Below are 69,520 nucleotides of genomic sequence, written 5' to 3' on the forward strand. Positions count from 1 at the left end.
CCTTTTATTTCTTTTGTCACAAACCAACCTGTCCCTTTTAACATTATGTACATAACATTATCTCTTAGTAGTATATTTTACAAAGTAAATCAAACAGAAAATAATAAACTGAATTTGACTTCCAACTCCACTCTTAAAATAAGTTGATTTGATATGTCTAATACAAATCTGATATCTGTTAGAAATAGCACAAATATGTCAGGTGGCTGATATATCCTACAGGATAAAGATAAAGGAAAAGGTAAGCAGGTTGTAAACATAATAGTGGGAGTTTGTTTTCCCTGAGCACTGAAGCATTTTATCACAGTCACTTCCTTGTAAGGGCAACAATGCAGCTCCTTTTAGGGGAAATATGACAAAGGAAAATTCAGGTAAACGTAGCTGCTTGAGTTAGTTTCAATCCTTCCCACTGTGGGGGATTCTAACAATGAATAGTGCATTTTTTTAAACCACTGTAGGGAAATGCATCAATGCTTAGAATGGACCACCACCTATTGAACAACTGACAGAAGAAGAAAAAAAAAAAAAAAAAAAAAAAAAAAACCGAACTGTTTCACACCCCTTGAAAAAACACACACAAGCACTTTTAATCTGCTCAAATTTTCAGTGCATCTGGGAGAAGAGTGTAAACCATATCTTAAATATATTGCTTATAAGGTAATGTGACTTCATTCAAAAGGGAACTGAACCCCCAGAACATGACTCGGGGAGAAAATTAACCTTCAGAAGCTTATTAAAAAGCATAGTGGATTGGTTCATATATTCTCTCTAATAAAAATCTGTAGAAAAATCTCAAAAGAATATGCTATCCAGAAACATTGATTTCTAATAACACCAGTCAACGATTTTGCTTTCTGCAAAAAAAATACCTGTTAATGTATTTTTGCATGTACAATCCAAATTTGTTTTCAGAATTTCTCTATCACCCATAGCTTTTTTTTTAATTCCAGTATACTCATATATCAGTAAAGTATGGTAAATCAGTACCAAGGAAAGTGGAGCCCCTCTGTTTTGGCAGAGTATTGCTGGACACTGAAGAGGGATGTTCCTGAGGCCACATATAGAGAAAAATCATACATTGTACACTGTAGAAGTAGGCTTGTACATATATTAAGTGTAATAACAGCCCTATTTATGAATACGTAATATGTACTTCACATAGAATTTAAAAACAATACACAAGAGAACATTTCTAAATCTGATCTGAATTCAGAGTAAAAAAAAGTGCACTAAAAAAGATCCACCTATTTTAGTTGGTGAGACCAAAAAAAATAGTTCACATTTTTTTGGCCAATATAATAAGTGGAAGCTAATGATAATGCAACTACAACTACACTAACCAGATGCTGGCTTCCACTGCCTGTTAGCCATGGAATTAAGAATTATACTCAAAGTCATCAGTCCAACTGGGGAATGTATCAAAACATTTGAACAGTCACATTATGCAACAGAGAAGATAAATGTAGCTAGGCTACAGACAGATACTTAGTTAACCTAAAAGCATCACACATAATGACCATTATATTGGAGCCTGGTGGCTCAACATGATGCTACCATGCACAGTGCAGTCTCTAAGAAACTGGATATTTACATCTATAATTATTTTTAGTTATTACTAAAATCAATTGGGTTGAAAATTTAAGAGTAAAAGTTGGGGTTCGGGTTAGTGCAGAATGTCAAAAAAGTGCAGAATGTCAAATTTCACAAACAAAAAATATCTTAAATAAAGGCATGATGTTTAACACCTAGTTGAGTCTACAAGTCACAGACATCAACAGACACTCTAGCTTCCCTGGTGGTTAAGCATCGTCAGGTCTGCAGTCATTTCCAGTTCCTTGTGTGGAGGCCATTCAGTCTTGTATTAAAAAGTGGAAATGCACTTTGAATAAATTTCAGGTTAGATCAATGATTGCCAGTTTCAAACATCCATGAATTCACAGAAATGCCTAGCATTTTGTGGAGAATGTCATGCCCTTTGTGGTGAGTTTTAATCTCAGTGATAATTGGACTCTACAGTAAGACAGTGATCCCAATCACACTTCCAGGTCAATCAAACTTAGTTAAGGAATCTGTCCTGGAATGTATATCTCAGTCTCCAGATTTATATCTTTAGCGGGATATAAATAAAGCAGTTCATCACAGAAACCTCAATGAGCCAGAAGCTTTTGCACATAAGAATGGGAAAGGATTCTACAAGAGTGGTGTCAGAAAGATTATTCCAAGATGTATTGTTGTATATTTTCATTCAATTCTGGACACACCACCAAATATATTTTAAGGGAGGGGGGGGGGGGGGGGGGGGGGGTTGAATATTTACATTTGCAACTGTAGTAGCACACTTCAGACCATTGTCAGCATTCACAGGCTTTTTCTAGCAGTTGGCATCTTATACCTTTCTCTAAATGGGTATCTTCCACACCTCTAACCCTATATCCCAGATAGTGTTCTTGATCCGAGTCTTTCTTTATGAGTGAAAATATTTTTCAGTCACGCACTGGTTTTCTGTGGTTTGCCAGGTTATCCGATATTGCATTGATTTTGTTTTTTTTTTGTTGTTTTGTTTTTGTTTTTTAAACAATGTACCACACACAATTTTGATGCTCTTAACATGGAAATGTTTCAATATCTTAATGTGAAAACTGCTAATTCTCTGGTAAATTGCTAATTCTCTGGTTGACTTGCTCTAATTTCTCAATTTCATGAAATTAACTCCCATTTTAATGCTACTGACAAGCCTTTGGTTCTCATGTTGAGGAACAACTGCCAGAGACTCCACATGTAATATCCAGAATCAACTCTCTCACACTTGCTTGTGTGTGATCTGTAAAAACACACATCTGGCCAAGAAACAACCAGTCATTTGTTCATTTGTTGTCCTGAGGGAAAAATAAATAAAAGGACTGAGATTCCTTATATGTTTCAATCAAAATATATACATAAATACCCTCTAATTAAAGCATTCTGCACCATAACATCATTCATTTTTCTCATTTCAAATAAAATGTGATGAAGTAAAAAAACAAAGACCATAAAAAACTTTTAAAATGATCAAATTTCTTACAAACTGCACTGCAACAATCATCAATGTGCTTATAGAACAGCTAAGAACAGGTTTGACATCTATCTTTTTTTTTTTAATCTTCAGGCTGTCCTTTAGTGGTGAGCTGTCCTTCACCCAGAAACCCAAAGGTACAGGCAATGTCATATGAGCTACAGAGTGGGACAACAGCATACAAAACAGAATGCAAATGTCCATATAAAATGAAATAAAAACAGAGCTCAGAGCTGAACCATGGAGGCTGCGTCCCGCACAGCATGCAGTCAAAATATGTCCAAAATGGACAAACTCTTTGGTTTAATTCTCACGGTCATTAACTGCTTTTGAGCGCAGGTTCTAAAGTCCTTCCTTTATGCTTTCATCCTCTCTTCCTTTTACTTCTTCATCTCCAACCCTTGTGGAGTTATTCACTGTACCAAAACAGGGGACTTTGACCACCGATCACTAGCCTAATTAAAACAGGTGCCAACACAGGCCCTCATGATTTCTTTTCTGTTTTCTTGCTGCACCTCTTGCTATACATCTCAAGTAGTTTGTTTGTCTGGGTGGCTTTTGAGCTTATGGAATTTGACGCTGTCAAGCTTCTCGAAGCGCTTGCCACAGTGCTCGCAGGTGTAGTTGTACTGTGCCTCGGTTGTATGCTTCTTCATATGCCAGTTGAGTGATGCCCGTTGCCGACATTGGTAGCCACAGATCTCACACCTACGGGGATGGACCCAGCATTTCCCACAGGAGTTCAGAGAGACACATCAGATTTGTGGCTTTAATGTCATCTTGACCAGAGCAAAATATAGTCTTTATCTCAAACTTATTTGTCTGGAGACAGGGCCTTACAAGTTATCATGCAAATCAATCTGTCCACAATGGTAAAATATACTGAATTTGACTTCAGATCTCTTTGTCTGGCCATTATGAGAAAGATCAGTGCTGACTCAGGTCAGAATCAATCAAGAACAATTAAAAATATATTCTTTCTGACTTGCAGTAGAGTGCAAAACAAATACACAGCCTTTAGATTAAAGGCAAATTAAACTTACTGTAATGGCGTCTCTCCTGTGTGAGTGCGTCTGTGCACCTCTAAATGGTTCTTGCGTTTGAAGGACTTGCCACACGTCTCACATATGAAGTCTCGTACTCCTGACCAGAAAACAATTCTAGTGAGCTGCATTTTTGCTTTCAGCAATTTAACACTTTCAGGTTAGAGTGCTCCTTCAGAAGGATTATCATGTGCTTACTGCCCATGCATGACTCAAAAAAAACCCCAAACATTTTTGATTCACATGGATACATACAGAATGCTGGTGTACCTGAGTGAATGATCATATGGCGATGCAAATGGTTGGAAAGGTAGAACTTCTTCCCGCACCCTGGATGTGGACAGACCTTTGTTCTGCCTTTCCTATGCACCAGGTTCACATGGTTCTGTAGGAAACAGACCAACATTATACCTCCATTTACACTTAGCAAAGAAAAGACGGTTTTCTATTATTGGTGGGGCGTGTATGTGTTCCTCATTCTGTGGCGACGTTAGCAGATGACACAGCCCTATTCAAAATACCAAAGATAATCAGATACCAGTTTCAAACAATAGGCAGACATATCCCATTCATGTGCAAATTATCTCACTTGGGTTTAATAAGTTTCAAGTTTCAAGTTTGGTTTATTTGTCACATACATAGTCATACACAGTATAACTCGCAGTGAAATGGTTGCGAGTGCTCTGTCCAAACTGAGGAAAAAGAAAATGGGTGCATAGAGAAATATATATATTCTATATATGTACAAAATATATTAACAATGTATGTACAATATATGTATATTATGTTTATATACACAATGTACAATGTATATGGTTGTGTGTATATGTGTATATACATACACTCAAGTCCATAGTTACTGAGGTCACACTTACTCTGCCAGAGCATTTCAGTGAAGTTAAATCAGCGTAAAGATTGCCTGGTAAATTTGAGCAGCATAGGAAATTCACACATTCATAGGACATAACAGGACAGCAAAAAGGTTTTTAGAACACACACCACAGTGACAGATAAAGATGTTTGGGGAGGGAATTAGACCTCTTGTAAGTACAGAATGAAATCACATTCAAATTCAGCAATATTTAGACTTTTTAAAGTCTTTAATCCAAAAGATTTTCAATGGAAACTTGGCAAATCCCAAAACTGAGGGGTCAAAGTAATGCTTAGAATAAGAAACAGTAGAAAATATTAAACGTTATGCAGCAATTAAAAAGGATGGCTAATAGCCCCAAAACTGATAAATGACTTTTCTATTCCAGTCCACAATCACATTAGTTCCTATTCTTTTTGGAATCCACATGAACACCAGGAAGCCAAAAATACAGTAGTTACAAACAAAACACACTCACTCTCACCTTGTATGCACACTACAGCTACTTACTGCAAACCATCTGTTGTCACTCACAATTCATCCGCTTATCTCCACCCTATAAATTACTGGTCAGAATCTAGCCACAGGAAAATAGCTGACTGTATATTATGTGGGTGATGGGCCATTCTCAATACAGCATCAACACTGATGTCATAGTGGCATGGTTGTGGACTCTGAACTGGTAGTTTATCAGACCCTGCTATGTTTTTACAGTCGACAGTGTACTGAAATTTCTAATATGTCCAAAATCAGGCGTCCTACATAAACTCAAATATATCAAATATCATTTTGCAATTATCAATCTTTAAGCCCTGCATTCAGTAGGATTTTGCAATCTACATGTTTTTGATGTGTTTATCTGTATATTACAATGTTTTAGTGGCCATCAGCCCATAACAGACTTTGGGCCCCCAAGAAAAAATGTTTGGGAACTCCTGGATAAACTACACATCTGGTACGGTCTCTGCACATCTACAAGGCAGTTCTAATGGGATGACCAGTAAGTGTATTAATGTTTGAAGTGATGATATTCGCTTTTTTGTAAGCCATGCTTTTGTCGATTTCATGCAGATAACGCAACTTCCAGTTTCATGCTGCATCATCTTACAGATGTATTAGTCAGGGAGTGCAAGTGCCTCTCACCTGGAAGCTGCTGATAGCCACATACACCTGGCTGCAACCCTCGTAAGGACAGTGGAACATCTTCAGCATGCCATCAGCCTCAATGACTGGACCTCTACGGCTTCTCTTAGACCTGGAGTGCGTGACCACATAACGTACACACTTTTTTTGGAGGGGATCTTATTCAGCTTGAAATTATTGCCTTCAGTGAAGCTTGCTACTTCAGATCACCAACCTTAAGAGTAAGGAAATTCCAAAATAAACCATTGTGGGATTGAAGGCAGTGAATCAGAAGTCACACTGTCATTACACATCCGCCTTGCTCCAGATGTTCATTTATACATCACGCACCTGTTAAGCACACGCTGCAGAGCTCTCTGGTTGTGTGATTCCTCACTGGACTCCAACAACTGCTTTTCACTCAGGTCTGGAAACAGCATAGCACAACCATTTATAATACTACTACTACTACTACTACTACTACTACTACTAGTAGTAGTAGTACTACTACAACAATAACAACAATTTAATAACATCCAATGAATTGCAGTGCTTACTTTTACATTTAAAATATAATGAGTGCACTTTGTGAGTGATACATTTCAAACAGGTTCTAAAAGGTATTTAGATGTTTGTGGCAGTTTATGCAGACCTCAATTTGGAAGTGCATATTGCGTTAAACTACTGAACTATAGTATTAGTCTTGAACTTCACAAAACCTCTCAAAAGTTTGATTTGCTGCCTTTATAATGAATAATGTAATGTTTATTTCTCTCACACCTGTCATGGCATCTGTCTCTGGGATGCTGCTCCGGAGAACTGTCCCTGGTTGACACATCTGATTATAAGCCACACCCTCAATGACTGTGCATGTGACTTCTTCCACATCTCCACCCCCCATGTTGAGCTGAATGCCTTCAGATGTTAGAGCTTCATAACTGGGACCTGTGATTATGATCAGCTGGAATGGGCAGTAGAAGTAAGAGTAAGAGAGGGAGCAATATTTCTAATCTGATCATCCATAGATGGTAGCAACTAAGGTGATATTTGCTCTAGCAGCTAACAGTAACTCCTGTGCCCTGATGCTTCTGGGACACAAAGCTCTGCAACCAACTATTTATATTCTGGTGGCATCTAGCCTTATTCAAGATATTATCTTTGGGAAAGGTAAGTAGCCCCAGTCCCATCTCAGTAATTAATGTGTGGGCAAACTCTGTTTGTATAGTTTGATAGTGACATAGTTTAATCCAGCTGCACTGTGCGACCTACCTGAGATCCTTCCAGTGTGGCACGCTGATCTGGAAGCTCACAGCGGCCCACCATGCTCTGCAGTGCCTGGCTCTCATAAAGCTCTTCCTGTACTGGGGCTACTGCTATCGGTGTATGAGCCACGTCTCCCGAGTGCACTTCTGCTCCGCTTTCCTCACAGCCACTCACGAGACTGGCCCCATCCGCCCCTTCAAGCCTGTCCGCCAAAGCCGCTGTGACCACCACACACTCGTAACCCTCTGGAACAGTCCCACACCCTCCTTCAGCTCCAGCCTTGAGGTCACCTACTTCCTCCACAGGGAAGCCATCTGCTACTGCCTCCTGGCTCAGGGTTCCACTTTCAGCCTTGAGCATGGTAAGCTCTGCCTCTCTGTCAACCTCTACCTCCCACATGGTCTGGTTCCTCAGTGGGCGTGTGGACGTGACAGGGAGGTGGTGAGCTTCTGGGGCCCCGGGCAGCTGAGCGAGTGGTGTTGAGGACATCTGATGCGACACTTCTTCCACATGTGCTGTGGCACTCTCCAACTCATCTGCCACATCTCAACAATGAGAGACATTTGATGTGCCACACATAGATAAATGATGGAAGCAATAAATTCTTGTTTAAACAAATCTTAAGTCATATTATTTGCTTGGATGAAATCCAATTTAAAATAGGAATTTGAAACAGGTCACATGAATAATTGCTTAGTACAACATTCCACTTAACCTTAGCATAAAGAACACAATTTAAGTTAAGTTTTGGTGTACTTTATGGAAGGCTTGGTTCTGAGATAAGCTTTGGTTCAAGAAAGAAATGCACCTGGCAGCTCCTTTTGGTTGAGTATTCTTTCACCAGCCCTAGTGCTGATGTCTATAGCTGTTGCCACTGTTTTAGCAGCCCTCTTCTTCTCAACTTCTTCCCCAGCATCATCATCTACCTCAGATTCACTGATGCCCCCTGCAGGCCAAGAGATGTGCTGTACAAAGGAATGTTCGGCCTCGCATTGCCAGAGTACGGACGTGGACAGACCCAATCTTGGTTCTACTGCCCGCAGTTCAGGCTCATGGGGACATGTCTGGCAATGCTCCTGGTACCAGCTCACTAAGCTCTGCAAAGAAGTAATGGACACCTTCTTCCCTACAGGGAAAAATGGAAAACATGGTATAACATCTTTTCAAAATTTCACAAACATGTTACTCCTGTATACGTAATGTTGGGCTTTGTCTCAAAAAGTCTTTTAGTCTTAAAGTTTGTCTTATAAAAGAGCAAACTCAGCAAAGGTTAGGTTAAGAGAGTGAGGCTGTTGCAGTTAAGTAACCACTTACATCATTAATTTTCATACCATTAGAAGTGGCATAGCATAGTACTGAGTGTGTGATGTAGAACTGAGTTAGCTAGCTCACTGAGAGTATTTCAACATGAATGAATCTAGGAAACTACTTAATGCGTGTCAACTCACCCTTTTTCTGATTCCTGCACATTTCTGGAATGTTCTTCTTCCTGTCAATCAAAACAGAGGACATTACTATGTTATAATGGTTAATGACACAGCCAGCAGTAAATTGTGAAAATTAAATTCGGTCTGACATGCCTGAATGTCCGTAACACGTTTGAATGGATGATGATTACTAGCTTTTCTAAATTATTGAGTTGTAACTATACTGAACAAGCAATACATCTAAATATATAAACAAAACACATATTGTACGTTAAGCACTGGATAAGAGGGTTAAGAGTACACGTACGCGCCGTATTTTTGCTGGTATCTTTCGCCGTAGGTTGAATTCAACAAGATTAAATACTCAGCAAGTCCAGCGTCACTCAAGCTAGTTCGCCGGCGCAGGTCACTCCAAACCTTGTGCGATTCTCCGAGATACACTCGTCGAACATCGTACTTTTTCCGCGATTCAAGTCGTCTTTGAGCTCGGTCTGAGTCAGATAGTCTAGGCCGACCTCTACATCGACGTAATATTGCTTTTATTTGTTCCCCAGACCCTTTCGAATCCAGATTACCTGTCTTTGCTGAATACAAGGTCGCCATTTTGATATCAGCTGTGAGTTGTTGTGGTTCTTCTTAAAGGGATTTTATTTGAAGGGAAGTTGCAAATGCGCCTTTAAAGGAAACTGAATTTTTGCCAGAGTATGCAATGTTCCGTTTTAGACATATACATTGTCATTCTTCAGATTTTACCTGAGCTCTCAGAATATTAATTACTTACGGGAATATTAAAATAACAATAAACCTTAACAGAACTACAAATAATCGTTACGTGTACTGGAATAGACACATTGACATTGACAAATAAAAATGAAGAAATTACATTTTGAACAACGAATCATTTTTTTGTGGGCGTTGCGAGCTCACAGATACGACTGTTATGCTATGTGATGAGCTAGTTAGATAACGCTAGCGAACTTAGTTTTTCTTCAACAGAGAAACTTATAAAATGTCTATGGTGCATAGCTAATTTATCTATGTATTTTGTGAATATACTGTAGAGTTCTGTCTGAGCCTTGTGAATTTAATAGGTATGGTCGACATCCTTAGTGTGGTTTTTAAGCGGTTTGCTTCACAGCTGCACGTATCAACTAATGTAGCGTTAAAGGTGTCTCCTACTGAGAGCAGCATTTTGGTCGTTGGAGATGAAAACATCAACAGATCGCTGTTGTTCCTGACAGCTGTAACAGCAGCTTCAGAATTAGGAAGCAGAGTGATGTTTTTCACTCAAAATCAAATCCAGAGCCTTCCATGCAATCTTCAGGGCTCAAGTGGTCTGAATCTGAAGCCTGAAAGTTTAAAGGTAATTTGAGTTCGGCAGAAAATATTTGAAATTGTCCAGTTCTGGCTAAGTCCTAAGTAGTAGTAGTCCTAAGAAATATACCTAACGCTAGCTAGCTAATCGCAACATAATAGAGCAGGCCGTCTGTGTTACTCGTTTTCGCTTTCTCCCTGTCTTCATGTTTTAGGGGAAATAAACATCTCAATACAGTTAACACTAACTAGCTAGCGTTAGCTAAGCCAGATGGCATAACATTATTTCAGCGGAAAGCTGAGTTGGCATAGGTTACTTGAATGTAAATGCACTGGGTACACTTTTATGTAAACCTAGCCTTTCATCATTATTTAGGGAAAATGTATAATCCGAAAGTACACTTCTAACAGTTTGTTACTACTGATATATGCTCTCTCCGTAAAGAAAATCCGGTTTGTGTACCCCAAGACTTTGGAGCAACTGCTGGAGGATGTAGCCTCCCTTCACGAGCTGGTCAGACAGGCTGCCGCCATCCCTTCCTTGGTCATTGTGAACGGTTTGGACCGGTATTTGTGCAGCCCCGAGTTGCAGGGCAGACCTCAGCAGGAGGCTCAGAGCATGGCAGCTCATGTGATGGCCCTCCTGCATGACACAGCTGCTTTCCTCACCCAGAACCTGGAGGCCCGAGTGGAGAGCCAGGCCCCGTGTCGGGTCATCGTCTCTGTTCAGCCCGGTATTGAAGGCAGAGGTGGGGGTGATGTGTTGGGCCCAGATCCCTTCCTTTCGGTCCTGGGACGCTATCTGCAGGTGAGGTGCACCTCAGAGAAAGAGTGGAGGGGTGAGGGGCAGAATGAGTGGCTGCTGTGTCTGTCAGGTCAAGGACTGCAGGTTGATGGGGATGCTATTGAAAAGGAAGGGCTGGCATTGAAATGGCATGTAGCAATGCAGCCAAGTGGAGTGCTGGAGTTCTGGCCAGATGTTGCAACCAAAGAGAAGACACTACAGGAACAAGCCTCTCTGGAAGCAAAAGATGACTAACCACAAAGGGTTTTTTTTCCTTCTTCTGTATTTTAAAATGCTTAAAGTGTCAAGAATATTTTCATTTGCTTTGTGTGAGTAGTTTGTTTGTACTGTCTAAACTCCTCAGGTTAAGAAATAAAACCTCTGTTCTTGTTTATGAAGGAGTCTCTAAATAAATGATTGTTTTCAATAAACAGTGTAATAAAATCCAACTCCATGCCCCTTGCATCTACATGGAATAATAAAGCATATTGAGTTAAACCTTTTTTTAATATTAACAACTCCAGATTGTTAAAATTACTTTCATATAAAATTAATTTTATACAATTGTATTCTTATGAAAGTATTAATTGTTTCATAAAAGATGGATTTATAGCTGACAATAAATTGGACTTTACCTTTCCTTTTTTACTTGCCATGCAAACATGCAAAATGGTTTAGATTCAGGATTCCTTTTGACCATATCTCTGATGAAGACAGTAATGTTGAAACATTAGTTTATTGCACTGCACTTACAAATCACTCAGTTTTCCAGTCAGTGTTCCAGAATCCTACAGGTCGGTTTTATTAAAGTATTGACTATTCCTGCATTAAGTGATGTTTCATATTAGTCAGCACTTTTCAGAATGAGGTGCAAAACAGAATGATCTGATATTTGTACGAACTAGTAGCATTTTAATAGCTGCATTTACAGCTATCTGTGAAATAATTTTGGCAATCTCATAATCAGCTGTATTATTTTGAAATGTAAAATTTGATATGTAATAAGGGATTTCTAATATTTTTTTCTGAACACATCTTCACCATGTATCCTGTAATCTACTGATTAGTGAACTAGGAAAAGGAACAACAAACATGGGTTGTCTTTCGTGTTAAAGACTGGGAATCAGTCAGTTTCTTGCTAGGATTGGTAAATAATTGTTAAAAAAATAGTTCAATTGAACATGAAGCATTTAAGCATAATTTAAAACACCAAACAAGATGATAGAGATAAAATTAGTTTTTCATTGCAATAGAAAGACTCCACATTTTAAGAATGATAATGCAGGAAATGCTTATATTTTGAAGAACAAACATAAATAACAGTGCCATATTTGACATTATAAATGCTGATTTATCAGACATTAGTTGTCTGAACATTAAAACCAATATATGCCACATAAAACCCCAAACTTTTGATTTCAGTATTAACAATTTTTCAATTACAGATTAGCCTATTTATTAAAAGCAATAATGACAGCAAAACATGCCAGATGACTGGACACTGGATATTCAGAGATTTCTATTTATTTAGTAAATTTATGTTTCTTAGAAAGGTGTTGAGATGTGATGAGAAGAGGATGCAGGACTTGAAGCTGGTGTGTGTCAAATTGACTCGTAGGCCCCCTCTTGTATAAAGTAAATAGGATTTGGCCATTTCATAGGGTTCCCCACTGTAGGAATTATCCAAGAGCAGTAGGATATACTTGTCCCCTAATAAGAGGATGTATTGAGATGTTAGGAACAACATGTGTGCCCTTACTGATGTATTGTATAACAGATTGCATTGTAAATCAAAATCAAACTAACCAGCACTTAAAACTGCGTTCAAGATAGTTACCAAATTGCTTACCATTCCAAACTTTCATTTCATATGTACATTTTTCACAACAAATGTAAACACTTTTTAAGTACATTCTAAACTCAATAAGGTGGCTTACTTCTATGGGAAGTAGTGCATGAGGCTGTTCACTTTAGTTCTGTAGGTTACTGTGTATGGAACACGGGGTCAATTTGAGACACACTCAGCATTTGAAGGAGATTTGTGAAGTTTGGTTACATTGGTACAATAACAATAACAATAAAGATGCAAAACAAACTGATCTTGGACCTAACTTATAGAAGACAGGAGACAAAACATGCACAATTAAATACTCTTGTTGATTGTGTCTGCAAAGAATTTTGAAAGTTTGGTAGTTACATTTCAAAATAATTGTTACATCTCCATATATTTACAGAGGATAAGAAAAATATCTACAGTTTTTACAACAGTGGAACTTCTGTAATAAGAAGGATGACTAACAAAACACACACACACACCAAAACAACAAGAACAAAATAAGGCTGAAAATAAGGTTTATGGGGAAAGCAAATTTAATCAGCTTTCCACAATTTACATATTTAAACATGTATTTAAAAATCTATATTTTTAAAAGGTGGTTAGTTACATATGGTGTGCCGTACAGAATGTGAATTAGGTATTATTTAACTTCAACAGCTGCCAGAGGTATTTGTTTATCTATCTATCCATCTATGGCTTTGAACTCATTTTCCACTTCAGTTATCCCTTCAGTAAGCACTTATCCACTCAACAGTTCAGAATTTCAGAAACTTCACCAAATTCTGTTCTGTCCAAAAAGTCCATACAGGGCATTCCTAGACATGCCTTTCCAGCATGGTTTGGTGTGAGCACTTTTTAAAAAAAGTCTTTGTCCTTTCAATGTTCTACACAAGCTTTTGTTCAGAGCCAAGAGTGTATTGGTCGACCAGACAGTGGCTGCCTGAGACCAAGAATGTCATTCTTGTACTCGTTGGGATAGATGGTGCCTTTGCTCATGTTCACTGTCCTGCTGGAGCTCATTGGACTGTAGTCCATGGAGACACCAGAGTCAGCCACAGCCATGTAAGTGTACTCCAGCCCTTTAGGCACCCATGTGTGGTTTGGATACTCAAAGCTCGACTGCAAAGAGAGTCTTCCTGACCCAGAGCTTTGCTGGAGGGAGCCGAGATCAGAATGTGAGACAGCCAACAGTGAGGTTTCTCTGCTGGCAAACAGGGCCTGCAGAGGCAGCAATTCGTCCAGGGCGTCATTCCCTCGCCCTTCTCCCTCTGCCCGGGGATGTTGCGAATTCTGATTAAGTGTGACATATGTGTCTTGTGATTCAAGGAATGACTGAGTGAGGGCCTCTGGATGCTCCTGAAGAGTCCTCAGCTGCTCCATCAACCAGTGGGCATGAGAAGGTTCTTGCAATGTGTCTGTCAAATATGTGTCGATGCCCCTTGTGTCCAGCTGATTGACCACCTCTTCCATGGCCTCTGGCTGTTCTCTGAGGAAAGAAGCCACTCTCGTGGTGGGTGCTGGCCTCAGGGCATTTTTGTGACTTGGCAGAGGCGGTGCCACGCTGGCCTCAGACAGAACTTCTAGGGGAGATGGAAGCTCTTCATTGTACACGTGCACTACCCGGCTGTTGCCACTACTGTGGCCCAGCCACTTCTACAGAGGAAAATTAATGAAGGAAAATTTAATTAATTTCTTTATATATATATATATATATATATATATATATATATACACATATACATACACACACACACACACACATACATACAACATATACACACATATATACACATATATATAAATAAATAATATATATACACATACACACACCCACACACACCCACCCTCCCATTGGAAAATTACTGCATGGGTGATTACATTTCAGCTGGCAACAAGTTATTTAACCCTAATTGATGCAGTGAGTAGCTTCTCATTTGTTAAACAACCATGTCAAAAGACACATCCTATGGTCATGGAAAAGATGTTAATTTGTTTCAGAAGGGTCAAACTATTTGCATGCATCAAGCAGAGAAAACATCTAAGGAGATTAAGAACTGTCCAATGCATTATTAAAAAGTGGAAGGACAGTGGGGAAACATCATCTTCGAGGAAGGAATGTGGTTGGCAAAAAAATTTTGAATGATCATGATCGGCGATCACTTAAACGTGTGGTGAAATCAAATCGTAGAAAAACAACAGTAGAACTCAGGGATATGTTTGATAGTGAAAGTTAGAGCATTTCCACATGCACAATGCCAAGGCAACTCAACGGATTGGGACTAAACAGTTGCGTAGCCTTAAGAAAACCACTTGTCAGTGAGGCTACCTGGCAAAAACTTCAATTTGCTAGGGAACATAAAGATTGGACTCTGGAGCAATGGAAGAAGGTCATGCAGTCTGATGAGTCCAGATTTACCCTGTTCCAGAGTGATGGGCGCATCAGAGTAAGAAGAGAGGCGGCTGAAGTGATGCACCCATCATGCCTAGTGCCTACCATACAAGCCTGTGGGGGCAGTGCTATGATCTGGGGTTGTTGCAGTTGGTCAGGTCTAGGTTCAGCAACGTTATGTGCCCAAAGAATGAGGTCAGCTGCCCGAATATATTGAACAACCAGGTTATTCCATCATTGAATTTTTTCTTCCTTGATGGCACGGGTAGATTCCAAGATGACAATACCAGGATTCATCAGGCTCAAATTGTGAAAGAGTGGTTCAGGGAGCGTGAGACATCATTTTCACACATGGATTGGCCACCACAGAGTCCAGACCTGAATCCCATTGAGAATCTTTGGGATATGCTGAACAAGACTGTGCAGTGGTCCAAATCTTCCATTATCAATACAAGATCTTGGGGGGGTGGGGGGTGGAATTCATGCAACTCTGGACAGAAATAAATGTTGTGACATTGTAGAAGCTTGTGGAAACCATGCCACAGCGAATGCGTGCCGTAATCAAAGCTGTCCAACAAAATATTATGAGTGCGTGACCTTTTTTTTGGCCAGGCAGTGGATATTTTACTGACTTGTATCCTTTCACCAAGTTGTTGCTCCAAGTTTGTTTTTCATGTATAGTATAGCTGTTCATAGCACTTGAGAAACAGATTTGCATAGACAAATAACACTTTACTTACTTACCTAAACAGAAAACCATTTTACAAAGAACAAAATGTTAATATTACTGCACAAAACTGGCTGTACCTGGAAGTCTCCTTTGTAGACAGTGAAGAGACCTTGGAACTTGTGCTCAGGTGAAGGGATATCAGGCCATACTTTTTTTAACAGGAATCTGTAATGATTAATATGCACATTCTATCAGACATCCGGCTATGTAAACACACAAAGTCTTATACTGGAATATAATTCAAATGCACAGGGAGTGTAAATAGGTCTGTATGGTAGAAATGGTATAATTACTTCTACTATAAAAATATGAAGCTAATATGAATTTTATGTACCATATATGTTTGTGTGTGATGTTGGGTATTACATGTGTTACTGACTTGTGATAGGACAGAAGCACAGTGAGTGACAGCACCATAAGGATTAAGGTGATGATGAGAACTAATGCCACAATCAGGGGATCCATATCTGTTTAGAAGAAACAGAAGACTGTGGACACCATTTGTCTAAAAGCATACTAAGTGCAGTGGAAAATTATAAATATGCAACACTCAGAAATCTTCCAGTCAAAAGGGTCATCATATCAGAACTGCACAATTAGTCATCTGAATTATTATCGTACATTTCTGTATAGTAAATCAGGTAGCTATTGGTATGTCATTTATGTGATGAAAGGTATGTAGTCTTGGATTTGGTCATATGGTGAATAATTATCAAGATCAATTAGTTTTGAAAAACATACCAATTGGTACAGTAGTCCCAAACTCAGGGTCAGACCAAGCACTCCAGTAACCATTATATGTGATGCCGTCAGGTTTTACTCGGACCTGAACTTCATATTTGCTGCTTGGTTGAAGGCCACGCAGGGTCAGCCTTGTGTTCCCCATCACCACTTCCTGAAATGCAGAGCAAAAAACTGCACTGATATACAATTCCATGTACATTCAAAGTCAACACAAAAATGGCTTTAAGTTTTAAGTGTTTGTGTTTCTTAAACTAGAGAAGCAAAGATCATGAAAATCAGTGAGTCACAGTTGACATAACTTATCTAACAGCATGTTGTAAGGACTGTGTGTGTCTGTGTTTGTTTTTTGGGGTTACATGAACATGAAGATGAATCCATATTCTAACACCCCTGGAGCAACTAAAAGCTCTCGTCAATTACATTAACCTTTTTTTATAGAACTCACAAACTTAACAAAATTGTCTGTTTTCACCAGATTGCTCTTTGAAATGCTTCCGACAATAACCAAGAGAGGCCAACAATATGAAATCCATTAAAACGTGGCATGAGCAAACCCTGTGAACACCAGCATCTAGACAGAAACCAAGTGAGTAAAATGGACAAAACACACAAAAAAATGTAAGTGCTAGGAGGAAATAAACAGGATTACAAAAAAGCCACCAATGTTATTTCACTGATTCCTAAATTACAATCAACCTTCATGGTTCCTGCATGGGTGTATTAAAGCAAATCATATATCTGCTCAGCAACTGTAAGGTTCTAGTTCTGGACAGCTTTAGATAAACCTTTCTGTACATTATTTAGTTGCTTAAAAGGTTTCTGAACCTTGACAAGAACAAGGTCTTAAGTGCCTTGTTTTAAAGCCAGAACTGCAGTCGTCATTAGAGAAAGGTCCACTGAGCCTAAGTGGACCCCCAGCACCAAGTCAACCTCTCCGGTCTCTCTGGCCCCAGCACAGTTCATAGAGCGAAACACCAAGCCACTAAGCTATTACTGTATCTCTATGTTTTCAGATGGGCCATTATTATTTGGGATCAGGCTTTCCAGGTCTTACAAATCTGCTAAAACATGCTTTGCTCATCGGAGTCCACCTAATTGTAATTCAGCAATGTGTTTTTAGTGTGAGATGTTGAAAATGTGACTCTGCATGTGTACCGTCTTTCTGGCGCTCCCTTCCACCACATATCTGACCTCGTACATCATACTGTCATCCATGTACTTGAGGGCAGGAGGCAACCAGCTCACATTGAGCTGCCCTAGTTTCCCTGTGCTCACTACAGAGAGGTTAGCAGGAGGATCCAACAGGACTGAGGAAGAGAGAAAGCACATCAGTACCAAGGGATCCAAATTCTGTATTAGACAAGAGTGCCACCAAAGAGGACAAGTTTGTGTCAAGGTCACTTTGGGGTCTTGTGATAGCACTGGCTCTGCTGTGAAAACAAGCAGTGCTCAAAGCTCTGTGGACTCACAGACATGGTCAATGAGGAGACTGCGATTGTAGAGTTTCCGCCCCCCATGAAACACACACAGGTGGAGAGTCACAAAGAACTCGATCCGGGTCAGCCTGCAGACAAACAGTTTCCTACCACTAGCTCCCAGCATAGGCAGTTCAGATATGGCACACACACTGCTGTTTTCATTCCTAAACAAGGAGAAGAACTAATTACAAGGGTTCAACTTGACACTTTGGTACATGCTATGGACCCTTATATAAAGAATTACTTACTGGTATTGGTAGGTATAGGTAAATGTGTACTGATCAGAAGAACCATTTCTCTGCTCCTTTTCCTCCCAGAAGCAGGTTAAGTCCCTCATTCTCTCAGAAAAGCATTTAATGTTCTCTGGCTCATCACGCTGCAGTTGAGATACTGTTGAGTAATGAGGTTTTATTTACATCATTACTGTTTTTGCTCAAACAGGTGAACAATTACATTCTGAATTATTTTGCTATAAGCTTTACGAGCTACTGAACTCACATAAGCACAAGTTGCGGGAGAGGATGACGCACGTGTGCTATATTAACCCAATGTGTTCCATGTCTGTAGCGTATTAATGTATAATGGTAAATGTAATTTATTCCCGGAAGCACAAAATTAACAAAATATTCCGAGAACCCAAATTAATATCTAAAATGTATGTTACATATTAGTTACATAAAATCTAAAATACAATCAATTATGTTAAGGCAATTTTGCAGTTAGCCACGAGAGCATTCTGTTGCAAACAGGTGAAGTTTTGTTTTGCTTGTTTTGGTTTTTTATTTTAAAAAGGAATTCGCCCTACCTTTGCTTTCAAAGGTTTGCCCTGCGTTCGCAACCGAAGCCAAGCAAAGTATATAAACGATCAATATGTTTATCTTCTCGTTGGACATTGTTTGGTCTTCCCAAAACACAAAAACAATGCCGCTTTTTGTTAATCCGCATAACTATGCTTCCAGCAGCCAACGTTCCCCGTTAGAGTTGTTGTGCCTAGTACAGCTTGCTGTCCAGATACCGTGGATAGCGCGCCACTATTACGCGTGCATCACACCAGATAAGCACATTACGAGCGTGGAAATTGTTTACTCTTTTTTTTTCTTAATGCCGAGACTAGATGACAAGAAGTCGCTTAATTGCCGACGTTGTCTGTGGGAAGGGCTTAACGTCGAATATAAGTTTATTGATGTCAGCAGTTACAACTCGTTTTGTTATTGGATGACATGGCTTCGCATTACGAGTGTTTTGCGTTGTACGCTCAGTTTATTTTTCGAGCGTAGTCCACTGTGTAACCAGTTTATTAAAGAGATGTGTAAGGCACACATTTAGTAGCCTGCAATTTGAAAAAAAAGCACGGTTCAAGTGAACGAGTGACAACACGAGGAGACTCAAAAAACGATATAGGTAATTACCGAAAAGGTTTTACTGGTGGAGTTTCAGTAACCGGCCTTCTTATCAGTGGACAGCACCCGTTTTTTGCTCACAACGTGCGTTATCGGCATGTTCGGGGCTGTCTTTCGCGCATAGATAAAGTGTAATGTTTGCTAGCACATCCCAACGCAACCGCCCCAGTACTACCAAAATCTTTTATTGTTCTGTTTAGATATCACCGTTACTTCACACGGAAACGTGAAAATGCTGAGAAGCCGGCCCATGTCCGAGCTCAGTGGTTACGTAGTATAGAAGGCAATAGCAGGCGAACTTTTCGATCTTGTTTAAAAAAGGATCTGAACCGTGTGCCTCCACTTGATGTATTTTCTTAACTGTTGAACGGAATTTGAGATGAGGACCAGTTCACATGATGTACTACAGTTCTAATTTAGCAGACCTGTACACTACATCTGTCTAGAAGACTGGCACATACAGGCCTATGAACAGATATGCATTATTTCACGTCTTGTACACTCGAGTTCTGTAAGGCTCTCTCTCTTTTTTTTTTTCAGGACCTGCGGGTTACCGGTGGCTACCAGGAGAACATGTTGCAGGAAGCCCCTGTCGTGCACTTTTCTGGGTAGTTAGATAAAACTGTCGCATGGCAGATATGTGGTGTACAGTCATAAATCAGATGGTATCGGAGGAACTCTGCACCCGTGTTCCTCACCAGAGATGAGGGGGAAAGCCCAGCTAAGCATGTTGAGTGCATCTTCTCCTTACTCCCATTTTATTGCACTGTGAAAGTACTGCAACAACCAAACCCCCAAATCTCAACAAAGTCTTTATTTTGTAAACAGTGCATACATTTAATTCTATATTTCTTTAAAATATTCCAGGCCAGAAATACAACAGTCTTGTTTAAAACTTTGAGTATGAGTCAGAAAGGTGCTCTCATGCAGTAGTTTCCTCGTCAGCACACTCCTAGCAGTTATTGCAATGCTTCAAGAACACGTGTTGTGTCGTACTAGGAGACCACAATTAAGACAAAGAATCTTCAACACAGCCTTCAATACTACACGGACAACCCGTGCTTACAGATTACATGAGCAAACACAGTCACTGCATAAAATACATGCTGCTTCTTTATGTATGCAACTATATTTAAGCAGTACTAAGAATGTTACTACATGAAGAGAAAAGAAAGTGTGCAAACTGGTAAGGTACAAGACCAAATGACTAGTGTTAAAAAAGTGGATCACGTTTCTTACATCTTGTATGGGCACCAGAAGGGGCTTTATTTGACACAGTGTACATGGGATATTCAGACACATCCAGCCAAAGGCCAAATGAACCAAGCAGACAGTTGGCACTGTATATCACAGACAAAAAGGAAAGGGGTGGAGGCTGAACTGCGTGTGTTCTCTAGCTTCTGTCTAATCACTCTGACCAGGGTGAAATGGGGGTTTAATTTAGGCCATACAAGTGTCCTCACAATCAGGGAGCACTATACAACACAGATCTGTTTTGCTACAGGCTATAGCTGTATCTGTACCTCTTTCTGAACTGATAAGCTTGCTCTAGCCAAAAGAGTTCAATACAAATGTAAAGATGTCTACAGGCTGGGTCAATTTACACTGCAGGATGCATATTTCAGAGAGCATTCAGGTGTCTGAATGCAAAACCCACAAACCAGGAACACTACAGCTTTGCACATTAATGAAAGTTTGAAACATGTGCCTCTGTGCTATTGTGCTGTACACAGGTCAAAGAACAGTGGTAAGAAATGTGGAAAATTGGAAGGAAGAGGAAAGGGAGGCCCTCCGAGATTTACAAGAACAAAGAGGTTGACACATGACCTTGTCTTATCCCCTCCCACCCCAATTTTCACATGTAACCTTTAGCAAGTAGCTTCTAGCATACAGACCTCTCTTAGACACTACAGGGCAACTGCACTGTTGGTCTAAACAGAACATGCCCACTCAAAACAGGGTCAGACCTCTGGTCATGTTAGAGCATACCAAAGTGTTTGTTATACTGAACTTGGTTTTTATAATTAATCAACAAGACAAGTACACTGTGAATAGAATTAAATACAGCAGTGAGCTTGATTAGAAATGTTGAACAGCAAGAAAAGTTACAGTGTCAGAGTAATGGGTTCAGAACAGTGACTTAACGGTTATGTAACCATAGCCTATTATGAGTTATACCATTAGGAAAACTTGTGCATTTGAGCATAAATACTTAAACCATTCCAATTAGGAAAATATTTTGTTCCACATCAAATTATGTTTATCAAGTAAATTATTTGATGTGAAAAATCTAATCATTTTTCTGTTACTTCCTATTGACTTACATTGTGTACAGTTAAACCATTTACACTCTCTAGCACTAGCATGTGTACCTGAACACCAAAGCATTTGCAGTGTCTAAGGCTAAACACAGACAGTCACAGTACACTGGTCAGCACAGTGGCAATGACAGCTGAAGACTGCTAAACCACTGTTCTCCACAGCTGGTGCATATTCACCTGGGAGTGGGGGAGCTGGCCGGGAGATGGGTGGCTGAGGAAGGATGGCTTGGGGGAATGCATGGGAGTGACTATGCAGATGCTTATCTCTAACCTCTACCAGCTGCTGCATATCTTGGCCTGGTGTAGATGTTTTGTGGTTTGAATTTGTTCATGAGTTGCGGGGGGTACCTCCTGCAGTTCGAGTTGAAAGGAAATTAAGAATCTCTTGCCTTCCATTTGCTGTGTCCTCATTTGTCATTTTCACCAAGTGAATCCATGGGGGAGATTCACTTGGTGAACATATTCATCAAAAATGCATACTGACTGCTGTGTAGACTACTCCCATGTCATAACTTGTTTTAACAAATGAAAGCAGTTACAGTGTATTAGTTTTGTGGAAACAGTAATTTCGTGAAACACGGACTCCTCTTGTGTATAGTGAGCTCACAATTCTCTTGAAACTAAAGAAGGCCTAAAACTGTATCCCAAACCAAACATCTGTCTGCGTCTGCAGAGTTTAGCTCCAGGCTCCAAGCTGCCTTATCCAGTGTGCAGAGATGGGTATTGGGGGTAAGGGTGCAGTGTAGAAGGTGGAGCATAGGTAAGAATGGGGTGGTCTCTTAGCAGGCACAGCTGGTCTGTCCCATGGGAGACTCCTGTAGGTTGGGGTCTTTGTGGTTGGTGAGTGCACCATCATCTCCCTCCATGGCTTGATTCATCTTCTCACAGATAACATCCACCAAGCGCTCAAACACCTGCTTCACATTGATGTTGTCTTTGGCGCTGGCTTCGAAAAACTGGAATCCTTGGCAACATAGTAGTACATTTCATAGTAGTACAGACTGTGTGTAGTGCATACATTATCCTTTGCGCAAAGATGGGTGCTTTCTATTTTGTATCTGCTATGATGTGTGGGTGTTTGTCCTCACCTAGTTCCTCAGCAAGTCTCTGGCTGTCTTCGGTTGGAATGAGTCTGTCGTCCTCCATGTCGCACTTGTTTCCCACAAGGATTACCTGTGCATTGTCCCATGAGTATGTCTTAATTTGGGTAGCCCTGAAGGCCACACACACACACACACACACACACACACACACACACACTTTTAAGAAGCAATATTTTGTAAACATAGGGCTATACCTGTATCAGTTTCCCTTTCCTTTCTTTCCACTCACCAGTCTTGCACCGCATTAAAGGAGTCGTGGTTCGTGATGTCGTACATGAGCAGGAAGCCCATGGCTCCTCTGTAATAGGCTGTAGTGATGGTACGGTAGCGCTCTTGTCCTGCCGTGTCCTAATAAAAACCAACACAACACCAACATCAAATATTGCATAAATGGCCTGGTGCAATGTGACAGATCTGTAACTCCCAACGAGAGGAGACAACAGACTTGTGATGAGTCTCAGTCACCATCAAGAAGACTTACTGTGTTTACTGAGGTTAATTCAGTGTTCCAAATATGCAGTTGACAACAAGAAATGCTTGTCCCCGTGAAATGGAAGTTGTACAGTAGGGTGATTGCAATTCCTAACCTGCAGAGGGCAGCCATTTCTGAGTTTCCAGATTACACTGGCAAAAATGCAAGTTACACTTGCCATCTAGCATAATTGAAATAGGAGACTGAACCACAGAAAAACAGTAATAATCACTTAACTGACTTTATGAATACAGAACAAAAACAGGAAAGAGCAACTTGGAAATAAGTATTTGTATTTATTTCTAAGTATAGTTATTACATATGCAAACCACTGGTGTGAAAACATCTCAATGTCCTCTTTGTCTAAGAATTACTGAAATTCTGTTTCAGGAAGCCACCAGTCAAAGTTGAAATCCAAGCCAGCTGTGCCAAAAGCTTTTACAAAATGGAAGAGTTCAATTAATCAAACAGGTAAAGGGGTTAGGTTGGCAAGGCAACTATCCCACTGTCGAATGGAAATCTGGTTTGGCTCCCTCATTTGCATAAGAATCCTGACATCAGAGAGGGAGAGGAGAGGTTACCTGGGTAATTACAGAGTCTCAGGTTAGATATGTTCCATTAAATGTGTTTGTGTGCATCTCTCTCTCTCTCCGGCGTGGTTAACACACTAATTCTTAGTTTTAATGAATATAGATGATTTAATACAGTGCATGCTTCCTGAGCCATGTGCAGTGTTAGAAGGGGGGAAAAATAAATAAAACCATTTTCTCTCTCTCTCTCTCTCTCTCTCTCTCTCTCTCTCTCATATATAGATATATATAAATATAGGTATATAGCTCTATCTATCTATCTATCTATCTATCTACACACACACACACACCTCTCTCATTTTATATATATATCTATCTATCTATCTATACACACACCTCTCATTTTATTTATATATCTATCTATCTATCTATATATATCAAATTATTTTTATCTATCTATCTATCTATACACACACACACCTCTCTCTCTCATTTTATCTATCTATATCTATATATATCTCTATATCTATATAATACACATACATATATATCTATATATCTATATCTATCTATATCTAATTATTTTTTATCTATCTATACACACACACACACACCTCTCTCTCATTTTATATATATATATATATATATATATATATATATATATATATATATATATATATATATATAAAAAATGAGAGGTGTGTGTGTATAATATATATATATATATATATATATATATATATATATATATATATATATATATATATATATATATATATATATATATATATATATACACACACACCTCTCTCTTTTTACATATATATATCCATCTATCTATCTATCTATACATACACACACCTCCCTCTCTCATTATATATATATATATATATATATATATATATATATATATATATATATACATATATATATATATATATATATATATATATGTATATATATATATATATATATACATATATATATATATATATATATATATGTATATATATGTATATATATATATATATATATATATATTAAAAAATCATTATAGATAGAGATTTTATATATATAATGATCATTATAGATAGATAGAGATTATATATTATATAAAATCTCTATCTATCTATAATGATGATTTTATATATATATATATTTATCTATATAAAAATAAATAAATTATACATACATACACACATCCTGGCAAAAAAAAAAAAAAAAAAAAAAAAAAAAAAGTGTCGCCACCCGGATTTAACTAAGCAATTAGGTAAGAGCCTCCCATTGGATAATTACTGCATGGGTGATTATGTTTCAGCTGGCAACAAGTTATTTAACGCTAACTGATGCAGTGATTAGCTTCTCATTTGTTAAACAACCATGTCAAAAGACACACCCTGTTTTCATGGAAAAGATGTTAATATTTTTCAGAAGGGTCAAATTATTTGCATGCATCAAGCAGAGAAAACATCTAAGGAGATTAAGAACTGTCCAACGCATCTTCGAGGAAGGAATGTGGTTGGCAAAAAAATCTTGAATGATCGTGATCGGCGATCACTTAAACGTGTGGTGAAATCAAATCGTAGAAAAACAACAGTAGAACTCACGGATACGTTTGATAGTGAAAGTTAGAGCATTTCCACATGCACAATGCCAAGGGAACTCAAGGGATTGGGACTAAACAGCCATGTAGCCTTAAGAAAACCACTTGTCAGTGAGGCTAACCGGCAAAAACAGCTTCAATTTGCTAGGGAGCATAAAGATTGGACTCTGGTGCCATGGAAGAAGGTCATGCAGTCTGATGTGTCCAGATTTACCGTTCCAGAGTGATGGGTGCATCAGGGTAAGAAGAGAGGCGGCTGAAGTGATGCACCCATCATGCCTAGTGCCTACCATACAAGCCTGTGGGGGCAGTGCTATGATCTGGGGTTGTTGCAGTTGGTCAGGTCTAGGTTCAGCAACGTTATGTGCCCAAAGAATGAGGTCAGCTGCCCGAATATATTGAACAACCAGGTTATTCCATCATTGAATTTTTTCTTCCTTGATGGCACGGGTAGATTCCAAGATGACAATACCAGGATTCATTGGGCTCAAATTGTCAAAGAGTGGTTCAGGGAGCATGAGACATCATTTTCACACATGGATTGGCCACCAGAGTCCAGACCTGAACCCCATTCAGAATCTTTGGGATATGCTGGAGAAGACTTTGCACAGTGGTCCAAATCTCCCATCATCAATACAAGATCTTGGGGGGGAAAAATTGATGCAACTCTGGACAGAAATAAATGTTGTGACATATATATAAAAATAACATTAGTCATGACATTTGACTAAAATAAATTTAAACAAATTTAAAATTAAAAGTTCTACAAGTTGCATCAGCAATGTTTAAATAAACTGTGTGTAGAATGTTATTTGTTATTGAAGTTCCAGTATTTGGAGGTGCAGATGTTTCCTCAGAGTGCTTTTTTATTAGCTTACCAGAGAACAGCTAAGACAAAAAAGGAGGGACAAATGAATAGAAAAGGATGTTGGCAGTAAAGAAGCATCATGACAGAGAGGTCAATATTGTGAATGTCATCAGGGCTTTTTCAAATGTGTCATATCCTGTTTTTGCTGATGCAAAGCTTTGAAGTGTAAAGAGGTATGGAAGGTCTGCTCCAGGCACGGAGGCATGTCAGTGTGCAGAAGACACTCTTCCACAGAGCTGTACCCTTCTGTAGCATGCACTGTTATGCTTATGCATAAACCTACACCTATATTGTATCCTTAATAGCTATAAAAAAAAAATTAAATAAATAAAAAAAGGTCTCAGAGCAGTCTTGTTTTGCTGACACTTGCAGACAAAGGAACAACACACAGACAATGTCTATATAATAGACTCAAGGCTGAGAGTGGGATTTTTCAGTGAAATTATCTGAAATACAACAATAAAGCAGTCTGTTTAAGAAATACTTCATGCACACAATTACTCTGTATACTATCTGGAAAGCAAATAGAACGTGACAATGTCGATGGCTGAAAAGGTATAATTATGAGATGTTTTAAATTGAAACATCTAGGAAATTCTTCTGGCAAACTAAAAGCAAAATAAAAGGTCAGATAACTAATTATTAGCTACATCACTAATGACCCTCACCAGCTAAACTTATTGGAAGTGGGAGGAAACAAGCAGGGGCATGGCCCTTCCAGAAAGTAGGGTTGTGGCCATGCCAGGAAGCACTTCTTGCCCTCTTGAGGAACTGGCATGTGGCAAACAATGGACATTTCGGCTTTGGACAGATGCCACAGAGCGCATTAAAGAGACCCAAGCCCCAGTGAGTCCTCACTTCTTTTGCAGCTCAACACCCCACCCACCCCCAAGCTACACAAGCACAAATCAGTTTGTCTGCCTCTACGCAAACACACAGTGCCCTGTCTAATCTTCGAGCCATGCCTGTGGTGCCTCTGACAGGTATGAAGATTTATATGTGCCTGCGAAATGCTGTGCATTAGCAATGCAGTGGAGGTCAACAGAATAGAAGAGAGGAAAGGCCGAGTGGTGCACTGTAACAACCTTCACCTAGGTGGCTGAACCGAGGGAATTGCTGGCAGCTTAGATGTCTGGACTGTCAGAGGGAACCCAGTAACTGAGGGCACTCCCATACCTTGCTCACACTGCAAGTCTGCTGCATTGCACACTGAACTGGTGCTGCAAATTGTAACATTCTGAATTATGACAGCAAGGGATAATGTTCAGAACTAATGCAGTTTTGCTGACTGGATATATGAGTCCAGAGCAGAAATTGTACTCCAAAGCAGAGTAACAAAAGGTCAGGTTTCACATGTTTCCTTTACTAGATTCGCATCAAATATGTGATGGTGGGGGAAGGGGGAACCTACTTTTCAAAATGTTGGTTATACTACCAGTAGAAACCAATTCTAGAGACATCCTCCAAATAGCACCAGATTCTCAGTCCCTTCTCAGTCTATGTTCATTGATATGTTGTTTGGAATAGTTTGAAAAATCCCAGAAAATCCCTGAAAAATCGAGGTTTCTAGTGATTTCAGCAAACAGGTGAGAACTCACAGTAAATAAAACACCTTCATTGTCTTAGTTTGAGATGTAGACTGAGATTACAGGCAGTCAGAAAATGGTACACTATAGTGCACATATGCATTTTTAATTGCTTGTAATGCATTACCAAAATAATAAGATATTTTGTAATTATCTGAACAAATTACTTTTAAAATACTCTTAAGGTGAACTGTCTATACTGATTACACTTGTGGAGCCTTCAACCTTAACCTCTATCTAAAAAGGCCTGTAAACGGAACACCACCATTAATGGGTGCCGTTCAACCAGAAGTAGGCTTAATCTGTGTCCAGGAAGCCAAATAAATCAACTTTTATTTTCTCACCAGCAGCAAAGAGCTTTGCAAAATGCCTATCTATTTTGACATTACAGTGCAACCGTATCTTGGAAAAAGGTCTCCCAACAACTTTTTTTAATCTCAGTCTTTTTAAAATTAGTTTCCCAGACCCAGCATAAACCTAGATTTAAAGATTTTCCAATGATTATTCGACATTAGCAATGCAATTTAGTTACACCATAGACTTAACCCATGTTCAGGAAACTGGCCCTGGTCAGAAAAGCTGGAAAACACCACAGGTGATTCAGTATAAATTCTGCAGCTACTAGCAGAGACTGTACAAATGATTTATTTTAGTGGACTTTGCTTTTTTTAGTTCTGAAACTTGACTCAAGTGAAACTTTACACCAGCTCTAATGAATCTGAGTGAGTCAAGAAAAGGTCAGTAGTACCCAAAGTCATTCGTACCCAGATCTGTAGCTTGATGCGCTTGTTGTTCCGAAAGACCGTTTTGACCTTGAAATCGATGCCGACAGTGCTGACGAAGGCTGGGGTGAAAGAGTCGTCGGCATAGCGGAACAGGAAACTGGTTTTGCCCACACTGCTGTTACCGATGATGAGGAGTTTGAACATGTAATCAAAGTTTTGGTCCGCTGCATCCTTCTGAGTGGGCTGCTGCAGAAAGCGCGAGTCGCTCACCGATGCCATCTGGAGGAAAGGAGATGTTAGGAAACTGACAACATTTCCATGATCTACTAAATTGCATTTGTATCTCACATTTAAATATCCAAGTACATTTTAGTAAACCAAAACTACCCTGAATTATATTTCAAATCATAAAATCACATATCCCAATAGAAATGATCAACTACCATAAACCAGGCAACTAGATTCCATTCACAGCATATTAAGTACATTAACTGTACAAGACAAGCAACTTGTTGTCATCTAAAGGTAGATAGCTGGTTACCCTCTGAGGATAGCCTCCTGAGTCTGTCATCCCCAGAAAAATCTAAAGACCCAACTAACCACGAAGCTCAAAGTAGCAACCTGAAATCCTCCCATCCTCCCTCCCAATTCCCAACCAGTCAGAGCCATACAGCACTCCTCTAGCCTCTGGCGAGGAATGTCACCATGGCGACAGGCCCATGAACGAAACGCACAGACCCATTAGAGGATCAGCTGATTGCTCAGAGCACGACTCCTCTCCAGAGGTGCACATATTACTGCACACCAAAGAGCGAACACAAGCGCCCACAGTGACCACTGCACTGAGGGGAAGGCGAGCTCTTGTTTAAATTCTAACCATGAATGCATGCTTCTGGAAACAGGTTTGTGTCTCTGTGTGTGTGTGTGTGTGTGTGTGTGTGTGTGTGTAGAAGGGGTCTGGTGTCTGGAACATGCCTTTAACACTGGAGTGTACCTGTGAGTGGTTTCAAAAGATGAAGCAGAATACATGAAATGTCACCAACTCACCGAGGCAACTTTGTCAATACAACTTCAATAATGTTTTCAACTAGTTTTTTTGGACATAGATGGGTTCTGACGAACAGTTTTTACAGTTAAGACTTAGTGCTGAGCAACAACCATGAAATTCACATGTGGTTTACAGTGCAGAAGGTGCTGCCAAAGTTTAAGTACGAGAACAGCACAAAAGAAGTTTTGAAACACAGACTAAAGAGAAGCTCCTTTCTGATGTCATGCATACAAACTATCAAAAACACCATTTAACATCAAACTAATGCTTTATAAATTATAATATTATATAGTTACTAGTGATGTACAGATGTTGAATTTCTTGGGCTGATATGATAGCCGACACGGTGACTGAATTAGCAACCTTTTTGTGGATGACACCGGTAGTAATAACCAATAATTTTACCTTTAGGCATTTTAAATTGCCAAATTGCACAGGCCTCAATGAAACAGATGACAGAAATTCAAAATTACAATACTGAAACGATAAATTCTAAATTGTCTTTATCAACAAATAATATATCTTCTGCCAATATGTCATGCAGATAATTATATTAATTTTTTTTTCTAAATCCATGTACTTGTCTTGTTTGACTTTTTGTTAAACTTTATGTTGAACACAGATCTTGTAGTTAGAGAATGTGCTACTTTCTTAGCAGATTTCACCTTAAGCCTCCAAAGAAACTTAATGACATGAGTGTGGACAGCCTGCATCCATGGCCTCTGGGGCTTGAAAGCATAAACCAGCAGCAAATCCCTGCATGCACAACCCCAGATGACCACAGTAAGAGTTTCATTATCATGACTAATCAACAACAACAACAACAACAGTAATAAAAACACTACATTACCTCTGGTTTAATGTCCCTGTCATGAGTTGAACTTGTGGCAGATTTCTAACTATATTAAAACCATAAAGAATATACACTATTCAAAAGGACCAGAAACTGTTTTACTGTTTTATACCACTTAGGAAACTAGACTCCTAAGTGGCCACGTGTAGAAGGCCTCATGTTGTAGATTGGTGATGACCATCTCTGGCAAGTACAATACCTTCTGGCTATGGAGAGGGGGTAAGGACAAACCCATTTTCCAACAAGACCCTAAGTTTGTGACTAATCAGAGGGTGGCTTTCCTTTGGGAAAAACTGGCCCAGTAACCAATTTGTTCATTTTCATCTGCAAAGAAAGTGAATCAGGAACACAGCACATCTTTACTGGACATGCTCACTGTTAACAGGCTTTGGTGAAATTAAGACAAAGGTACCTGCACATCAGTGTCGCAGTAGCCTAAACCAAACTGATTTAAGAACGGCCTAAATTACCTCTGAAAAAACTGGCTTTTTTTTTTCCTTCTTTTTTTTAACCTGAGATGTTTATGAATTCCTCTTGGCCTATTCCGTAATGGTACCTTGTTCCTGCTAGCAAGCACATGCAATATCCATCTTGTAGCTGAGCAGCGTAGACGTGATTCACATCTGATAAACGCATCAGGGCGCAGGACGAGCGCATATATATATAAATATATAAACACCAATTTGTATTACAGATGTCTACATCAAATTCATCAGCTCCGTTAACTGTGTGCTGTAGCGTCATATCCTCGTCCTCCGCCTTCATTTTAGGGGTTTTAAAGTGGCCAACCCAGTGAACAAGCCGTGTTGCTTTTTAAAAATTAGCCGCTCAATAGTAATTACCAGACGAACACACTCTGTAGTAGTGTCTGCTTTTAGATGGTTTTGTTTTGATAGTGAACTAATGCAAGGGCGCCATGCGGAAGCTGAACAGGAACGCACTCCTCACCTGTATGTACAACATGCTCAGGTGGCCGGCTAACTTAAAGGTCACCTGTACAAGGCCTACCTTTTGCAGCTAAACTGCATGCATATTTTGTCAAAAACGCAATTTGGCAATATAGAGTTTGCACGCACATCTAGTAAACCGTACTCAAGCAGGGCTGTGGTGATTTATTATCCGCCTGCGACAGAGAAGCAGAACATAAAAAGTACAAACAAACAAAGTTTTCAGGAAACCTACCTCAGCCTAAGAAATCCAAAGACAAAATCCGTTTTTGTGCTTGCGTTTGAGCGACCGATGCTTCCTTTTTTTGGGGGGGGGGGGGCTGATTTGTGCGGCGCGAACTAGCTCCCGGATCTGAAGAGTAACTACTCCGACACACTGAGCTGCCAATTCCGTGTATCGAATCACAACTTGGCCCCACTACCAAGGTAGACTAAGACCGCAACGATATAGACGCAAATTCACAGGGCATAAGGTTTCAGTCAAATTGTAAATCCCCCCCTCCTTCTTTACTTATTTCCCCGTTACTATGCCAGGTAAACGGTTAAGCGTATATCTTAGAAGAAATTTAATAAGCGATTGTTTGTTGTTTGGGTATCACCACCACTAATGAAGCTCAGCTTGCGAATAAACTGAAACACAATGAAAGAGCTAGTCAAAATGCTTCGATGATTATTAGGATAACATCCTGTCCAAGAGCCTTATACTTGCACTTCTATTAAACTCTGCTTGCTCAGAGCTTTCCTGGAGGGTCCAATTCTCTATTTGGCTTTTTCAAAAGAAACATGCTAATACCAACGACAGTGCCAAAAAGAATGAGTTTTACTGCAATAACTCTTCTGGGTTCTCTGATTTCGGTTATTCTTCTAAAGGTTGTGGAATTAAGTGACCAAGAACATTTGATCCAATGATTATGACAATCCTTCACCATTCATGTGTAGTTGTTTTTTTTTCTTTTTCGTGTGTTCCTTTAGCCAAACCCCGCACCCCACTCTCTGTGCTATCTTCCCCACGTAGGGTTTGTCTCGCCGTTCATCTGGGGTGGAGATGAGAGCACAACAGACTCTCTCCTTCTCCACCTGTTGATATAGCCTCTACCTGCATCTCCACTAGTGGTGGGGCTGCTTTCTAAATCTAGCAGTTAACTGCTAGATTTAGAAAGCAACCCCCCAACACACACACACTGTATTCTCTTATGCAATTATGTCTTCTGCCTATCTATTTTTGTATAAGGTCTCACCACCACACGCAACCTGATATTATTAGCAGGTCCTATTTTCCAGTGATCTTAACAGTTATTTTGATTCCAGACATTGAATCACCATCTGAATATTGAATCAAAAATATTTTCACTCAATTTTTTTTTGTCTATTTCAAATAAACATGTTCCCATTAAGAAGTATAGAATCTGTGGAAGAAATAATCCCTGGTTTTCAAACAGTCTCTGACAATTCAATCATTCAAGAAATAAATCTTGGGCCCAAGCTAGATCTTCAGATTCCTCTGCTGATTAGACTATGTTTAGAGGAGGAACAAATGTACATCAATGATTAGAAAAATCAATTCAGACTTAAGTTAGTCACAGAGAATTTAAATAATCCTTTAAAAATTTCCAAACAAATATTTATTAGGTACACATGTTGCCTTAAGTCTCCCAGAGCATACTGTAGATGGCTCAGACGAATAGAAGATAATGCTGCCCTGATCAGGGAGTTTAATAAGCGTTTTATTTGTACTGGGTCTGTACTAGACAGCCTAAATGTAAATACTTCTGTCCAATGTTATGCGACTCCATCAACTGATGAAAACCTGGATTTGTTTGATTTTAAACCTGTTACAGTTGCTCAAATCTGTCTATAAGGCTCTGAAAGATATTTATCACAAAAAGTCTGCAGGCCCTGACAATCTGGACCCGTATCTTCTAAAGATGTCTGCAGATATTGTTGTTGGACCTATTACTCATATTTTCAACTTGAGTCTTCTGTCTAATTCCATACAGAAAATTTGGAAAGCAGCTTTTTTCTCCTTATTTAAAGGCAGATTCTTCAAAGTTAAATAACTATCATCCAGTACCCAACCTTTCAATCTTGTCTAAGATTGTTGAATTTCAGGTAAACTTGCAGATAAAGCAGTTTTGAATTGCTAAAACCTTTTTTGAGTGATTTTCAGTCTGGCTATAGAACTGGCTACAGTACAATTACTCCTACCATGGTTGTGACAAGTGATCTCATTGGTTCATTGACACATTCTGCATAGAATCAATTAATCTTCTGCTTTGAAATGAACTGAAGGTCAAAAAAGGTGCACAGGTATCTTCATTACTTGTCCATATAGTTAAAGTGGTCCCAGTGTTGTTCATACAAATACAGAATTCTTTTTGTTTATATACAAAATAATGTATACAAAGCACAAGATTTTTTTAGTTTTAAAAAGATTGAGTCTTTGTTCTATGAAAGCACCAACATATCTCTATCCCCTATTACAAACCACGTGAGAAGCCAGGTGTCAAGGTCACTATTCTTTTGTTCTAAATTTATATTCAATTTAATGTAATGATGTACATGATGTACATTAATGTACGTTTAATATCACAGTCTAGAGCTCTCTATTTGTTCAGCTGATGACATCCATCAGCCTTTGTGACATCAAACCTGATATGAGGGCTGACACAGGTGGTTGTGTATACTTGCCAGGGCAAGTGGCAGTTCATTAGGACTTGGCTCCCAAGCTTGCCTTGCTCTGTGTAAACATCAATCACAGGCTAGTACTGGAAATCTCATTAAAGGATATTGTACCACAGATATAGAACTTTGAATTTAGTTTTCCATTCATACTCAGTTCATGAAGTTTATGATTACTGAATATAGATTAATCACCATGGGGATGTGTCATGAAACTGTGTGAAAATATCTGCAATACCTATTTGCCTTCAAGTGCTTTTAGCTTTTGAAACTGTGCTTACTGATGACAAGTGCATTGTGAGGTCCAAGTTCATGTTTGCTTTTACAGGGCTTTTAATTATTTATTTATTTTACATGCATCACCTACCAGGGTACACAGCACATCACGTAACTGTGATGATAAAAATAATTTAGCTTTTTTACACCCCACAGCCAGTATTATACTACTCTAAAGCCATGGCCACCTTAACATAGTAAAATATATACATATGCATAAGCTAACAACTGCATTTAAAAAAACAAAAAACACTGCTCTGATGTCTTGAAACACCACAAGGCACAATTTAACATCACCAGCCATTTAATATTTTGTATTCATAAAAAAAAATCTATTGTAAGGATGTACTTACAATATATATAATTTTTCTATGAATGACGTTTTTCCATTATAAGAAAAGTTAGTTTAAAAATAACAGTTACAAAGTGTTTGTTATAAAATAGTTAACATGCTGTTTTCTCAAAACAATTAACTTGTGACTACTGACCAATTTCATAGCTGTTCCTTGATTTTGTGACTAGTCTTAGACAAACTAAAATTTTACATTTGCAGCATGCATATTAAACTAGGCTTTATTGAAGTAATTAGGGCTTGATGTATAGAAAAATACCATGTTGCAATTACACTGCTAGATATTGCATCTGCAATAGAGGCTGCAATATATTAAAAGAACAGTGGTTAACCTGCAGAGAGAGGCCTGCATTATTTTCATAAAATTATTTATATTTCTTCCATCATGTAAACTCCATGCTTCAACCAACCCTCAAAAAACTGAATCTGTAATGCTGAGAATGATCAGAATGTTCATAGCCCCCCTGCAAACAATGTTAGAAATGTCATTTGCATCACTTCTGCCAAAATATCAGTACTGCAAAGGCCATTACTGCAATGATTAATGAACACCACATTAACCATAAATTTTCACGTTAATGCTAAATAATCTGCAGTAAGGCTTCCTGGGAATTACAGGCACTTAAGTCACTGTTTCAGAGAGCCAATATAACATGAACATGAACTTCTGAATCTTTGCTTCATCTTAACCATGTTATCTGAAGAGATCTACCATTCAAAAACATGTACAAGAACAGAATTGGGCCAAAATAATAATGTTGATCAATCTAAGCATTATGATGCGTACACTTATTAGTTTAGCTACTATTTAGGCTGCTGGATCATTTCTGATTGTGTTTCACCTTTCATCTTTGATTGCACTGATGCAACTCTGCAGCCCCAACACAGTGTACAGCCATAATGGTAATTTCCATTTTCCAAAGGACACATTACTGAATGCAAGAAAATGAGAACAGAAAAAAATAAAACATTTCCTACAATGGTGTGAAACACCAGTCCTGGAGAGCAGAGCTCTGGGTTTTATATTTTCTTACATTACCACCTCAAATTCAACCCAATTTAGATTAAGAATCAGGAGTATTAGAGCAAGATAAACACTAAACGTTTGGGGCTGTGGTCCCCAGAACCTGAGTTTCACACGGCTGTCCCAGAACATTCAGGAGTCATTTGTGTTTTCCTGTTCTCATATGGAGGCCAGATGGAGGGCCAGGTAGATAAGGTTGATGGTGGTGCAGGAGAAACCAACGAGGTTGCTCAGATTTGACAGGCCATGGTAACGGTAGAAGCTGCTCCTGTGGGTCTTGTATTTGGGGTCCTGCTCACGGAGGCTGGTGTAGCGCTCCCTGTTTGTGGCAAAGCCGACCTCCTCACCCAGGCCATGCTCCTTCTCGATCTGCCTCATCACCAGCATGTTCTCGGTGACGGCCGGCCCAAACCACTGTGCGTTTAAGCCCGCCATGATAACGGCTGTGAAGTACAGGGCCATCTGCGGAGGAAGTGCACAGCCGTATGTGACCGTGTATGTGTGAGCATGTGGAATAGTGGGTGGGTGCAAGGGAGGTGGGTTCGTTCGAGATGGCATTTTAAAAAGTTTTGCTTCAGTACAATTGAAACAGACATGCTGTTATGCAAATGTAAAAAAAAAAGTCAATAATGAATGACGTATGTTACTGTTAATCTTTATACTGATGAACAGTGGCACGTTACCTTGATTACAAGATCCTTTACATAATTAAAGTAACCCAATATACCACTTTATATGAAATCCTGCAAAGCAGATCGAGCCACATTCAGCATCTTGCACACATGCACTTTACAGCAAGCATCAAATTTGAGCTCACCTGCACTGTCTCATGCCAGTCCAGCAGCTCCCTGGGATGGTACACTGCATATATAGCCAGACTGACTGTGTTACTCCCCAGCAGACAGTAAAAATACACAGGAAAGAGCTTACTCTGCACCAGGCCAAACGTGTGCAAAGTTACTTGGGACACCAGCACAAAGCCTGAAGAGTGTGGAGAGTGGGAGCAGTCATAGTATTATTCCAAATGGCCTTTTGTGTGAGACACTGCTATGGAAAGTCCCACAGAGAAATACAGCATGTTACCTGCGATGAAGGACACCCACACCTGCATCCCCCAAGAGAATGCGATCACCAACAGATGAAGCACCTTCACCAGCTCTGTTGGATCCCCCTCAGAGACCATGGCAAATTCCTAAGAGATACACTGACCAGAATATTCTTCGATATATTACGTTATCGGTATTTTTTGGAAAGCCATTACAGATCCAGTCTTTAAAAAAAAAAACAAAAAAAAAAACAAAAAAAAAACGTGTATACTACTTTCCTAAAATGTTTATCAGCACGTTCATAGCCCAACATGGGCTACACGGGAATTTGGCTTAAAGGAAAGAAGAATTCGGGGAAAAAAAGGAATTTGGATTGCGGGAACTACAACACCTACATATAAAGTTCGAGTGCTGAGCTTCATACTTTGTGTCTCCTTGCGTCATCTAGCTAACCAGTTGCAAAAAGCTTGAATATTAACTGCAGCCCCAAACTACAGTTCAGATGTAGGCCTGCGGGCAACACTGCGTTTTTTTCGCCTTTACATATCGATACGTTTTCTTTACTCCAAGTGAACTGCAGAAGTCATTGAGCAAAAGATAAGTTTGCTGTTTGGGGTTGATAAAAAAACAACAACAAAAAAAACAAGTCCTCGCCCCCTGTTAAAATGCAAGATATCCTTGCGGGTATGTCCGTATGAACGGAGTTCACCGCCATACAAGCAATATTAAAAGTGCTAACGTTCAAAACAGCTAACTACGGTGCAGTCAATGTGGTACGCTAGAAACCTCGAAAGAGGTAGCTAACCTAGCTAGTATAAACTATCCAATTTAACCTATCGTTTCAAATTAACATTTCAAATATCTTAACTTTATCGACTGTTCCATGCAATGTCAAACGTTATAAAGCCAAAGACTACTACCCTATCAGGCTACTTAATCCATACCGCTTGCTTTATTGAATTTATAAAAGTGAAAAATCAAAAGGTAAATTGATCAAAATCACATACCTGTTTTAATTACTTAGAACTTGGTCTCAATTAGAGGTTTAAGCTTCGAATTTGGCGTTTTGGAAACCGGACATTTCTCCACTCTTAACGCCTCTTCTCGTTTAGACACACCCCTTATGTCATACCAGCAAATCATACTCTTCTATTCGAATAAAAAAATATCCAATCATAGACTGGAATAACTAAAACCTGTCCCGTGCTCTGTGATGGTGAAATCAGGAAATATGAAAACCTAGCTGTTCTTCTATTACATCAAAATATTAATTGAACGGAAGAAACATGGATAGCGAATACAATGAGTTCAGGATTTTGCGTATCCCAATTTTACAACCTTTAAACTATATTGCCAAAAGTATCCACTGACCCATCATTAATTGAATACAGGCGTTCCAATCACTTCCATGGCCACAGGTGTATAAAACCAAGCTCCTAAGCGTACAGACCGCTTCTACACACATTTTTGAAAGAATGGGTTGCTCACAGGAGCTCAGTGAATTCCGTGATAGGGTGTTACCTGTTTGACAAGTCCAGCCATGAAATGTCCTCTCTACTAAATATTCCACAGTCAACTTTTAGTGGTATTATAACAAGGTGGAAGCGATTGGAAACGAGAGTGACTCGGCCATGAAGTGGTACACCAGGTAAAATGGTAGGCCACGTAAAATGACAGAGCAGGGTCAGTGGATGCTGAGGCACATGGAGGTCACCAACTTTCTGCAGAGTCGGTCACTACAGACCTCCAAACTTCATGTGGCCTTCAGATTAGCTCAAGAACAGTGTGCAGAGAGCTTCATGGAATGGGTTTCCATGGCCGAGCAGCTGCATCCAAGCCTTACATCACCAAGCGTAATGCAAAGCGTCAGATGCAGTGGTGTAATACATGCTGCAACTGGACTCTAGAGCAGTGGAGATGTGTTCTCTCTGGCGAATTGTCCTTCTCCATCTGGCAACCTGATGGGCGAGTTTGGGTTTGGCGGTTGCCAGGAGAACAGTACTTGTCTGACTGCATTGTGCCAAGTGTAAAGTTTGGTGGAGGGGGGATTATGGTGTGGGGTTGTCTTTCAGGAGTTGGACTTGGGCCCCTTAGTTCCAGTGAAAGGAACGTTTAATTCTTCAATGTAATGAGATTTTGGACAAGTTCATGCTCCCAACTTTTTGGGAACAATTTGGGGATGGCCCTTTCCTGTTCCAACTTGACTGCACACCAGTGCACAAAACAAGGTCCATAAAAACATGGATGAGTGAGTTTGGTGTGGAAGAACTTGACTGGCCTGCACACAGTTCTGACCTCATCCCGATAGAGCACCTTTTTGGGATTAATTGGAGCGGAGACTGTGAGCCAGGCCTTCTCATCCAAAATCAGTGTCTGACTTCACAAATGTGCTTCTGGAAGAATGGTCAAAAATTCCCATAAACACACTCCTAAACCTTGTGGAAAGCCTTCCCAGAAGAGTTGAAGCTGTTTATAGCAGGAAAGGATTAAACCCTCTGGATTAAGATTGGGATGCCACTCAAATTCATGTGTGCAAAGGCAGACGACCAAATGCTTTTGGCAATATAGTGTATATTATGTCTAACTTGTTTTGCTTATTTTCTGTTCGAGTAAAGGCACTCATTTCACTTGTGACGGTATGAGTCCTTTTGCATCTTGTATAATCAGACCCTTAATATTAATTTGGGTTTATTATAGCCAATATGAGATTAATTTAAGTATATTTAGAACATTTACCATTTATTTTAGAGAGTGGATCTAAGCAGACCACTCATCCTGATAGAGAGACTGAGGAAAGGGACTGAACTTCAAGTGAAGGTACTAAGCTAAACAACAAATGTATGCAACAAGATTTTTGTTGTTGCATTAAAATGTATATTTTAGACCATTGATTCTTTGAGTAAAACCAGTAGCAGAAAGAAGTAAGACATTCAATCAAGAGAATATTGGTTAAATGCTATAAATATTAAGTGGCTATAAGACACTGTATCTTACTAGGTCATGGAATGAAAATGGACCAGAGGCTTTTGCTGCCTGGCTGAGATTTGCCAACAAATGAGACCAACAAAGGCAAAGGGGCAGTGGACATAACCATCAGGTATTTTAATTACTTTACAAGCATTTATTGCAAGAATGCTGCATAAATATTTAAATGGGTACTACATGCTTACTGGTTCTCACCTTTATTTTTAAATTGTTTTTAATAATTTTATTTTCCCTCCCCTCCAACCTGCCCCCTAACATACACGTACTTGTAGATGATGTATGACATGTATCTTCTGGCTTTGTTTCCCACTACAAAGACTGGCCATGTATGTACATTAGATAACAAAGCATTTTTGTAAGTCACTCTTTATAAGAGCATTTTTGGATTCTTTAATAAACAATTAGTTTTTAAAAATGTTAAAGTAGTCTATTCTGTTTCTCCTCATCAGTTACCGATAAAAATGAAGACAATCTGTGTGCACATTTTTCTTACCATATGACTTTAAACCAATGTGTGACTGTATACCTTTTCTGTTATAGGCGGAAATAAACTGCATCCTGCACATCATTTTTGTAAAATAAAATTCTGCAAGATATTTCATTCTGGCTTTGTAGATATCTACAGAGCATAAGTTCAAAGGTTTTCCTTGTTACGAAAGTGTTTTTAAACAAATTATTCAAAGTTGCCCTCCGTTTCTTTGAAATTCATGACTCTTTGCAATTCACGCTGTTGGACAACAGATGGCAACGTATAGCGCTCAAATCTCCCAGGCATGGTTTTTAAGACAAAGAAGACATTTTCCCGGAAGTTGGTGGGCTTGTTTATGCATTAGGGCAGTGTTGTGGTTTTCTGGTTGTGGAGTACTATTTGATTAATTGCTTAGCGGTAAGAAATATTTTTGTTCACATTTGAGTGATTTGATTGCACACGTTGTTAGCAGGTTGCTTTGCTAGATGGCTAACTAAGGTTATCTCGGGCTCCTTTTCGCAAGCTAGCATTGCAGCTGTTTGCTAAGTAGCTAGTTAGCTAGCAGCTGGCTATCTTAAAGCGTTTGGTGTGTCCTAAATGACTAATTTCGCTATCAGCGTTAGCTTACATGGGGGAACAAGAATTTGCATTGTAGTTTGCGTATTAGCTAATCTAGCTAAATACTTATTGCTAGCTGTTATAGGTTAATTTGGCTAACCGAGCTAGCTAGTTAGTCGAGTTTAGTCAGTATTTTCGCTTATAATGGATTTTGCGCGCAGATCGGAACTTTGAGTGAATAAAAGTGTAGTGGGTACTATGTAATGGTAATACAGTTAGGTAACGCTAAACAAATTGTACGTGAATGTTCGTTCGCTAGTAGCTGGATGCTGATGTGTGCATTTCTCCCCAGGTTTAGTTAACGTAAGATATCTCGTTGGTGCAGATGGCTCGCAGAAAGTCGAAGCGCAAGCCTCCTCCTAAGAAAAAAATGACTGGAAACTTGGACACCCAGTTTACGTGTCCCTTCTGTAACCACGAAAAATCATGTGACGTTAAAATGTAAGAAACCTAAGCAGTAGTTGAATGCTTCACAACAATTGTTTTTGTTTATGATCAAATAATTACATTTAATGAGTGAACGGTCTACAACAACAAATTGTTTGATAATCTTTATTTTTAGGGAACGAAGTCGAAACACGGGAATAATATCTTGCAGTGTATGCTTGGAGGAGTTCCAGACCCCAATTACCTGTATCCTTTTTAATCCCCATTGAAGCATATTGATCATGGATTTACTTAATTTAAAGCAGTACATATTTTTGTGAAGAGCCATTTTATTATAGCACTATGATAGTTTCATTCTTCCTTTACCACCTTACCAGATCTCTCAGAACCAGTGGATGTGTACAGTGATTGGATAGATGCTTGTGAAGCAGCCAATCAGTAGCTTTCTCATGGGATCATGGGTCATTAAAGACTAAAAGGGCCCCAGAGCTAAGATGCATTTTTCTGTTCTGATATGCTTCACCTAACAGTAACATCTTGGACATCAAGTAGTCCCATAATAAAACAAAAATATGGGATATCTTTCAGACTATACTTAACCACCTTGTTTCTTTTTTTTTAAATTGTTACAGAATGTGAATAAACAAATAAAATGTAGTGTTTATTAAACAATGAGGAGTTGTTTTCATAATGCTAGTTTGGTAACCACTTGAGTATACATGCAGGAACTTTGTTTGTTTTTATTTTTGCTTGATAAATGAAGATCTATATGAGTAATGACTGGTTCATCATACATCTTTTATGCATATCCTTGTTGCAAACATTGATTTAATGAAATCTTGCCGTAGAAAGGAATGAAGAATAGAGATTTCATGCAGTGGAAATTTTTTTTATTTAAAAAAAAAAACAGATTAACTGTTCTCTGTGTAATCCTTTCCAGAAAATGGGGAATGTGTGTATTCAATAGATTGAAGGATCTGTACTGTAGTATGTTCAGGTCCTTCTTGAACATTAATGTTGCACTCTTATGGGGGAAAAATGAAACAGGCACTGATTTGAAAATGGTGTAGTTTAATGATCTTTCACTTGCCCAGCTGTTGATGGTAAGCCACATAAATAAAGAGTACTCAAATAATATTCTGCTGAAGCGTTGAGTTAAGCGCACAGTAGCTAAACATTTAAATCACGAAGTAATTCTCACTTTCTATTGGTCAAGAGTCTCTGAATCTTAGTTTGGAAGTGTTCACATATTTACTTAAATATGAAGGGAAATATGTGGCTACTTTCATGTTCTTAGGCATAACATGTTATGCTTATAGGTTGCTTGATATAAGCATACTTTGGTAGAATATTTTGCTTTAAAATAAGGTACTGTGCCAGCTATGTCATGGGAAGGGAAGTATATAATAAATCTCATAAAGACACATATCAGTTGACAATGACACCATCACTGAACTTTGTTGTATTAGATAAGTAAGGACCACTAGATGGCACTCTGGAATACACAATGACTGAGCAAAAAAACAGTTTTTTAAAATTACTTCTGAGTACTAGCATTTGTCCTGCTCATTTAAAATGAAAACAAATGGTGCCTTTCATTGTTTTATGTATGGATGGATATCACACAAGATGGTTTCTGTAGTCAGTGCTACTTCCCATCAGATGGCATGGTGACTTCAGGACCAGAACCTCAAAATAGTTCTTACTGTTCCATGACAGTTTTCAAATGGCTTTTCCTTAAAGGTTTCCTTCTTAGTATTCTTCATAGTAATTACAATCTCTGAGCCATAGTCATAAAACAATCAGATCTTGCTGCTGTTGGTGCATATATTTAGGCTCTAATCATTGAGCTCTTTTGCTACTTGCCTTTTAAGAGTGGATTTGTGAATTCCAAGTTAACGTAAATGCAGCAAAACTCTTCTCTAGCTTCATGTAAGAATTTTACCACCTTTTCTCTTTGGATAGGATTTAACTGTAATGGGCCAAAGTAGTTAGCAATTACATGGCTTATGTGCATCTGGTCTTTCATTTATGATGTCTGCCCAAGTGCCATTCTCCCCTCTAAAAAGGGCCAATCCGCTTGTCTGTAGTAAAATTGGAAGCATATTTCAGTCTCATTCTCTCTAACCCATATTGGGTTCTTTTAAATACACAAGTCAAACAGATCTTGTTGTTCTTGTTAATCACTACCATGTTATGCATATTACTGTAGGTAAAGAGATAAGAGAAATTTGTTCTACAAGGCACAGAGTGGGATTTTGGCAATAAATAGCTGTAATGAAAACAACCCTGACCTTTGCACCTCCAAAAGCCATGCAATACTGAAGCAGCATACATTCCCCTGGTAATGTTCCACACCTTTAGATTTTTCACTTGACAAAAGCCTCATGGCTGTTATTCATCAATGAGCCACCCTCAGACACTAAAAGAAGGAAGAGCAAGCTTGCTTTGAAGAATTGCACTGAAAATGTCAGGGCAGGTCTGAGTTTGTGTCCAACTGGAATAGGACTTCACAGTAAGACTTTTTATCAAAAAAACAAAACAAAAAAAAAGCCACCATTGTTAGTCAGCTGTTAGTGAACATCCCTCTACTCCTGCAGTTCCAGTGACGTGGTGGGTTAGTAGCATAGCATCCTTATGGTACTTTTCTCTTTCTCCTAGCCAGAGTTCAGTGCCAGAGCTGTGAGATCAAGTGCAGCAATAGTGCTTTTGGCAGCTACTATTTCCTCTTAAACCAAACCAAGCTAAGTTATATATATATATATATATATATATTGCATTTACAATTCCATATTTGTTTTTGCACTGTAATTTTTGAAGCACAGTTTAGTCCCTCTGCGAAAACCGGAATGTCATGCAAATGAGGTGACAGCAGGCTGCTACACCCAGGACAGGGAAAAAAAACAACTATTGAGTGAAAAGCAGGAACAGCCAGTGGCAGAAAAATAATTTAAAAAACAAACAATAATTAACTGCAAAAATTCCTCTTAAATTTCTCAAAACTGATCAGCCATTGTAGACCTACTTTTGAGTGTTGGCTAATGGCTGTGACATTAGTCAACAGTTTGGGTAGTCTTGCAGAATAACGTTTAAAATACAAAAAAAAAAAGTAGGTGGATAAAAAACAAACAAAGATAAAAGCAGGGTGTGGGGCAGTGGTCCATGCGTCCTAGTCAGAGTACTGGTATCCGTCCATCTCCCGCATATCCTGGCCGTTGTCCATATAGTCTTCAGGGTAGGTGCAGTACTTCTTGTCGTAGACCTGACGCGGAAGACCATAGACGGTCATGCCGGACTGCGATGCCACTTTGTTGGTACCCATTTGTAGTGAGACTGTGGATGTGTCACAGCTCTCCATGTCTAGCTTCTTGTCGAAGATTTGCCGCTTGGTGCCCGGAGCGGTCATGCCAGCCTAAGGAACAAGTGGACAGCGACCGGAGATGTTAGTGTGCACATACCAGTAATTAACCAAAATATCCGGTTTCCTGGAATGATTGCAACATTTATTTGTACATAATTCTAGCACACTTTCATCTTATTTATTGTTTAAATGAACACACTGCAATACAAATGCATAGAAAACCCTTTATAATGGTCACAGATGCCATTAGAAAAACTCACTAGTAACAATACCCAACAAGAGGCAACAGTTACAGTAAGATATAAAATAAACACAACAGAAAACACCAAGCACCTGACTGGCTCCTTTGTTGGTTCCCATCTGCAGACTAATTGTTGATTGGTCCACAGGATTCTCCATGCCAGCCTTAGGATCATAGAGATGACGCCGTGTACCATATGATGTCATACCCTTCTGACTGGCAAACTTATTGGTACCCATCTGCAAGTATGCAAATGAGAAAGCAAAAGCTAGATATATACTTGCAGTATATGCTTGTATTCTTGGAGCAAGCATATAAACATGCTTAAAAGCATATTTCTGAAATCCATCAGTAATACAATTATAAAACTAACAACATGCCATGACTGCATATTTTCAGATGAAGTGAAGCTTTTAATATGTTGTAAAAGCTTTATAAAATAGTAAACAGAAGCAAAGACACCCACACCCACACCCACAGGCTGACCTGCAGACCAATCACATTACGGCCCTCCTTCATCTTTTCCGGGGCAAACCTGCGCTGCTGTTTCTCTGCATACTTCACCCCAACATCATATTTACTGGAGATGCCTTTGGATTTAGCCTGCACACAGTAAACAGCAGGATTATAGGGTTAGCATATCATTGTCTGTACGTTGGCTGACATCAGCACTACCAAGGCAATATATAATCACAGTAATTCTAAGCTTTGGTTGATTGGACCAGTTTGTCTTTTTTCATAGCAGGAATCCACTGTAATTAGTATCAAAATCAATAAGAACAAATCACATACTAGTTTTAACTAAATTTAGTCAGTTTCAGAAAATAATTTTTTACCTGGCGTTTCCATAATTCTGTCTACCTTGTGCATGTCCAAACATGTTATCAAAGAGCTTTTAAGTAGTCATTGCCATACTGTACAAAAAGTAATGCCATAATTAGTCACCAGACTGTCAAAAAGATTATCAGCTTAGTGAGCTCCAGAAAAATGGGAGATGTGTTTTGATGAAATATAAGCTGGTGGTCATGTGTAATGCATTTTACATCGAAATTCTCCAGAGCTCGACAACTACTGTAGCTCCGGCATGCTCCGGAGCTACAGCAGAATTCTGCAGCGCTCCAGAACTACACCAGAGTGCTCCAGAGTATTCCAGAGCTACATCGGAATTCTCCAGAGCTCCGGAACTACATCGGAGTGCTCTGGAGCTACATATGGGCTGCCATTCATTATTTAGTTTATTCCCCACACCAGAGCCTGCAGAACAAGGGACTGCAGGTTCCAATTCAGATCATCTGGTCTTGGAGACACCAGGACAAATGTTTCAGATTAACAGTGGGTGGTACTTCACATGTTTGACAGCTCTTAGCAAACAGGTGTGCATATAGATGGACTCTGCAAGGAGGCCAAATTAGGCATGCTCAGCCAGGCATGCAGCACTTACCATCCCAGCCAGGGCAATCAGAGTGCTCTGAACCTGAGTGTGGTTGACGTTCTCAAACAGGTCGTTTGCCTCAAAGATGTCATGCGGCTTTAGGCCATACTCTTGAATGGCACGTACAAAATTACCAATGTTCTCCAGCTGTGAGGAAAGAAGCAATTTACATTGTAGTTTATGATTCGGGAAACGGAAACACGGCCATCTGTAAACATGCATGTATTGTGTTCATTTACAAGATGAGGTCTGTGCCACCGCACGTTCTGTTCAAATCTGGAATTAATGACCAGTGTCCAGGATACTTCAGGGAGGAAGGAACCACAGAGCACATGTTATGGTCAATACTTTAAACCAGTCTTCACTGGATAAAAATCTGAACCTTTTTTTTTTTTTTTTTTTTTTTTTTTTTTTTAAACATAACTAACTAACATTTTACATTCTAGTTCATTTAAGTATTTACAGAAAAAACCTACATAAAAACAAAAACTGTTTCTAAATCCTTAAAAAAATTCCAGTCTTTATATACAACAAACATTTTCATATAAAAATATCCTCAGTGCAATTTGCTTATTAATAGACAACTTTAGACATGTCTTTGCAATTTATAGCATGTACAGTTATAAACAAATCTTTAAGCATGTGTTCTTTCGACCAGTTGTGTACTTAATCTTTGTGTGGGCACATTATTTTTAAACAGCCAACATAAAAACCTCCACAGGTGTCTTGTATCCCAGCAGCAATGCATTATTCTCAAGTACAACAAAACAGGCCTTCTGTCATCCTTGTGTAAATGACAGCTTGGCAAAAACATGGATGTGATTTTTCTTCCTCTCTAGTGCAAGTTACTGGAGAGAGTGCAGCAAGTCCATACTGTGGGCTTAGTGTCATTTAGTTCCACCTCGCCATGGATCATAAACAGCTGCTTGCACGTTGCTCATGCGAATCTAAATGACCTGCTACTGAACTGGCACATTGTATAGTGACCCATGCTGACTTTGTCATACATTAGCACCAGGACAGTTATTCTGCTAGTTTCTGTCAAACTACAGTGGCAGATGGTTTGTACAGTTCACTGTAAGATTAAACAGAATGCCAGCTTAGATGCTGTAAAGATGCAGTCATGATGGCCTTCTGCATTAAAATTTCAAGTCAGTGGCAATCTACACAAAAAGTCCTAAGATAACAAGCAAGTGTTTATACTGGTACACATGTGATTCTTAAAGAGCTTTTACTTGTTTCTGCTACCAATGAGAAATTGTGAAAAGTGCCACATTGACATTGCAAAAGAAGTGAACTGATGCATATGGGGCATATATAGTATCTTTGCAGAGCCCATGATCATTTAACCATACTGAACACTTTGCCTTGTTTGTGAGAAGCATGTAATTCCATTAACCCAGAACACTCCTGACTCCTAGGAACAGACCTGACTTCATTTATAAAGCTGCTGTCAACTTAAAGTAACCAATGTTAGACTTACCTGATTTGATCATGTAGTTGTGTACTTATCACTTTGGTGTGGTTTCAGTGGGGAAGCAGCCTCTGATGCAGCTTTAACCCAGTGTCTGTGTTACATAGTTTTATGGCACTTGAAACATGCAGCGTGGTGTGCTGCTGGCTTTTAGCCTGGATTATGTAGAAAAGTCAGGCTAGCGGACAGGGCTTTCAGCGACCATGGAGGACAGCAGTGGAACACCTTCCAAGACATCTTAAGATTTTTAGAAAAAGCATATGCTGTGATGTATGCCATTAACAGAAACGGATGTTCACCTGATGCCAGTTTTGAGTAGAGTTGTTGATTTTTTTCACAGAGCCGGGCTGGAGGGTGTTGATGAGTCTGGTTAACAAAAAGATAGAGAATAAAGAATGACACTAGTTCAAGTGCTGAAACATATACTTGTACATGTGTTCAAATAAGGACTAAGAGTGTTGCATACTGGTTGTTACATTTAGTCAAAAAGGCAACCATTCTCCATCATGGTGAGTTTGCAGATTTGAGCCCCAGTGATGCCCCAGCCACCTGTGGCCAGGGATCGAAGGGAGCAAAACTGATACTTTTTTTGTCCCATTAGTCACAGTGATCACGGGGACACCCATGATCACTGTGACTGATGGGACAAAAAAAGTCTGCTTGTGCTTGCAAATGAGGGCAGTGAGCGCTCTTCTTGGAGTGTGTTCAGCTACTCTGTGTCGCAGCATGGGCAGCAGCTCGAAAAGATGTGATGTTTGACTACACATGTAGCAGGGGAAGCATGTGTTAGCCTGAACTTTCCCTAATTGGTAGTTGTCATATGACAGCGGGGGCATAGTCAGAAAGAACATTTGATGCCATTACTCACTCGCAGAGGATAACGCCATCTTTAAGGCCTTCCATGAAGCTGTCTGGAACCTTGCGGCCAGTCACATCCTGGATCCAAAGCCGGAGCTCCTCCTCCTTGTGTGGATCATATTTCTGGGCCAGCTGGGGGTCAGAGGCCACCAAATACACCATTAGCAAACCTACATTAATACAGTCATGATTGATAGGAGGTAAGCTACTGTCAAAAATCCTGGGTTACTGTCTTAGAATTAGATGAAGTGATGGTAGAAATAGTGACTGCTAATAACTGCATTAATTACTTTAGGTGCAATAGGTACAAATCCACAAATACAAAATACAAAAAAACAACAACCTCTGAACGTGTTTTGGTGTGAGATCAAGGATGTTCATCATACAAATTATACCAGCAATAAAAGGTCGGTGAGAGACAATCATTTCTATCATCGTCATCATAGTCATTAACATCATCTTAACCAGGACAAATATTAAATCCCACATTACTTTGCAATTCTCTAGTTCTCATTAAAAGAACATTCATTCATCCAACATTTCTTTGCTGAAATAATGCATATTCCAGCAATAATGCATGTCCAAAAAATGTTAAATATGAAGCCCAGCACACAATCATGCATAACCATAGCTTAAACCAAAATTTGCACCCTCAGCCATTTATTAACTCCATAAATGATATTTTTGTCCTTCTAGAAGCAGGTTTCTTGAAACAATGCCCCAAGGTGGGCTGAGGGGCTGGAGTAAGGATGAGCAGAAGTAACATGAAATTATCTTAGGGACAATGGTGCATGCTAAACTTCCATTTTCACTTAAGTCATATATTGTTTTGTCTCATCAGCAGAAATATGAAGTATTGGAAGAGGAAGGATCTTTCTTTCGCCCCGTCTGAAACGTTTGTCTCACAACACAAGCGAGAGCGCGTAAGGGATGGGAGGGGGATGAATGAGTGCCAACAATAACACTGATTTCAAAGCAGAAGGGGCTTGCAGGCTTCCATGCCAGCAGACCAAACTTGGGAGAAATCTCTCTCTCTTTCTTTCTCTCTCTCTCTACAGCTGTCCATCCATCATCTCACATGTGTCTGCTATATCTCTTTGTCTGTCCTTCTCCGTGTGCATCCATCTCTACTCATCTCTCTCTGGTCGGTCCTTTGTAAAGCACATGCTAACCACGTCCAACGGAAGGATGCCAAGACGGACAGCCGTCAGCCGTCCAGCCAAGGAATTCTGCTCAGGCCGCCATCTGTTGTTGTTGGGTTTTTTTGTCCCGTCCCCCCCCCCCCCCCTTACTCTGGACATGAGGAATGCAATTAACACTGCCTTCTCTCCTCTGCCTTGATCTCTCCTTTACTAAATAGTGGCAAGATCCACACGGGTTATCTGAAACAGTGATACTGTACAAACCAGCTGGAAAGCAGGCTTTCCACATTCCGTTTCCACTACAACTACCTGTAATGTATTCATTAGCTTTGTGCAGGTCTATCCATTTCCTCCCCCTTTACTTTACAAATTATTACATGATAAACAAGAGCATTTAACCTAAGGAGAGTTTACCAAAATGATGCTACAGGGAAGCCCTGTAACAACTACTGACTTTTCTTTAACTTATGGAAAAATAATGCAAAAAATAATAACAATAAAATCACACTTTGGCTTTCATCAGATGGAAATCTGATTTCTGATTCCCTCATATTAAGAGTAGGGTGAAGGTTTCCTGGTAGCAGTTCATCTCTCCTCTCTTATGGTAGAATGTCCTGTGGCGTTCCGCCTCATCCCAAACTGTTTACAATAAACCACTTTCTCCTTCAGATATAGCAAGAGCTTGGCTCTTCCTTATATGGAAACCAGAAAGTCACAAGGCGGTCACTGGACACAGCAACCCAGCAACACAGATGCACACCACATCCACTATATCACTTACTGTCATTGGTTGGAAGACCTGAAGCATTTTCGGACATGTGGAGTGATTGTAGGATACACAGGGGAAATAATATTGACTAGTAAATAAGTTGGCATGTTCACAAGCTAGCTGTATAGAAAATGTTAACTGCCTGGTTGATGCTTATCTACGGAATGTAAAAAAGAGAATGGATTCATTAGAATGGATTCATGCATAGACCTAATGGAAACAATGTCTTACTGTGAATACACGAAGCTGGTCTGGAACCTGTCTTTAATGACAGAGCTGAGTTACTGAACACTGTCAGAACTTTTTTAAAAAAGTCTTTGACTGTCTGACAGTCACACACAAACCTGTGAAATCCCACATGTCAATGTAGACAACAGGTTTGTCTTATTTGAGGATACTTGAAATTGCCAGGTCACCGCCTTCTGACAGGTCAAGTAATCAGTGTGGACATGCTTTGAGTTTGTCGTTCTATATGACATTCTAAGGAAACATCTTAGATTGACAAGGCATGGGACAACTGTACAAGCTGCACACAGAAAACAGCCCATAATCATTCTGTCTGTCTCTCTCCCTCTCTCTCTCACGCACAGACACGAAAACAAATTTCAGGGAGGTAAACCAGTCAGTTTAAAATATGTTAATGATCACGTTTAGTTATGACGATACATGCAGCACTTCAACACATCGAAAAATAAATGGCCACGCATGCACGGACAAGCACAGGGCTACGAAACACTTTTTATTCTTTTTACGAAGGCTCAGTATAAACTAGGCCTATCTGAAAACAATCTGTTTTGACGTCAGTGTTTGGCCTTATAATTTGGTCCGTCAAAGCCATTTAAAACCAGTGCATGGGCGCACGTGCTGCTTTGCACCCCGACCGATGCGTTTTCTCTACGTATTTCTAAGCAGTCTCTGAATATTTGCCTACCTTGCTTTTCACCTCAGCAGAAAGCCCGAACGCTGGACCGCTTCTGAAGTGTTGTGCCATTGTATTTTGTCAAAGTCGATCTAAATTATGGAAAATGCGTAAACAGGAACTTAGCTAACAGTTTGAAGAATAGAATTCTCCAGTAGTTATCGGTTGTAAATGTTGACTCCGGTGCTGATATCGGCGTATTTCGTTGTTTTATATCCTATTCCGTTATCTCTATATTAGAAAGTTCGCAGCACATCGTAATACTTTTCCCAATCTTTTTTAAACTCTTCCCATCTGCGCGTGTCCGTAGTGCGCGGTGATTGGCCAGGGCCAACATCCAATCCCCACGTTACGTCTTCATCAGGGTGATGTCAACAGCATGGTATTAAACCCAGTCGCTGTCACTTTTTCCACCTTGAATAGAATTAACGGATGCTCCTGCTTTGACCGATTTAAATACGCTTATATATTATTTACTGTACGGATCACAGCGATCTTTGGGGAAGGTGGGAGACTGCAGATATTTTAGATATGTTAAAATTCCATGTCTGTCCCAGATGATTAATTATTTCGCAGATACGCGCTTGACTAAAGATAGTAACGTAATGTCTTGCAGGTTTCGAATGAAGCAGATTTAAGCATGAAAAGAAACATTATTACAAATTAATTTTGAAAAATGTTGTTACTTGAATTTTCTATAATATATGACAGTTTAATCTGGGTCACTTGCAAAGTGGAACATTCTACATTGTACAACGTTTTTAAAAAAAGAAACGGCATCCATGGAGTATTCCATGACCGTCAATCCCAGCACGATAAGAATCCCTCTACAAAAAAATAAACCCCTTGGTTCGACAGCTGATTGGTCTGAACTTTGTCACAGCTGACGTCAGTGCCAAAGGGCGAGCTGGTTCTCCTCTTTTACCAAGCTCCACCGAGCTGCACTTCGGTCCGCTGCGATTAGAGGTGTCCAGTTCACTGTAGCTGATTCATCCATATATTTTAGAACTAACTAGGCTACTGCTGACAATTGCTGAACTTTACCCGAGAACTAAATGGTATTATTCAATCATGAATCTATTATTAAAATTACTCAGATTTTATAAATCTGTTTCTTTGAGTAGAAAGTTCTATTCACAGTTGTTTGTGGTTAATTTGTTTTCCATTGTTTAAAATGACTTGCCTTTCAACTTTCCTCTTAATTCAGTATCACTGTGAATCATTGCTCAATGACAAACATAAAACATATTTATAAAACTTTATACATCTTGACCATATCTTTGAAATATCACTGATATTGAGAAACATTTATATTAGACCTGTGTCTCAAATTGTATGCCTAAAATACTGGAAATAATAAACATTTTGACTAAAGACAGATAAATGAACCATTTCCCAAACCTTGTCAAAGAATAGTGTTTTATATGAGACTCCCAAAGATCACTGCTAACACTGGGGTTGAGTGTAGGGTCCCAGAGTGATTAGTGTGCCTAAAACGAATATAGTGCTAAAACTTTGGTGTAGAGTGGTCTTTCATATACACCACTAGAAAACAGATGTTACTGTGAACACATGTCAGAGGACATGACAATGAGTTTTATGGGAGAGGATGTGGTACTGCTGTGCATTTGGATCTGTTAGATTTTGATATACTGCATAAACATTTACAAAGGCGTTATTAAAAGCCAAATTTCATAGGCACAAGGCCTTTCTGGAATAACCTCTGACCAGCTCAGAGTTTTAATTGCAGAAAATAGTTTGTCAGTCAGGTTTCATAAAACTATCAGGTTTCTTAAAAATAAATCTTTATGACAATGACAGCTGTGGAATCTTTATTATAAATGGGATGATGATTAATATAACATGAGAATTATTAATACAACAGTGTGACCTCAAAAATGTCTCCTTAAAAATGTAAAAACACAATATACATTCATTATTTCCAGGAGTTGGGTACTCCTGTTCTAGAAAATTAAATAACCACAGAAATGTGAAAAGGAGTCACTGTTGTCACTGCATGTGAGCTAGAAATGAGATTAAAATGTATGTGACCCATACAGAGATTTGTTCACACTATAAAAACCTTCAAGCATCAGATTCTGATCTCAGCATCTTAGAGATAAATAAAGAATTACATAAGTTTACCAACTGCTGATTATAGAATGTTTTTAGACAGGATGATCTCAAGTCAAACAATATTATTGTAATATATTGTGTTAAAAAATAGTATTGATCAAATATTACTTGGATGACAATTCCTGATATCTATCTAACTGTAATAAATGGGACGCTTTACCAAAAACGCCATTGATTTTTTTGGTGAGTGGCTCACAAATTTGTTCTTTAAACTTTCATGGTAGTGGTGAGAGATCATAAGTGGATCAGATGAAATATTTTTCAACCTGAAACAAGACTTTGACTGGGTATAGGCCTTGAGTAACCCAACCTGCTTTCATCGAGAAGAGATGTTTTACTGGAGACATTGCTGCCATATGTAAAGGTTTCCTGCCACCTGTGTCATACCTGCACCACTAAGAAAGGGCTTTCATGTCAAACTTGTGTGTTCTTAGTGCCATGCCTCTTATAATGATGCAAAATGCTAGCTTACTGGATGAGACGGTTCAGTTTGCACCCTTCAGTACACTGGGGGCGATCCACAGCTCTTCTGTGAGAAGCTGGCCATTTGCTAAACCATCAGTATGCCCCTGCAACCTCACATCAATACACTCATAGAGAGCTCCAACCATAGGCTGGCCGTCTGTATCTCCCAGGGACGTTTGGGAACTGGAAAATATACAGATTCATAGGGTCTTGTGGTCTTTGTTGTAATGGCTTGCTTCTATTGCAGGCGTTATCGCTGAGCACTTCCTCTGTGCATGAAAGATTTCCATTAAGTAATTCTATTTAGAAGTGACTCATCTTCTGTGTGTTTGTTGAACATGGTAGAATGTTTAAGGGGGTCATGTACTCATAAACACACTCACTAGAATACACTTACTGATCATTTAATGTCACCTACCTTCTACTTACACCTATAGGGGTTCCATTAGACACTATAGTCATTCTTTGGTCATATACAGTTCATGTTCACCACTATTCTTACTTTATGAATGGTCAATGTCTGATTATATGACAGCTATTGGCTATATATTAATAACCATTAAATTACCACTTCCACTTCCTAGAGTTACTGCTGTGGGCTGGGTTTCCCAAAAGCACTGTAAAACAAAGATCTTCAGTAAATGGTAGAGCAAGTATTATACTGTATCAACACACTCTCTCTTCATCTTTCATTTGTCACTAATAATGTTACTATTAACATTATCATGCTTTCAGGAAATGTGGCCGTGTTGAAAAAAGTACCACCACCTAAATAATATAATGTAAACAATGATCAGAGATCATGTGGCCATAAACAGACCCTTAATGAATCAGGTAGAGGGGGACTGACAAGTTACAGGGCTGTAAATGTATTTGTATAAAGTACAAGGTAGGTGTTTCTAATAAAGTGATTAATGAGTATTTTTTGTGTTCATGTTTCATACTAAAAATCCAGCATGACATCCAAGTGTGCTGGTCTGATTACTGTCTGGGACTAATGTTTCTTTATTTCCCTTCTTTTCACAACTACTCTTTGTTCTTGCTGAGTCTGCATATACAGTATATAATTTGATTGAGAGCAAAGATTCAAATGTGTGGTTAGACTCAACTTTAACATAAAAGCCAAATGCACATTTGTCTGCATAACAGAGTACAAAGCCCTATAGACCTGCTGACCTTAACTGCTGTTGTGTATGTATGAAAGCTGAATAAGACACAGAGCATTCACATTGCATTAAGTAAGCAGTCCAGGCAGTCTTTAGCTTTTTGACAGGCTGATACAGTAGCACAGAGTAAGCAAGAGCTTCAGCTGGAGAGCAGCTCAATCTCTGGCTCTTGTAAACATACTAAGAACCAAGATGAAGCTGGGTAGGAATTTGGACACTTTATTTGGTCATGACTGAGGCTGGATATTTGCCTGTTTCAGGAGGCAAGTGAGACAGAAAGCTATAGTCAGACTGTGAACCTCTCAGTTCATAGAATCCAGTGTGGAGGTTTTAAATGGATTTGGCTTTATTGAGATATAACACAAATACAGTTAGTCTGTCATAGACCCAACAGTGGTGAGCCTAAAAGTAACCGTTACTTGAACCAGTTCCTCTGTAGGAATACACTTTCTGAAAGTTAATTTAACATGGATATTTTCATGAATTCAAATAAACTCAGGCTAATCTAGTATCATTTGAACTGCCATTTTTAGAAAGGGTAAAGTAAATCGAGCATAACAATATTATTTAATCAGTCACCTTTTAGTAACTTCCATTTAATCCATCTTTTTTTTTTCATTTGTCAGTTATATTTTCCACCTGCTGTTCTACTCAGCATATTGCCGAGAATGTCAGACATCAGTGTCACAAACATGACACATTAATACAGACAGATTAGAAAAAAGATGAAGAGGAAACAATTTTCTTAGTTCAAATGAAAAAATTCTAAGCCTGCTTATTTTGAAGAAACCTCATTTTACACCAGTGTTGTGGATTTTGCAGGGATTGCTAGGAAGCTTGCTTTGAGCCACAGTTCCTCATGTTAGCACCACAGTAGCCAGGGATCAGAGAAGTCTGACAGAGTATGGATGTCATGGAAGAAGAGAAAGGATGAGGAGGAAAAAGTCACTTTCTCAGTGAGAAACTGAGAAATGTTGTGGCTGCACCTCAAGGGCCTTTCCAGAGAATTCCCCTCCTCCCTTCTCTCCTCTCTCCCTGACTAGCCTGCCTGGCTATTTATGGTAGAAGGCTCCCGCAATCTACAAAGCAGAGAGGAATTCAGTGAGCTGGGTTCAGAGCATCAACTCCCAAGGCTGCAGTTTTCTGTGCCTACAGTAGGTGATAATGCCCACTCATTACAGACTGGTAAACTGGCACAAACAAATGTGTTAGATCTAACACTACCAATGACTCCAAAACAGCCCAGTAACAGCCAACCTCTTTTTTGTAAACTATGGGTCTACTCCATTTCACAGTAGTTCCAATCAAAATGATTGGAAAGTCAATATAGTGTTTCCAAGGTCTGGAATGCAGATTTTCAGGTCTGGGAATGAATTCAACTTGAATACTGTAGGATCTGTTAATGTGGCAACAATGGCCATCTTTATAGAGCCAATCTGCAATCTGGCTTAATAAACAAATCTGGTATGATAAATAAAATATAATTTGGGGAGTTGTGGACCTCTCAGGTACAGTGGTACACTATAACAAATCTGTAAAAATATTAAGTACCTATTTGAGTAAACTATCTAGAAGTCAAATTAATTTTTATCCATGTACTGTCACACACATAAACAATACTATGATAAACATCACACTCACAAGATGCTTAAAAGGTAAGGTTTTTGCTCTGTGCTTATAAAGAGGAATAGCTCTAAGGAGATCTTGATATATGAGATTTAAAAGCAAATTAACATTACAAAAACCGTAGGATAGAGTGCATACCATACCAGCTATGAAGAGCAGTATGACGCATACACAATGTCATAGAGCAGATTTACTGAACACCTCTGACTGCACAAATACCAGTAGGCCTATGACGTGTAGTATTTAGTATATGTGTGTGTGTTTGGCACAGCAGATTTTCATTGAGACTGTGTGATACAGTATGTGACCATGTTTGGTAAAAGCTGTGCTAGTTCCCTGACCCAGCCCATTGACCGGGAGTCAGCACTATGGGACTGGATTCAATCAGGCCCTGTGTGCTACCTCACACATGCTCCCCTTTACCTCTCCCTCTCTCTGCCTATCCTCTTCTTTCTTTTCTCAGTTTCTTTACTCTGCCTACACTTCTCCATATTCTATTGGCATCTTGTTTAGTCCCAGAGCTCCGGATGGCTGCCTGACCCCTCTTTTAACAGGTGGGGAGCTGAAGAGCAAGTAACAAATACCCCATGCCTGTTTTGAGCCCCCTCAATCCACTGTGAATGCATCTAGAACCAGGAGTGAGCACTCCCTACAAAAAGGGAATGGAATTTGTTTAAGCAATTGTATTAACTCATAGCTGGCTATGTGAATGCTGTCATAATTGTAGGTGGGTTGTAACTTCATGTTAAAATTCTACAATAGGAGTCTAGGGGAGGACTGTCTAAGCAGACCCGGGGGAATGTGTGATATCATCTGGTTATTTCTGTTGATTTATAGACTAACAAAGGGACATAGACATGCATGTATAAACAAAGGATTAAGCACATGTCCTAAATTGGCTACTGGGCCACTTTGCTCTTAACACCAGTGATGTAAATAGCTGCAGTGCTGGAGGAAGTCAACCTACCTGATCCCATGTTTCGCTCTTTGTGTTCAAATTTTCTTGGAAATGTGGGAAATGTGACATAGATGGACAGAGAGCACTGTAAATTGCCTGAGTCATCACTCATCCATAAAAAAAAAAAAATCTATTCCCTAGTTTTTCAAGACAAAGCTGTTTAATCTCAAGGACCTTTCAATTAACATCTCAATCAAATAAATAACTGGCTTGTGGCCACAGTACACGAGTACTGCTAAATCACCCTTAATGTGGATATAAGCATTTAAGCAGTCAAAGGGCAAAACTTTGGGCTTAAAGAACTATTGTAGTAACTTGTACTTATGTAAAGTCAACAAATACATTAATAATCACAGTATAAAAATTTCAACAAAAGGTGTATGATGGTAAAGTGCTCCACTACTGCTTTTATTGCTATTATGAATTTGATAAATTCTATAAAAGCTTGAACATCACTGAACTACAGTACATAGACATTTCAGTGAATGAATGTCCTAAACTAAGACTTCTCATTGGTTTGTTCTATCAGGCATAATTTCTTTTTAACAGTCAGGTTTTAGTATAGGATTTCAAAGAGATGAACCACGTCTCAGGACCACAGACACAAAATAAGGACAAAAAACGAATGTGCTAAATGCCCTCAAATTTATTGAGCAACACTTTCAAATAAGACTCAACTGCTGCTAGGACATGTCGAGGCCATGCTATACTGGTGCCAGGACAAATGTCTGCACTTCCCACTGTAGTGTATGCATTCACATTAAAATCTTCAGACAAAACAAATGGTAAATATACATGATATTGCATTAAAAGACAATTTAAAAAGTTAACAGAAAACAAAATTACCTACAATACAAATGATTTATATGAATCATTCTATTCATATTCATTTATTCCTTCTTTCTTGTTATTATTATTGCTGACATTAGTCATTTTTCCCCAGCCACTTGGCCTATATATTAGAGAAGTCTTCCCCTTTCATGTTAACTAATTACTTGATACTGGGACTTGACTGGCCAAGAGATTGCACAACAGAAATGACCAAGACAAGTCAGTCAATACTGATGAACTATCAGGCTTTCTATTCATGCAGCACAACAGCACTTCATTCACTTTGCTTTCGAAAGTTACAGAGGAAACAAAGAATGGCTCACTGTTCTTAAGACTCATCATATTTATGGAGTTAGTAGCAGAGATGCTAACCGTAGCCTTGTACTAACTTTACAGCTATACAAGTACAGTCGTACTGTTACAGCTATAGAAGTTCAATTGTACCGTTTTTGCTGCAAAACAGCTAAATTGGTAATGTTAGCGCTATGCTAACTTTACAGTTGATAGTCAGAGAAACATGTGCTCATATTAACCCATACATTACCCCATTAACCCCCCAAACAGAAAACCTCCAAAGCATGCCCTGTGCAAAAAAGAAACTGTCTTACAATACTACAATCCAAATACTATAAAATGTTTCATATCATTGATGCATTGTCTATATAATTGTACAGAAAGTAACACTATCTCTAGCAGTCATTTGTGGTTTTATCCAGACAAAGGGGCTTAACTCGCTATTTATTCTGAGCAGCTCTGCTGTGGTAACACAGATCAACCAAAAAAAAGTCCCACTGTGAGCTGGGTGCCACTGGATCCATCCCAGAATGCAACAGCTGTTTGGATGTCGTATTGTGAATGCTAAATATCTGGTACCTCCATTCACAGAACCACAAACCATAGCTCACTTCAGACAGCCTCATGAGACATAATTACATTGTAATTACAGATTCCAATTGTCATTACATCTTAAAATGTCTTTCTCTCTCTCTCAAAAAACAAAACAAAAAAAATCTCATCATATCTTTAAATACTGAAGGCTTGCGAGAGTATTTGGTTAGCGGCAGATGTGGACATAAGGCAAGAACAAACAAACATTCTCATGATGTCCACCCCAGACCTATTTATCAAGACCTTTTAACCTCACTTTCGCATGTCCAGTCATATATAATTCCAGGTGTCATAAAAATCACATTCTCTTATGAGCTTGGTTTTGTTTCTGAGAAAAATCCCTCTTTTAGTAATACTTGGCTGGAAAAAGTACTACATTAAACAGTGAGACAAAGGGAAACAAGGCAGAAAATGTTAGTTCCACACATTTTCACTTTATCAAATGAGTGAGGGGAGGCACTCATCCGAGTGTATAACTTTCCAAATGCACAGAAATAACAAGGGCTAAGCCTGGCCAATGTGCTCAATAATGAGTTGTGGTGGCCAATGACCTGAACCCTAAGCATGATCATTTACACACTAGTGTTTTCAGCAGTTAAGGTCTTACAATCACAAGATATGGATATTTAAAGTCACTGACATGGCAAATTAATTTCACCATATGTTCGGCTAATTAATTCACCACGACACTGAGGAGGTGTGCAGTTGGCCCTATTATAGTTATTTCATGCTTCTGCTATCATATTATTGTAAACAAAATCTGCATGGGAAAACTGCTGCATTTATACAGTTTTATGAATTACTGTCGCTGTTTATGCTTAAACGTTACATAAGATATAAATATTTTATCAGGATATGCACATGAAAATACCAATTATCTGTGCATCCCTACTTAATACATTCTGAACAAACAGTACAGTGTGTTTGTGCAATCGTGCCTTGACTTCGGGTGACTGAAGGAGACATACCATTTAGATGCACAGGCTGTTAAGACAAGCACCACAGAGAATAAAACATAGCCATTTTGACAGTACAAAGCAACAACTCACAAGTAGAAACCCATATCTTCACTTTTTGACATTACAAAATGCCACTTACTGAGTCCACAGCTTATTAGTCTTATTAGTTTTAAAAACTAATTAGCAAGCCAATGAAAAAAGTGAGCCAATGAAAAGCGGAATAATTTATGAGCTTACAGAGAACAGCAGCTCAGATACGGGAAAAGCTGAAGGTGAGGCAGAAGTCCCATTGATAGTGTGGGTTTGGAGCAGAGTCTGGATGACTAGCAGGCAGAATAAAAAATAAAAACCCTCTAAATACATTACTGAAGCAGAAAGAGATTTCTAGTACTGGGCTGAAAAACAAGCCTCAATACACTTCTGCTTTACACAATACTGCAAATGAATACCATCTAATACATCTTCACAGATATCAGAAGCATGATGCAGCCATGCCTGTGGAGATGCCCACGGTGAAATGAGCAACACCTTGGGGCACTGGTGAAGATACCTGCACGACTCCTCATTTGGTTCCTCGCATCCAGAAAGACAGAGACCAGCTGTGCTGTGCAAGGAAAGCAGGCTTCCAGGGAGGTGCGGACCATGATGCTGAAGGTGGGGAGTCTTATTGTTAGTGTGGCAGATTAGGACAGAACATTGTTCGGTGCCTGATACCATGATGAGATCCTGCTGGGGTTTTTTGGGGTGCCTGGTGTGGACTGCTGCTATGACAGTAGCCTCGACGAGAGGGAGGAGAGGTAGAGGTAGAGTTGAGATTTTAACGGTGGATGGATTGGACCTGCAGATTCTGAAGGGGACATGAGTGCAGTGTAGCCAGACTAAAGAGACACATGAGCCATCCATGGTTCTCAGCAGAATGGAGGCAGGGAAACACAAATAAAGGGGCATTAAAATGAAGGTGGAGAGCTACAGAGAAAGCTCATGCTCCATCCAAATCCTGCCAAACTGATGTCTGAATAGAAGAGTTCCAAAATCTGTGGATGAGAGGCACCTTGGTGTGGGTCTCTGTTCACCATGTACAGGAAACAGGAAGACCTCTAAAATGCCACCCTGGGACAGAAGGTGGTAGATCTGCTGGATGACTGACAAGAAAGAACTCCAACAATGAGCTGTGAGAACTCGAGTTTTCATAGATCTAGGTTGGTGAACCCCATGTTCTATTGCTTGTCCTTGTGTTCTGAGGCACTTGAGTGGACTAGGCTTTTTGCTGTGGGTCCATACTGAATGCCTGGGGACGTTTGTTACCACTTGATGCTCAAGCAACCCTGGGTAAGCAAAGAGAGCAACAGAGAACCTTGGGGAGAATACCACGTAGGTTCATGGACTCCGTAAACACATTCCCTAGTGAAACAAGAATCAGTTCAGTTGTTTATGTTAGATCATGTTGGCCAATACGCAGCAGTTACTGTTTCCTGGTCCAGCAGGGGGGACTTTCTGAAACTGTGGGCCACAATGGCATCGACTCTCCATTTGGACCTCAACCCCCTCCCTTCTCCCCAGTTCAGTCCAGGTGGTTGTTGATGTGGTTTGGCTCAGCTGGGCCCACCTTGTTGCCTTTCTTCTTTCCCCCTGAGCCGGTAATGACCCGGTAGCAGCCACGGGCGATTTTGTACATCCAGATTACATTGAGGACATCCAGGCACACGCAAGACATGATCCAGGCCACCTGGGCTCCGAGGCCCAGGCTCTCGAAAGCTGGTGTGCCGAAGGTGCCAAAGACCTTGGCCCAGTAAGGGGGCATCACGGCGATGCGCACTAGGAAGAAGGCAACAGCCATAGCCACACCATTAGCTACCACCAGCTGGTGAGAACGAGGGTAGGCCAGTGCTTCAAAGAACCACCTATGGGAGAAGAAGAGAAGTTAGGTAAGGGGCATATATTCACAGAAGAAAGGAAAGGGGAATATGGCTTTTACTACTGATTTTAAGGATTATTTATTTATTTTTACCTCTGGTTCACAAATGGTGTTGATAGTTCTGAAATAAGACGGAAATTGGCAAAATATGGAAGCACTCCACGTGTCTGTAAAAATGGGCCAAAATGATTACTACTACTAATAATAATAATAATAATAGTGTGTGAAACATACCAAAATGCAAAAAATGACACCATTTGAAATATACTTAATGCTGAATATTTGAAAACAATCACTGTGTGATAATTTGAAATTCCTGAATAACATGCACACCAGCACATATCCATATGCATAGAGCGCCGCCAAGTGGTGACACACAAAAAAGCTGTCTCCCATGGTGCTCCAGTTGCAAGCCAGCAGCAACAAGTCTGAGACAGAGACACAAAGACAGAACTGTGAACAGATATATGGCTTTTTGTGTGTGTGTGTGTGTGTGTGTGTGTGTGTGTGTGTGTGTTTTTGTGTGTGTAAGGCCTGAGTCAAATACTTACCATAAAGCAGGTAGCCACAAGTAATCGCGACATTGAGCTTTACCAAATTGGGGTCTCCCCTATGAAGAAGGAGAGAAGGAAAGCAAGAGTGTATGGGATTGTAGAAGCATGTAACAAAATCCAAACATTTAGCAAATCAACATCCTTAAATAGAACAGCACAAAGAAGCAGAAGATTATATACAACTGACTGAAATATTCCTCTGTCAAGTGCATATATCAAGTTACATTAGGATCAAGGTTGTTACCAAGTACTTGGAGTAGTAGCCTCATGAGGACATCATTATTTTCACTCCTTTGCTTTTCAACAAATAAAAAGCATTTTTGAAACATTGAGAAGTCCCAAGATCACAGCAGTTATTAAATACACATCACAGTAAATACTTTCTGAAAATACATAAGCCCACAACCAGTCTGCCTGGCCAGTCAACACCACTGTGTGACAGATGTTACATATGCTAGCATCTACTCTTGTGCTACCTGAGCCTAGTTCCGCTCCGCCTCCAACCTTTCAGGTTGCTTATACTCCTCAGTGGTGGATAAAGGAGGGTGTGCGAGTGCTCGCTGAGTGCATTGTGTTGTGAGGGGTGGAGGCTCATGCATTGCCTTTGGATACCAGCTGCTGCCTTCACTGTGTTCAGTGTGCTATCCACAGAAACGTCTAGAATACAGATGACCCAACACCTAATCATATTAGTGTCTTTCGCAATGAAGGGTGAATTACCATGCAGGGCACTTTTTGCGCTATACTTTAGAAAAACTTTTAAAAAGATAGAAAAAGCAAAAAGCAAACAACAACAACAAAAAACAAATTGTCTTATTGATTGTGTTTTGGAATTATGATAAATAACGAATGTTGTATAATGTGTTAAGTGGATATGAAAGTCTTATCACAGCAACAACCAAGTGAACAGCCTATAGGAAGGGGTAGGGGTGTTCAGTCTGAACATAAGTTCTGTGAGAAGCCAGTGATAAGCAGGTTAAAATACCTTTATAGTGCTATTCTTTCTTTTTCTCTTTTTAGCATGTGACAATGTGTTTGGTTTTGTGTACTGTGTATAACACATGCCTCTTTCATAGTAAAGTGATCTTGTAACATATACGCACTCAATGGAAGGTGTCCATTAGCAAAGATGGTGTGTGTGTCGGGCAGTGTTGGTATCGGAGCGTGTGTGAAACCACTCTCCTATGAGCACTGGGAGGTAGTTACCCCACCAGATGGCGCTGCTGTCACCTTCACTGGCCTTTTGGCCTTGGTAAAAGAGCCATTCTCACTCCTTAGCCTCACTAGATCTTACTTGTGCCTGTGCGCGCGCGCGCACGCACACACAGACACACCTCAAACCTCTAACAGAAACCTATATCCATATACCCTTATACTAAAAGCACAGAAGACCGTCAAGCTTTCTCCTGCCTACTGTTTTATCTCCTTACAGTCCAGTCTCTGCATGAACTTTATAACTATAAATATTTATAGGTTTGGGTCAATGAACGATATCAGGCAGATAGAAAAGTTCATTCTAAAGTTTCTGGCCATGTAAGAGGTCTTTGCCTCCTTTAGCTAAGCACATGTCTAGCTCACTGGATTATGCAATTCATTTACCCCAGCCTTATGTGGACACTTGTAGGGAATGGTTTTCTGCCTGGAGGCTGGCCACATAGCCCTTCGTAGATGCTGCTCTCCAAAATGGCTCTAAGCCTATGCTGAGTCACGTACCTCCTGGAGGAAAACTTTAAATGCAGACCTATGGGTGACTGCACACAAACACTCTGCCCTCGTAGGAGCCTCCTCGAAGTAGCACTGAGAGTGGCAAGTTACACTGCGATTGAACCAATCAATTAAAACCAAATTTGGTTATCAGGCTATGCAACACACATTTGATGAAAAATAGAGGTAGGTAGTGGATTAGATTAGTGCGGAACTGGTATGACTAAAACTGTTTAAAACCCTATAACTGACTATAATTACAATGTATGTTGACCTTTGGCCAATAAAATCCTGAAGTGGTGTGGTTCTTAAGCCAACTATAAAGTCTGCCCTACAGTAAGATCATAAAAATAATCCTAGATTTCCATTTAGTATAATTGCACATCTAACTAGGAATAAACCTTATACTAATTCTCAGATTACAACATCACATAGTAGTAATTAGTTCTTGAATTTCTTCAATGAGAAAATTAAGCACATTAGAGATAACATTCAAAGTATTAACGTTGGCAGCTACTTAGATATCAGAACAACCAAGCTCAAAAAGACTCTAGAATCCTTTACATATATCCAAGATCCAGAACTTACATCTCTGATCTGGCGCTCAAAATCTTCCACTTGCTTACTAGATTCACTGCCCATACACTTTCTTAAGGAAATCCTACCTGAAGTAATTTAACCTTTACTAAATTTAACAAACATCTCCTTGAATCTTGGCAATGTACCTAAATCATTCATAGCAGTAATCACACCACTTATCAAAAAATTTAACCTCAACCCATTTCAGGTATAAAACTACAGGCCGATCTCAAACCTTCCATTTATTTCCAAGATCCTAGAAAAAGCTGTAGCTCAGCAGCTAAGCTCATACTTGACTCAAAACAAGATACATGAAGTCTTTCACTCAAGGTTTAGGCCTCATCGTAGTACAGAGACAGCACTGATTAAAGTAGTTAATGATCTGTTGTTGGCTTTTGACCAGGGATGTCTCTTTGCTTATATTGCTTGAACTGAGTGCAGCATTTAACACCATAGATCGCAACATTTTACTAAATAGATTTGATTATGTTGTTGGGATTAGTGTAATAGCCCTTTCTTGATTTAAATCTTATCTAGCTGGTCGCTAACAGTTTGTTAACATAAATGGAGACTTCTCAGCATACAAAAAGGTTAACTATGGTGTACATCAAGGATCTGTTCTAGGGCCTCTGCTTTTTTCTTTATATATGCTACCTCTAGGTGACATTATATATAATCACTGTGCTAGTTTCCACTGCTACGCTGATGATATTCAGCTATATGTCTCAGCTAAACCAGGACATATATCATCTTAGTATTACTGAGGAATGCATAAAGAACATCAGACACTGGATGTTGAGAAACCTTCTCTCACTTAATTCTGACAAAACAGAGGTGCTTCTATTAGGCCCAGCGACATCTAGGTCCTCAGTCTCTAATTACTCAATGATCCTCAATGGTCTCCCAATCACATCATCTCTAACAAATAAAAGATCTTGGAGTAATTATGGATCCCAGTCTCTCGTTCGAATCTCATGTAAATAATATTTCTAGGACCGCCTTTCTCCTCCTCAGGAACACTGCATAGATTAGGAACATACTCTCCTCACATGATGCAGAAAAGATCCATGCATTTATCACTTCCAGATTGGACTACTGTAATGCCTTACTATCTGGCTGTACCACTAAGTGCCTAAACAGGCTCCAGCTAGTTCAAAATGCAGCAGTCAGAGTTCTTACTAGAACTAGAAAATTTGATCATATCACTCCTCTCTTAGCTACTTTATACTGGCTCCTAGTAAAATTTCGTATCGATTATAAAATACTAATGACCTACAAAGCACTGAATGGTCTTGCCCCACAGTACCTTAGAAAACCCCTAGTGCATTACGACTCACCAAGTCTGCTTAGATCAAAAGGTGCAGACTCTTTACTAGTACCAATAATAATAAAATCTACCACAAGGGGCAGAGCCTTTTCCTATAAAGCTCCCACACGATGGAATAACCTTCTTATAAATGTTCGAGTCTCAGACGCAGTCTCAAAATTTAAGTCTAGGCTGAAAATGTGTACAATCAGGCATTTTATTAAATCCCATTTTAGGTAAAGGTGTAGATCTGGGGGTCTATGGGCAATGAGAGTTATGGTAAGCTGGGATATTATGATGCTGTGACTCAAGTTTCTTGACTGAGAGTGGCGGAGTGCTGATGTTCCAGGGTGCCCTCTTGCCTGTGCTTCCTTATGGATCTATCCATTTAGATATGCTGCCATAGCTAGATCTCCTGGAGTCCATCTTTGCACATTATAGTTCAATAACTTACACACCCTTATACCTGGACATGCCTAATAATCTATTCTCTCTTTCTGTTGAAGCACACCTACCCCTGATGTCATGATGTTACTGAGCTTCAATCCATCTCAGCTGCCATGGCTACTCCCACCACCCCCTGATGTCCCCTGCTGTTGCCCACACCTCCACCCCAGCCAATTACTTCTCTGATGCACTTGATGGAGGTTCTTGTGCGGGATGGGTTTCAGACACGTGCACACCATCGGGACCAAACCAGGGCTTCTTGAAAACTGGACTAGACATTGCTTTTTTTTCATTTTATTAATTTTTTTTGTTTCTTTTTCACTATTTATTCTGCTCATTACTGTCTATATTGTTACTATTGTGGTGTCTGTTGTTAGCCAGAGAAGGATGAGCCCCCCCCCTTTGAGTCTTGGTTCCTCTCAAGGTTTCTTCCTCATGCTTTAGGCAGCTTTTCCTTGCCTGTGTCGCCCTTGGCTTGCTCACTGGGGGCTTGGACTTGGACATTTGTAAAGCTGCTTTGTGACAACATCTATTGTAAAAAGTGCTATATAAATAAATTTGACTTGACATTACCCACATGTCAATCACAGCACTCAGCCAGTCCCCTGATCACAATCTCCCACTTAGTGAATCATCACTCACCTGTTTCCTATGCATTAGCACACTTTTTAAACCCCACAGGTGTCCGAATGCAGTGCTTTGCACCGAATGTCCCTAGAGACTGTGCAAGCCTGGCTCAATGACTTCTTTCCTCAATTATGGATATTATTCTTAAAATAATGTGTTTTTGCACTTGCATCTCACTCCTGCTTCCAGAATGTCACAGACTGCTAAGCCAGACCAAGGGAGCTCTAGGGTGTGCAGCATCTGTGGCTGAGGCTGTCAGCCTTCAAGGCATTGTTATTGGACACCAATATTGGTCTGTTTTTGGCAGACCAAGGTTTGGAGCTGGCAAATCTTTGTGCCACTGCGAGTCCTCCGGTTGTAGCTGGCAAACCCGTTGTCTCTTCTTCCTCTAGGCTTTCCAGTTATCACATTGCTACCCTGGAGTTGAATGACAGTAACTCTGAAGGTTGTGAGGGTTCTTTGTGCAGTGTGAACTGTATTTCAATTACCAACTGCATTTGTCGGATTATGCCAAAGTGACGTCTGAAATCAGCAGGCTCATAGGGAGGGCTAAATAATGTGCTGCTGATGAATTGGCGTGAGGCATGATTACCCAGCATTCACAAGACAACTCAATTCTGTCTTCCACCATTCTAAACAGGCTAGGGTTTGCTGTAGAGCTCTGCTATATCTCAAGCAGAGCTCCTGTTCAGTGACTGAGTACGTCTTGGAGTTCCGGACACTGGTTGCTGCCACGTGCTAGAATGAAAAGGTGTTAATCGATATTTGTGCATGGCTTGAGAGGTGAACTAAAGGCTGAGCTCTCCTGCCAGGAAGAGGTTCAGACCTTACAAGAGGTGGTCAACCATGCCATCTTGTGAGACTGCCTCACTGAAGAAAACCATATCTTCCTTCTAGCCACAGCTCATCTCCATGGACATTGACTCTGCCAGTGCAGAATCCAGTGGCCCAAGTTGAACTGATGTAGCTTGGGGGCACCCACCTGTCCTCTGCAGAGAAAAAAAAAGGCACTCAAGGCTGCACCTCTAATTATACTGTGGCAACGCTTACCATGAGCTCTCAGGCTGCACTCCCTGTCATCCTTCTACTACAAGCATTATTTCCACTAGCAACTACCTTTCCCTCATCCACATACTCCTTCACTCTGCCCCTCAGAGTTTCGCACAAGGGTCACTCTCTCTGTGCTGTGCATTAGTTGACTCCTGAATGGCAGGGAATCTCATAGACCATGCACTCGCTGAGGATCTCGAGCTTGAACTGCTTGCTGCTGTTGTCTGCCTTGGCTGTGACAGCACTGGATGGAGGACATGTAGGGATGGGATTCATCTCACATCAGATACACCTTATCAGTGCCCTGTATTCAGAACACATTTCCCTTTAATTATCAATTCCTCCTCATGTCCCACACTTTAGGATTTCCCTGGTTATATACCTATGACCCCCTCATTTCCTAGCAAAGCAATGATGTACTTGAATTGTCCCCCTATTGCCACACTCACTGTCTCACTCCTGTGGCCCTATCCTGGCCCACCTCTACTGAAAGTCCCAACTCAGAGTCCAAAATCTCCATTCAGGCCCAGTATCAAGACCTCATGACTGAATACCTTACTGGGGCCTTAACGTAGGTGTACATATGCATCTCCACCTCGCAGACCGCAGTTAGCATTTTCTTTACTAAAAGGGATAGTGGGCTGAGGCCTTGAGTAGACTACAGGAGCTTGAATTCTCTCCTAGCCACATAGCCTCTTGTTACTAATATCGGGCTCAAGAGATTAGATCGATGCAACACCTACAACCTTGTCAGGTTTAAGGAAGGT

At 39.6% G+C, this 69,520-nt stretch overlaps 8 protein-coding genes across 18 annotated transcripts in view; 2 read left to right on the forward strand and 6 right to left on the reverse strand.

Annotated features, from left to right (window-relative positions):
- Window positions 1–2,317: 2,317 nt before the first annotated feature.
- On the reverse strand, window positions 2,318–9,386 carry znf653 (zinc finger protein 653). 2 transcript variants are annotated; one of them, XM_027006614.2, is made up of 10 exons: window positions 9,086–9,386; window positions 8,800–8,840; window positions 8,160–8,477; window positions 7,358–7,896; window positions 6,869–7,049; window positions 6,440–6,515; window positions 6,110–6,221; window positions 4,366–4,480; window positions 4,096–4,195; window positions 2,318–3,760 (listed from the first exon to the last, which is right to left on the reverse strand). In XM_027006614.2, exons 1-10 carry the CDS (start codon window positions 9,379–9,381, stop codon window positions 3,583–3,585), a joined length of 1,956 nt encoding a protein of 651 aa, XP_026862415.2. In that variant the 5' UTR covers window positions 9,382–9,386; the 3' UTR covers window positions 2,318–3,582. The 2 variants fall into 2 exon arrangements, with proteins under 2 accessions (XP_026862415.2, XP_026862416.2); XM_027006615.2 differs by having other exon boundaries at window positions 8,800–8,836; window positions 9,354–9,381.
- A 313-nt stretch (window positions 9,387–9,699) lies between these two features.
- swsap1 (SWIM-type zinc finger 7 associated protein 1) lies at window positions 9,700–11,374 on the forward strand. Its single transcript, XM_027006611.2, has 2 exons — window positions 9,700–10,141; window positions 10,538–11,374. The coding sequence occupies exons 1-2, from the start codon at window positions 9,872–9,874 to the stop codon at window positions 11,129–11,131; spliced, it is 864 nt and encodes a 287-aa protein (XP_026862412.2). The 5' UTR covers window positions 9,700–9,871; the 3' UTR covers window positions 11,132–11,374.
- Window positions 11,375–12,863: 1,489 nt separating this feature from the next.
- On the reverse strand, window positions 12,864–19,095 carry epor (erythropoietin receptor). Its single transcript, XM_027006644.2, has 8 exons — window positions 18,860–19,095; window positions 18,303–18,444; window positions 18,046–18,218; window positions 17,732–17,883; window positions 16,574–16,727; window positions 16,212–16,299; window positions 15,910–15,997; window positions 12,864–14,366 (listed from the first exon to the last, which is right to left on the reverse strand). The coding sequence occupies exons 1-8, from the start codon at window positions 18,945–18,947 to the stop codon at window positions 13,614–13,616; spliced, it is 1,638 nt and encodes a 545-aa protein (XP_026862445.2). The 5' UTR covers window positions 18,948–19,095; the 3' UTR covers window positions 12,864–13,613.
- A 1,178-nt stretch (window positions 19,096–20,273) lies between these two features.
- On the reverse strand, window positions 20,274–31,816 carry rab3db (RAB3D, member RAS oncogene family, b). Of its 2 annotated transcripts, none has more exons than XM_027006638.2 (5): window positions 31,746–31,816; window positions 28,702–28,941; window positions 23,108–23,226; window positions 22,864–22,988; window positions 20,274–22,739 (listed from the first exon to the last, which is right to left on the reverse strand). In XM_027006638.2, exons 2-5 carry the CDS (start codon window positions 28,939–28,941, stop codon window positions 22,555–22,557), a joined length of 669 nt encoding a protein of 222 aa, XP_026862439.2. In that variant the 5' UTR covers window positions 31,746–31,816; the 3' UTR covers window positions 20,274–22,554. The 2 variants fall into 2 exon arrangements, with proteins under 2 accessions (XP_026862439.2, XP_035389298.1); XM_035533405.1 differs by lacking the exon at window positions 31,746–31,816 and adding an exon at window positions 29,204–29,273.
- Window positions 31,817–34,520: 2,704 nt separating this feature from the next.
- Window positions 34,521–37,995, reverse strand: tmem205 (transmembrane protein 205). Of its 2 annotated transcripts, none has more exons than XM_027006527.2 (4): window positions 37,895–37,995; window positions 36,925–37,033; window positions 36,659–36,822; window positions 34,521–36,303 (listed from the first exon to the last, which is right to left on the reverse strand). In XM_027006527.2, exons 2-4 carry the CDS (start codon window positions 37,022–37,024, stop codon window positions 36,001–36,003), a joined length of 567 nt encoding a protein of 188 aa, XP_026862328.2. In that variant the 5' UTR covers window positions 37,025–37,033; window positions 37,895–37,995; the 3' UTR covers window positions 34,521–36,000. The 2 variants fall into 2 exon arrangements, with proteins under 2 accessions (XP_026862328.2, XP_026862327.2); XM_027006526.2 differs by having other exon boundaries at window positions 36,925–37,045.
- A 2,655-nt stretch (window positions 37,996–40,650) lies between these two features.
- elof1 (ELF1 homolog, elongation factor 1) lies at window positions 40,651–42,021 on the forward strand. Of its 2 annotated transcripts, none has more exons than XM_027006519.2 (4): window positions 40,651–40,758; window positions 41,252–41,400; window positions 41,522–41,592; window positions 41,724–42,021. In XM_027006519.2, the coding sequence occupies exons 2-4, from the start codon at window positions 41,285–41,287 to the stop codon at window positions 41,786–41,788; spliced, it is 252 nt and encodes an 83-aa protein (XP_026862320.1). In that variant the 5' UTR covers window positions 40,651–40,758; window positions 41,252–41,284; the 3' UTR covers window positions 41,789–42,021. The 2 variants fall into 2 exon arrangements, with proteins under 2 accessions (XP_026862320.1, XP_026862321.1); XM_027006520.2 differs by having other exon boundaries at window positions 40,654–40,758; window positions 41,285–41,400.
- A 129-nt stretch (window positions 42,022–42,150) lies between these two features.
- On the reverse strand, window positions 42,151–51,816 carry cnn1b (calponin 1, basic, smooth muscle, b). Its single transcript, XM_027006617.2, has 7 exons — window positions 51,555–51,816; window positions 48,723–48,844; window positions 48,154–48,220; window positions 46,390–46,527; window positions 45,435–45,551; window positions 45,041–45,187; window positions 42,151–44,758 (listed from the first exon to the last, which is right to left on the reverse strand). The coding sequence occupies exons 1-7, from the start codon at window positions 51,612–51,614 to the stop codon at window positions 44,516–44,518; spliced, it is 894 nt and encodes a 297-aa protein (XP_026862418.1). The 5' UTR covers window positions 51,615–51,816; the 3' UTR covers window positions 42,151–44,515.
- A 6,705-nt stretch (window positions 51,817–58,521) lies between these two features.
- Window positions 58,522–69,520, reverse strand: part of tlcd4b (TLC domain containing 4b) — a 23,599-nt gene continuing 12,600 nt past the window's right edge. For all 7 annotated transcript variants that reach the window (XM_027006598.2, XM_027006594.2, XM_027006593.2 and 4 more), the window contains 4 exons: window positions 63,038–63,096; window positions 62,820–62,914; window positions 62,580–62,653; window positions 58,522–62,472 (listed from right to left, as the gene is read on the reverse strand). In XM_027006598.2, coding sequence (XP_026862399.1) covers window positions 62,133–62,472; window positions 62,580–62,653; window positions 62,820–62,914; window positions 63,038–63,096 — 568 coding nt within the window. In that variant the 3' untranslated portion in view covers window positions 58,522–62,132. The remainder of the gene's footprint in view (window positions 62,473–62,579; window positions 62,654–62,819; window positions 62,915–63,037; window positions 63,097–69,520) is intronic.

This window comes from Electrophorus electricus, chromosome 1, assembly GCF_013358815.1.
Source record: "Electrophorus electricus isolate fEleEle1 chromosome 1, fEleEle1.pri, whole genome shotgun sequence".
Taxonomy (NCBI): Eukaryota; Metazoa; Chordata; class Actinopteri; order Gymnotiformes; family Gymnotidae; genus Electrophorus; species Electrophorus electricus.

What these genes read in the sequence shown, in the direction of transcription:
- znf653 (XM_027006614.2), bottom strand. Translation starts at nt 9,381, where the DNA reads ATGGCGACCTTGTATTCAGCAAAGACAGGTAATCTGGATTCGAAAGGG. An exon ending in TACCAGCAAAAATACGGCGC is followed by an intron (nt 8,841 to 9,085) that starts GTACGTGTACTC and finishes TTTGATTGACAG; the next exon opens with GAAGAAGAACATTCCAGAAA. An exon ending in AGAGACAGATGCCATGACAG is followed by an intron (nt 6,516 to 6,868) that starts GTGTGAGAGAAA and finishes TGCTGTTTCCAG; the next exon opens with ACCTGAGTGAAAAGCAGTTG.
- swsap1 (XM_027006611.2), top strand. Translation starts at nt 9,872, where the DNA reads ATGGTCGACATCCTTAGTGTGGTTTTTAAGCGGTTTGCTTCACAGCTG. An exon ending in TGAAGCCTGAAAGTTTAAAG is followed by an intron (nt 10,142 to 10,537) that starts GTAATTTGAGTT and finishes CTCTCCGTAAAG; the next exon opens with AAAATCCGGTTTGTGTACCC.
- epor (XM_027006644.2), bottom strand. Translation starts at nt 18,947, where the DNA reads ATGTCCAACGAGAAGATAAACATATTGATCGTTTATATACTTTGCTTG. An exon ending in AAGGGAGCGCCAGAAAGACG is followed by an intron (nt 16,728 to 17,731) that starts GTACACATGCAG and finishes TCTGCATTTCAG; the next exon opens with GAAGTGGTGATGGGGAACAC. An exon ending in GTGCTTCTGTCCTATCACAA is followed by an intron (nt 15,998 to 16,211) that starts GTCAGTAACACA and finishes TAATCATTACAG; the next exon opens with ATTCCTGTTAAAAAAAGTAT.
- rab3db (XM_035533405.1), bottom strand. Translation starts at nt 29,233, where the DNA reads ATGACAGACTCAGGAGGCTATCCTCAGAGG. An exon ending in CAGGAGGCTATCCTCAGAGG is followed by an intron (nt 28,942 to 29,203) that starts GTAACCAGCTAT and finishes CCTTTCCTCCAG; the next exon opens with ATGGCATCGGTGAGCGACTC. An exon ending in GCATCAAGCTACAGATCTGG is followed by an intron (nt 23,227 to 28,701) that starts GTACGAATGACT and finishes GGTTTTTATTAG; the next exon opens with GACACGGCAGGACAAGAGCG.
- tmem205 (XM_027006527.2), bottom strand. Translation starts at nt 37,024, where the DNA reads ATGGTCTCTGAGGGGGATCCAACAGAGCTGGTGAAGGTGCTTCATCTG. An exon ending in GTGGGTGTCCTTCATCGCAG is followed by an intron (nt 36,823 to 36,924) that starts GTAACATGCTGT and finishes CACACTCTTCAG; the next exon opens with GCTTTGTGCTGGTGTCCCAA. An exon ending in ACTGGCATGAGACAGTGCAG is followed by an intron (nt 36,304 to 36,658) that starts GTGAGCTCAAAT and finishes CTTCCTCCGCAG; the next exon opens with ATGGCCCTGTACTTCACAGC.
- elof1 (XM_027006519.2), top strand. Translation starts at nt 41,285, where the DNA reads ATGGCTCGCAGAAAGTCGAAGCGCAAGCCTCCTCCTAAGAAAAAAATG. An exon ending in AAATCATGTGACGTTAAAAT is followed by an intron (nt 41,401 to 41,521) that starts GTAAGAAACCTA and finishes CTTTATTTTTAG; the next exon opens with GGAACGAAGTCGAAACACGG. An exon ending in GTTCCAGACCCCAATTACCT is followed by an intron (nt 41,593 to 41,723) that starts GTATCCTTTTTA and finishes CCACCTTACCAG; the next exon opens with ATCTCTCAGAACCAGTGGAT.
- cnn1b (XM_027006617.2), bottom strand. Translation starts at nt 51,614, where the DNA reads ATGGCACAACACTTCAGAAGCGGTCCAGCGTTCGGGCTTTCTGCTGAG. An exon ending in CTACTCAAAACTGGCATCAG is followed by an intron (nt 46,528 to 48,153) that starts GTGAACATCCGT and finishes CTTTCCTCACAG; the next exon opens with CTGGAGAACATTGGTAATTT. An exon ending in GTAATGTGATTGGTCTGCAG is followed by an intron (nt 45,188 to 45,434) that starts GTCAGCCTGTGG and finishes GCATACTTGCAG; the next exon opens with ATGGGTACCAATAAGTTTGC.